We start from the raw sequence: 72,089 nt of genomic DNA, 5'->3' as shown, positions 1-72,089 counted from the left end.
CATCACTTCGTCGGCCTACCAGGGGGCATGGAGGACTGGGAACCAACGTTGGCACATGGGTGTTGCTTCAGACGGGTCATATTTTGAAAGAGGTAAAATAAATTGCCTGAAATTTAACTCTGTTTTGTTTTATTTAAGCATTCCCGGTACTTTCTGGTCATAGGGTATGTTGCATAATCGACCTGGCCACCCCCAAGTGATTGGCGATTAGTGACTTTGCGTGGACTTCTACATTTGGAACCACCTTCAAATTTTATATAAGAGCGTACAATTGTTGGCGTATGCCGATGATATTGATATCATCGGCCTTAACAACCGCTCTGTTAGTTTTGCCTTTTCCAAACTGGATAAAGAAGCAAAGGGAATGGGTCTGTTGGTGAACAAGGACAAAACGAAGTACCTCCTGTCATCAAACAAACAGTTGGCGCACTAGCGTATCAGCACTCACGTCACTGTTGACAGCTATGAGTTTGTAAAAGACTTCGATTATCTAGGAAGCAGCAAAAACACCGATAACAATGTCAGCCTGGAAATCCAACGTGGAATCTCTCTTGCCAACAAGTGCTACTTTGGACTAAGTAGACAACTGAGTAGTAAAGTCTTCTCTCGACGAACAAAACTAACACTCTACAAGGCTCTCATTATGCCCATCCTAACGTATGGCGCAGAAGCGTGGACGATGACAACATCTAATGCAGCGACGCTTGGAGTGTTTGAGGTAAAGAGAGAGTATCGTAGGCGATGAAACCATGAACTGTATGAGCTTTGGGGGCGTCCATAAATTACGTGAGGTGTTTTTTTCAATTTTCTGAACCTCCCTCCCCCCCTGGTGAGATGTCGTGAGATTTTATTCAACTCCCTCCCCCATCCCCCAATCTCACGTGAGATTTTTCAAAATGTGGGTTTCTTATGTAAACTCGTTGGATTGTTATTGTAAAAAGAAAGAAAAAAAGAAGAAAGAATTTGCTTCGTGCTTTTATTTACGACTAGTTAAGACTAGTAATCAATATTGCTGAGAGTTATAAGTGTAATAAAAGTTTAACAATAGAAGACTTAAATCGTAACTACTGCGATTAAAAAAAGAATATCTACTCTAATTCAGTCCATGGAGAATCATGCGCGGTTTCAAGAGAGACTATTGGGACCAACATGTCCATATGATTTTCAGTAAAATCATGTGCTCCTTCAACTTCGTTCTAATCTAGCCACTCTAAGCCGTTGACACTTGCGCACAGTAACTCATTAGCTCGTCTTGTGACAATCCGTGAGGGTCGCACTTTGCGGAACATACGCGCTTGCTTAGCTGGTGCAATGTGAGCTGCTCTCCTGTGCTCTGCAGCTCTTGTGATAGATGCGAAGTAAATACCGCATGTACTGCAGCATATTTTCTCTAAATCATCACGTATACTTGGGCAATAGAGATCAATAGGCGTGCTGATGAAGGCATTCAGCGGTTGAATCGGTACGCGTATTAGAAATGGAGCAAATGATTTTCCGTCATGTTCTTTAAAGTCCGGAATTGTCAAACGTCAACCTGAGTGATAGGGCGTTCGGCTCATAGTGGCGCGAAAACAACCGACGGGCTACACTGTACCGCAAATTCAGATTAAATTGAGCTATTTGGTATAAAACAAATATGGTGGTTTGAGAGTAGTAATGTATAACGTCGAAGTATGAATGAAATTATTTTCTTTCGAACGAATTAGTGAATGATCTTAATCATACTACGATTACGCTTGAGATTAAATCTTAAGCATGTACAATTTTTTTGTTTCAATCAGAAAAAAAATTGCGTGATATTTGCCGAGACCCCCCCTCTCTCCAACGTAAGATTAGATGAGATTTGACTCCCCCCCTCCTCCCCTTAAACATCTCACGTAATTTATGGACGCCCCCTTTACGATGACATAGACATAGTGCAGTGAAACTATTCGATGGTGGTAGCAAAGGAAAAGGAAGGCCTCCTCTGCGTTGGAAAGATCAGGTGAAGAATGACTTGGCCTCACTTGGTGTGCTCAACTGGTGCCGGTTAGCACGAGAAAGAAAGGATCATCCAAAATCATTTTGTTTTATTTAGTGGATGATGAATTTTCCGCCACTTCAGATACTCAAACCCCTTTTATTTATTACTTATTATATGGTCGGCGAGCTTCTCAAACAATTGTAATGCAATTTTTTTGAGTTAAGTTGTTACAAGTATTAGTGGCATAATTCCGGGATTGAAATAAGCGATCCCGAAAACCCTTTGATTGTAAGAATCGGAAAAATGTACATCCCTAATGCAAACAATTCTTTCATATTTTTCCCCAGTCATATTTGTGCTTCTGCGTATTCTTGTTGTTGGTTTTCTGGCAACTGGCATCTGTGGAATTTAATTGAGAAGCACCTTTGCACTTTTCCACATGAAATGCTTAGAGCGGTTTTCTTATCTGTTGCTTTTGAGTAAAGTAAATCTTTTAAAAATTATTACACATAGGTGGACACATACAACCACTAATGCATATATGTATACGAGTGAGTAATAAGGTGACTCAACAATATTACATGGCTTTCAATAAATTTTCTTCACGCAACAGAAGATAAATTGTGATCAATTGGGTCGTTTTGAAAATATCTCTAGAAATATCTCCATTTTGAGAATGTCGGGCAGATTTTTTTTAAATTGTTCATCTCTTGAAATCATTTTCAGATAAAAATTGGTACGTACGAATTTTGACAATGTGTAGCAGCCTTCTTGGTAAAACCAATTTGGCAAGAAAACTTATTTAGTTTACGGTGGTCGCCGTAGCCGAATGGGTTCGTGCGTGACTATAATACCATTCGAGAAAACGTAGGTTCGAATCTCTGTGAAACATCAGAAAGAAGAAAAAGTGTTTTCTAATAGTGGTCGCCCCTCGGCAGGCAATGGCAAACCTCCGAGTGTATTTCTGCCATGAAAAAGCTCCTCATAAAAATATCTGCCGTTCGGAGTCGGCTTAAAACTGTAGGTCCCTCCATTAGTGGAACAACATCAAGACGCACCCCATAAATAGGAGGAGGAGCTCGGCCGAACACCCAGAAAGGGTGTACGCGCCAAATATGAAGGGGGTTTCAATTGGCGCGGGTCGATTTTGGCGCCCTGTGGCAGCCATTTTGTTTTGGTGACATCTGTCAAATCTTTTGTTTATTATTCAGTTGTTTATGCCAAATCATCATGGCAAGTTACACGATTGAATAGCACGTTCAAATGATAAAACTTTATTATCGAAATGAGTGTTCATTAACGCAAACGTTGCGCGCACTGCGCCCATTTTTCGGTAGACGTGGTGGCCCTTCAAAGTCGACTCTTCAACGTTTGGTGGCCAATTTGAGACGACCGGGTCAGTAAACAATCAGCCAACACCCGTTCGTTTAAGGAACGCAAGATCAGCTGAGAACATTGCCGCGGTTCGTGAAAGTGTACAGCAGAACCCGAGGCAGTCTATTCCTCGCCGTGCACAAGAACTTGGCCTTTCGCAACTTCAACTTGGCGAAGGTTGCGTCGGGACTTGGGCCTACACCCGAGCTCAAAGTTGTTGACCATAGACAACGCCGTTTGTTCGCTGACTGGGCTTCGAATCGTTTGGAAGAGAACCCCAGTTTTGGGCGAAAAATCATCTTTAGTGACGAGGCGCATTTTTGGATCAATGGCTGTGTTAACAAACAAAATTGCCGTATATGGGATGACACCAATCTACATGAGGTTCACCAGGTGATAATGCACCCTCAAAAAGTTACCGTTTGGTGTGGATTTTGGGACGGCGGTGTCATTGGTCCGTACTTTTTTGAAAACGACGTTGGTGAGGCGGTCACCGTCAACAGCGAGCGCTACACAACGATGATAACCAATTTCTTATGGCCCATATTGAACCATATGGACCTAGATGACATGTGGTTCCAGCAGGATGGCGCTACGTGCCACACAGCAACATCTACCCACCCTTATTTCAACATCTACCCGCCCTTATTGAAAAATCCTTTATATGCAAATACATATATTATGAAAAATAGCAAAAAAAGGAACATTTGCTGCAATATCACTTAAATTGATAGTTCTAAAGGGTGTTTTTTTAGAATTTAGCTTTATTATAAAGATAAGGGTTTGCCATTATGTTTTAAAAATGATTTCGGGCAAGTGGCCGCCGCGGCTGGCTCGAATAAATTCCAGCCGAGAGGCCCAATTTTCGACCACTTTTTGCAGCAATTGGGGCCGTATGTCAGCAATAACGCGCCGAATATTCTCTTCCAAGACGTCAATTGCCTCGGGCTTATCTGCGTAGACAAGCGACTTCACATAGCCCCACAAGAAATAGTCCAGCGGTGTTATATCGCACGATCTTGGAGGCCACGCCACAGGTCCACGGCGCGAGATAATGCGCTCACCAAAAGTTTCCTTCAATAAATCGATTGTTGCGTTGGCTGTATGGCATGTAGCGCCGTCTTGTTGGAACCAAAGGTCGTCCACATCAATATCGTCCAATTCAGGCACGAAAAAGTCATTAATCATGGCTATATAGCGCTCTCCATTGACTGTAACATTATGACCGGCTTCATTTTGAAAGAAATATGGACCAATGATTCCCTCAGCCCATAGAGCACACCAAACAGTGACTTTTTGAGGATGTAACGGCGTCTCAGCAATGGCTTGTGGATTATGTTCACTCCAAATGCGACAATTTTGCTTATTGACATACCCATTCAACCAAAAGTGAGCTTCATCGCTGAACAAAATTTTCTTCTGAAAATCGGGATCGGTGGCCATCTCGTTTGGGTAATAAATTTGCACGATTTGCAAACGTTGTTCAGGTGTAAGTCTATTCATTATGAAATGGTAAACCAAAGTGAGCATAAATCAAGTGACAGCTGTCAAAAAGACCATCTACGAAAAAAGTAGTGCCAACTTGAAAACCTAACCTCTAAAAAAAACACCCTATATTTAATTTCAAGCTTCGCGCACTCTGAATGGAAGCTCCCATATTTTTATCACGGTCCAACTCATAAAATATGTTATGTAGTAGACACTTTTATGACTCGCTTGAAAGAAGCGGCGTGAAGGTTGGCTCACCTTAATGCATACATATCTATGTATGTATGTATGTATGTATGTATTTGCATTAGTATGCTAGCGGGATAGTGATGTGTACTGCTGTCTGTGTAAATATTGCACACAATCTCGGATTTTATTGAATTTGCTTGAGGGAATTCATTCATTAAATTCGAGTGTTACGACCGTTTGAAATCCATGTTTGTTTACACGCGTTTGTATCCAAGTGTGTATGTATGTAAGACATTGCTCCCTGTAGGAAATATAATTGGTGAATGGTAGATGACAGACCCCCGTAGCCGAATGGGTTGGTGCGTGATTACCATTCGGAATTCACAGAGAGAACGTTGGTTCGAGTCTCGGTGAAACACCAAAATTAAGAAAAAAATGCTTCTAATAGCGCTCGCCCCTCGGCAGGCAATGGCAAACTTCCCAGTGTATTTCTGCCATGAAAAATCTCCTAATAAAAGTAACCTTTTGTCAAATAACCGACCAATGAAAGTCGTCCATCATTGCTTCATCGATCATCACCAATATTTAAATAATTTTTTTAAAGTATTTGAAAATTAGCTAGCTATTATACGTTACATACGAAGAAAATGGCAATTTAGTAAAGCCATATTTTTTTTTCAAAAACTTCAAAATGTAAGTTTCATAAAATACAGCAAGTTGGTAAACTTTTTCATTATCTCACTTCATATTCAGATTCACAGCCAAATTTTACACAAGAAATGACTGTCGAAAAACAGTCTAAAATTGTTGCCTACTTGTGTAATTAGAGAAGACAATGTTGTATAATTGGGAAAAGAGTGATGTATAAAAAATGATTGGCCATTTTCACCAAAAAAACTTTCACCATTAAGGCACCTTTGGTCTAAAAACAATCAGTATCAATTGAAAATCGTTTTTTTTTTCATTAGATCAATTCTTTATTTACAAAAAAAAAATAGTTTTCTCAATGACAATAATAAAAAAATTGCTTCCCCTGACCTAACACATGCCACTGGCGTAACTTATTGGGCTGCTTAGGTCGATTAATCATCAGGAGATATCTATTCACTGGAAAAACAAAAAAAAGGATTTTTTTCACGTTCTCGCTCTCAACAAAATAGAAAAATTGATTATAAAGTTATAATTCTGCTACCCGCGAGAGCCACAGTCTACTCAATAACATATTAAAAATTCCAAGAATGATAGAAACAAGATTGCGCTCATCAGAGAGTGCGTGACGTCACGTTTGCCAAGTTGCGAAGTGTTGCCAACCATTTGCTCTGCAAAATAAATTTGATTTTTTGTTCCTTTTAGGGCTATGCAAGAATACTAAATCTTCTTCTCTGAACTCTTCTTAAGATTAAAAACCTTTTAAAACATTTTAACTTTTATCCTGTATAAGTGGGTAAAAATTGCCCAAACGACTTTAAAAGTTGCATATCTTTTTTTATGCTTCATATAATCAGGTGAAACTTCTCGACTTTTATTATTGAATAAAATTAAACTTGAAAAAACTTTTCGTTTAAATGTGTCATCTACAGGATAGGCTGGGCAGAAATAGTTACATATAAGTGGGTCAAAATTGCCCAATAGTAAAAGCAGTATGTGTACTCATATGCTTGTAAGTACATATGCCCGTGCACATTACGGACAATATCAATGAACCTCGCGGATGACTGACATGTGTGTATGTATGTATGTACATGTGTATGAATATGAATAGAGAAGAAATTGAAGCCCTTCTAGAGAACTCCGATTTGGATGATGAAGCACTAAACGATACCGAAAGTGATGATGAAGAAGACCAGATATCAGAAGTGGAATCCCTTTACGATCCCAAAATTATCAGATGAAACAGACGAAGAGGACAATTCTGTCCTTCAGCATAATGTTTCAGGAGCTTTTCCGTCTAAGGATGGAAAATATATGTGCTATAACCAATCAGTTGAAAGCGGAGCTGGCAGGCGGGCTGCAGAAAATGTTATTACCACCGCACCCGATACCACACGATATGCCATTGCTCGGACCGATGGTATAAAATCTTCATTTATGTTATTTATGCCGCCCGATGTGGTGAAAATAATCATTGAGATGACTAATATAGAAGGTAAGTCACATGCACTTGAAAGACATAATTATATAAGTAGAAGTATGTACCTACATGTAAACTAATACCTGGGGATTTGTTTCAGGTCAATCAGTGTTTGAAAATAATTAGGTCGAAATAGATAGTATTAGTTCGGAAGCATATTTTGGACTTTTGCTCCTAGCAGGTGTATTTCGATCACATGGAGAAGCACTCGAAAGTTTGTGGGATGATTCTAAGGGCCGTCCGATTTTCAGATCAACAATGACTTTACGCAGATTTCAGAATATCTCCAGAGTCCTGAGGTTCGACAAGATATCTGACCGGAATGAGAAGCGAGCGCGAGATAAACTGGCACCAATCAGGGATGTTTGGAATCGCTGGGAATGTAACATACAAAAGATGTATAATCCTGGAGAATTCACCACAGTCGATGAACAATTGGTTACATTTCGCGGACGTTGTCCTTTCAAACAATATATCCCATCGAAGCCTGGAAAATACGGAATTAAAATTTGGGCCTTGTGTGATAGCCAATCAAGTTTTGCATGGTCGCTGCGGGTGTATAGAGGTAAAGATTGAGATTGTAAGCCTGAGAAAGAGCAGGGGCGTCGTGTTGTACTCGATCTAGTGAAGGATATACAAGTTCGTAATATCACGTGCGATAATTTTTTTACATCTCACGAGTTGGGGATTGCACTTGTGAAACGTAAGATAACCCTAGTTGGTACGGTTAACCCGACTCCGAACGGCAGATATTTTTATAATGAGGGGCGACCGCTATAGAAAAATGTTTTTAATTAATTTTGGCTTCACCGAGATTCGAACCAACGACCTCTCTGTGAATTCCGAATGGTAATCACGTACCAAACCATTCGGCTACGGCGGCCGCCTGTGGAAATTACAAAGTTAAAAAATAAACCAGAATATTATTCACACTTCTTTTTTGATAACAAGAACAAAACCACAATAGTTGGATATGTGCCTAAGAGGAATCGAGCTGTATATCTACTCAGTACTCTCCACAATAATGTTGAAATCAATCCCAACACTGAAAAGCCAGAAATCATAGATTTTTACAACAAAACTAAATCCGGGGTCGATATACTAGACCAAGTTATTAGGACATACACCTGCAAGCGAAGGACAAATCGATGGCCACAGTCCTTGTTTTACAATATGTTGGATATAAGTGCATACAATGTTTTTGTAATATTTAGAGAAATAAACACTGAATGGAACAAGAGTAAAAAAATAAGCGTCGTTTGTTCCTAGAAGAGCTCGGAAGTGAACTTATTTTACAGGAAATAATAAATAGAAAACAGGAATAAAAAATAATAAACACTCAAAAAAACAGCAGAAACTACTGAAAAGACTCCGAAACCTACAAATCTAAAACCTGGTCGTTGCTTTATTTGTCCAAGTCGATCACATAGTACGAAATATAGCAGTAAATGCGGAAGATGCGAAAACTTTATTTGTAAGACTCATTCTGAAACATCTATCTTATGTACTAGTTGCTTAAAATCGCCATAAGAACACCTTTTTGTACTTACTTAACTGAATTTTTTAAATAAAAAATGTTGAATTCTATAATTTATTAAATAAAAAAATACTTTAAACCTTGAAATAAAATCAAAATCTATTCATTCGTCCATTGGGCAAAATTGACCCACTTATGTCACGTACTGAATGTCAATTAAAACCATAGAGGTGTAATCGTTTCTTTCGGTCCTAAATCCTTAGTGGGAGATAGGGCATTAAGAGGTGTTTTCATAGTAAAAATAAGAAAAAAAATACCAGAAAATACTAAGAAACTATAATGATATGTTTACAAAAAGGGTACCTTATCTAATTACATAACCTCAAAGATAGCAAAAAAAGTCGTTCCCTTAACAAAAGAATTTCGCTTAACAAAAAAAAAAAAAACTCATAAATTAAATTATACATATCCATAACACATTTAGTTAAAAAAGCGCACATTTTAAAGACAGTTTGTCACGCATGCAAAATTCTTTAAATAACTCAATAAAAATTGGTATTTTGTTTTCTTTAAATGGGCATTTTAGTGCGTTTTTATATCCAAAGCTGGGCAACACTGCAGTAGCGAGAGAGAGATTTGACTGCTGAAAGCAGAAAAACACCAACAACAACTGCAATCGCGGGCAATGCGATCAGATGTTAAAAAAAGTAAAGGTAAATAAAACTCAGTGAATTATTGAACTAATTTTTAAAATATGTACTTATATTTTACAAAATAGTAGACATTACTTTTAATTAGACCAAGATAGAAAAATGCCATGAAGAAAGAACCACAACTCCGAGACTAAATAACCAAAAAAAAAATGCTAAATCAAGTTACGAAAATGGTAATCTAGCCAGACTGCTGCTAAAACTACGAAACTCATTGTCAAATTCGCTAAGAGCAACGTAACGGTGCCACCATATGAGCCATTTCATTATTTTTTCCATCATGTAAAAACTCAAATCAATCAGTTCAGTACTTTTTGAGAAATTACCAACGCGAACTCGGAAAAAATTGTTTGGGGAAAAACACGGTTAACGCGCTTATACCTGGGCGTCGTACTGCAAACAGGTCTAATTTTAAACTACAATGAATTTCAATATAAGAATTTGCAAGGATATTTTTGAAAGTATAAGCTATCATAACATAAAAAAAAATCGATTTTTTTCAAATTTTAGACCAGAAAGGTGCCTTAAGTAGAGAAAAGCAGTTGCCAAACAAATAAAAAGTTTGCCTATTTAAAAAATTCTGAGCGTAGATATTGAGACTATATAAGTGCTCGTACATATACAGGGATACCGGAAGTCGTCATAGATACTTAAGGACATTATTATTTAGATCATTTTGGATTAATTTGGTTACATGACATACATAAAAAACTCAGCCGTTTTCGAGATATTCGATTTTAAAGATTATTTAAAAAAAATATTTTTTTTTTGCGTTACGTCCACTTTTTTAATGTGATTGCAAGGTCTCGATTTTTTTCATTTTTCGTTCGAGAGTAAATTTTGTTTTTATACAACGAGTTAGTTAGGTGAAATGGTTGAAGTACCTCTGTGGTATTCCCCAAGTAGCCCTAAAGCGCCGTTTTGATACCATTATGAGACCTCTAACAGGTAGATATCTACAGGTCAGGGCTGTTGATATAATGGAGGAGATTGATTGGACTTAGGTTGGCGCACTTCCCCAGGCTGTCGAAGAAAGGAACGTCCAGTGACCTTAATTGTTTAGCTGCTAAACACGGACATTTACAGAGAAAGTGTTCAACAGACTCTTTCTCTGAAAGTTCCCAACAGATTCAGTAATAGGGGTTAAATAAGGCGTTTTTCAATAGGTGCGCTTCAACTTTTTTCCGATAAGAAGGGCGAACGACGCAATATTTTTTATTTTTCGCTTATCATTTGTAAACTTCATGTTTCATCATGGAACGCTACACACTTGAGCAACGCTTGAAAATCATTGAATTTTATCATCTTCAGTGATGAAGCTCACTTTTGGCTCAATGGCTTTGTCAACAAGCAAAATATGCGTTACTGGGCAGAAAGCAAACCACATGTGATTCATGAGGCACCGTTGCATCCCGAAAAAATCACTGTTTGGTGCGGTTTACATGCCGGCGGCGTAATTGGCCCATATTTTTTCGTTGACGAGAGCGATCGCCACGTCACTGTGAATGGAAATCGATACCGCGACATGATAAACGATTATTTTTGGCCGGAATTGAATGGTATGGACTTAGACGACATGTGGTTTCAACAGGACGGGGCCACAAGCCACACAGCACACGCTACAATTGATTTGTTGAAGAGTATGTTCGATGAGCGCATTATTTCCAGAAATGGACCGGTCGAATGGCCGCCGCGCTCGTGTGATTTGACGCCTCTAGACTATTTTCTTTGGGGTTATGGGAAGTCATTGGTCTACAGTAACAAGCCGGCGACGATTTGTGAGCTCAGAGCCAATATTGAACGCGAAATTGCTGGAATTTCGGCCAATTTATGCAAAAGAGTGGTCGAAAATTGGGTTCAACGATTGGACTTCGTAAAACGTGCACGCGGTGGTCATGCAATAGAGAGGCTTTTCAACAATAACTCTTGGATTTTCTGAGCCCCAGGTCTGACAATTTTGCTTGTTGACGAAGCCACCGAGATGAAAATCACTCAAGATAATTTTTCGATGGAATTCCAGATCATTTTCATGCATTTCAACGACCCAATCAGCAAATACACGATGTTGTTGATGATCGGCTGGCTTGAGTTCTTGTATTAACTGGACTTTATAAGCCTTAAGACCAAAATCTTTATGCAAAATACGGTGTAATAACGTTTGTGGAATGCTTAATTCCAAAGAACGATGAGGAATGGACAATCCTAGGTTTTCTTCAGCCCTTTCAGCCACAACGGTAATATTTTCGGCTGCTCTTGAGCGACGTGCACGGGTTTTATTTTTCACATCACTAACTTGTCCCAACAGCTCGAATTTTTTCACCAATTTCTGCCGTTCAGAAAAGATGATTCACGATTACCCAAAAATATTCAAGTTTTACGACCCGTCTCTTCCAAATTTTCACCATTTTTACAGTGAATTTTAATAACTTCAGTGCGTTGTTTAAGCGTATATCGTTCCATTTTTTTTAATGGCGTAGTTTCTACTTGTCAAATATCAAAAAATGACAGCTCCAAAAGTAACATCTACCGAAATAGCGGGGTATTCAAAAAACACCTGTTATTGGAAAACCCTTCATATACAGAGTACGACAGTTAAAAAATCAGCAATAAAATTTGAACCAAGCCAGTTAAATGACTGTTAAAAATGGCTGCTTAATAAAGTTTTGAATTTACGATTTTTTACTAAGATTTTTTACGATACTTCAAATCATTAAACTAAATTTTTTTGTATGGAAACTATTCTGCCATTTAATTGAAAAAAAAGAAACTAGTACCAGTACCAGTCATAGCTTATCCTAAGGTATCATATTCTAGGAATAATGTCATTAAGTGAACTCTGCACTAGACTCGATCCCAAACACCATCCGTTTAGTAGCTGACATAATTTAAACAATCGAAAAGGGGGCCTGAATATAACAGAACCAGTCTTTCGTAGTCTCTGTAAGGTCTCCCAACAGCAAAAGAAAAATCACCTGGAACGACTTTATCGGTACGCCTGTATATGTAAAAGTAAAAGTCTGATAAATGACTCCCTTGTGGTACTTTTGGCTAAATTTTCCAAGATATTTCGGCATACAGTCGGCTCAATTTCATCAATATTGCATCTATTGGCAACTTTTAGTTCTGGAATTTTACCGGGTTTTTCAAATATCATATTTTTCAAACCCATTTCGTCAAGCCGCATAATATTTGCTTTCACGACAAGAACATTTGTTTTTATTGTCACACGTCAATCAAATGAGTTACCGCAAGGTACTCATTGAGATCGTCCTATTACGTGGGTTTACGTTGTACATGGGTATCGGCAGTACAACAATAGCACGGGCAATCGTACCTTATACTCTTGTTCTCATGTTCAGTGCTTCCATTATCCGACTAAAGTGTTACCATTATCCGACTTGGCTTCAACTTTTCAGATATTAACTAAATTTGGCTACTCCTCGAGATTTCTGCTACATTTGCACCATTTAAAGCTCATATTTATACCCTACTCTTGTGCCCAAGGGTCATGTGTATAATTTTCTTCACATGACGATTCTGTGCAGCAGCATAAAGCTCCAATTAGTGGTACCGTAGTCAAAACGACATAACCGTAACCGTAACCATAGCCGCAACATTACAGCATTTGTCGATTAGTCGTGCCGCAACCATAGAAAGCTGATTTTGTAGTAGGAGTATTGACAACATTTGCATTTTGTCATAAAAACATGCATAATTTTCCACTGAGTCAATTAATTTTTCGTCGTCATTTCCGCCGCTTACAAGCAACCGATTGCAAGTTGGAAAAATATTTTGTCAACTTTCGATCGGTTGGTCAACTGATTGTTTCGATTTGTTTACCGTTTGGCAGAGATCGGCAAATCTTACATTCAACACTCGTATTCTTACGCTCTTAAAATCATTCGAACTAACGAACGGAGATAGGCGATAGTTACGCTGGTAATTTTCTTACGCTACAGTAGACATACTTGGGTATATGAATACCCTGTAGTCTCCGACTATTGATGAAAACATTGAACACCGTAGGGAATCCCTTACCGCAGTCCTTTACCGTGCACAAACACTCACCCCCAGAACAACTGCGTTCTTTTAATTACATATTTACCCAATACATCGGTTTGTGCGTGTATGTGTTTGGTTGTATCTACACAATTTTGCCATTGATGTTTTTGCTTACACACTTTTTCACACATCCGCGTTATCAGTTAAAATTTTTCATTGTTTAATAAACCAAAGCCAAAAACCAACAAATGCAAATAGTTCATCTACACTAATATTATAAAGAGGAAAACTTTGTTTGTTTGGTTGTAATGAATAGGCTCAAAAACTACTGGACCGATTTTAGAAATTCTTTCACCATTTGAAAGCTACATCATCCACGAGTAACATGGATTATATTTTATTTTGGAAATAGGGCTCGAGATATAGGTCAAAACGTGGACCCGGGTAACCTTCGGATGTGTATGTACAATATGGGTATCAAATGGAAGCTGTTGGTGAATGCTTTAGTACAGAGTATTTTTCATGCCGCTCCGTGACTAGGGTCTCGACATAGAGACCAAAACGTGAACCCTAGAATGTGTTTGTACAATATGGATATCAAATGAAAGCTGTTGATAAGTGCTTTAATACGGTGTAATTTCCATACCTATTGATGACTAGTGTGGGCTGATATAAAAACATTAACCGGCACCCCGCATACCCCTATTAAAGCCATAAAACACAATGATTCCTTTCTAACATCCCCAAATATTATAGCTGAAACTTTTGCCGACACCTGGTCTACAAATTCAGCAGACAAAAATTTATCAACTAAATATTGCTCAAAACAGGACGAAATTATTTCAAGTATATATAGACAAAGTCATGTGTCCCGAGAAGCAAGGCACTTGGAAACTGAATATACATTAATTGAACTAGAGTTTGTATTAACTCAAGCGAAAGGCAAAACCCCTGGTGCTGATCGAATTTCGTATTCCATGTTGAAGTATCTCCCGATAATTGCAAAAAATAGATTATTGTAACAATATCTTGCTAAACGCAGTTTACCCCCATGTATGGAGGTCAGCCGTTGTTCTACCTACACATGCCCCAAAGTCTGCGTTCACCCGAATAGCCTTCTTAAATTTATTAAAAACAAAATAGAATATTATGATTAAATTGAAATCTTTACAACTTGTTTACTTCACTTTGTTTCACTTCTCTTTTTAGATAACGGGCAAATAATTTCAGCAACATGTAAATGTGGCACCAAAAAGTCTGCGTTCAGCCTGTTTATTTTAATGATACCGTTAATTTTAAGATATTTTTCATTGCTTATATTAAATTTTGATTGCGCATTACTTCGACTGTATGTTAACAAAGCTTAGTTGAACATTTTATTTATAACTGGAGATAATTAAAGAACATGGAAGGAAAGCGAAAAGAAATAAGGGTTTCTGAGAGGAAAATAATTATAAAAATGTGGAAAGACGGAAAAAGTTTCCAAAATATTGGAAAACCTATTGGGAGAACGTATTCATGTGGTGTTATCTCAACTTGAGGCATGGAGAGTCGGTCCTAGGGTTTTTAATCTCGTTAAATTGCAAATTGGTTGAAAATGTAAGAGACCTTTGATCAACATTAGGTGAGTACCAGGCCATAAAGGCATCCGAGGCAACGAGCGAGCCAACGAAACAGCTCGACTTATGCCAGCGACAAGCCCATTGCTTCCAGCTTATTCTGAGAATGATTTACATAGGCATATAAAAAAAACATATTGACTCGATTAAACTGACCGAAGGGTATACGTTTAGGCATCGGTAGACTGAATTCAACGACAGGCGCAAACCATCTCTATACACAAGCAATACACGTCGATATTTATCAAGCCAGTTTGCCAGACTCAGGATTGGACATACTAAACTCACACACCAACATCTCCCCACAGGAGGTACCCAACAACAATGTCCATTTTGTGATAATAACGCATTAACTGACCATCTTTTAAACGATTGTCGCACCAGAGAAAGTTTAGGGAAAAAAACTTCGGATCCACCAAACCTTCTGCTCTACTATCTACAGTTTCTACCACCACTATAACTGCTTTAAATAATTTTTTGAAAGTTTGTAACTTAACTACTATGATTTAATATGATTTCCTAATAATAACACAGACTGTTCTATCTAACTATCAAGTTGTAGGCCCTGGTAGCTAGTACTCGCTCTTGTATTAGTTTTAGTATTACATATATGTTAATTATATTTTCCTACATTACTATATTTCAATTAAACTTTTTACATACATATATACAATACATACATATGTATATCGCCATATTGGACAATGACAACGGCCACCTTACATGTAACGGTAATATTTAAAGAATTAATTACTGATATCTACTATAAATGAAGGAAATTTGCCCATATTTGGTGCAAGTAATAATATGAGCTTTACGACGACATAGACCGAGCCCAGTGAATAAAGATCTAGCGGCTACGCTGGCTGGGTCATGTCGTCCGAATGGATATAAATGCTCCGGCTCTGAAAGTATTCGATGCGGTACCAGCTGGTCGTAGCAGAGTAAGGGAAAGGCCTCCTCTACCTTCGAAAGATCAGGTGGAGAAGGACTTGGCTTCACTTGGTGCGTCCAATAGCCGAGAAAGAAGCGACTGGTGCATTTTGTTGAATTCGTCCAAAATCGCGTAAGCGGTTATCGCACCAATTAGAAGATTGAACCTATAGAAATAAATGCGGGGCAATAAAATTTTGAAAATGGGCGGGCCACATGTCTTAATGACCTAATAACATTCGCCAAAAATTGGTGAGGTATTGCTCCCCACCTCATTTAAAGCCGAGATAATTATTATTGAGATCGGATAATAATGAAATCCCGTCTGTTCGTCAGATTTTACGACCTGTAACTCTCATTGTCTATGAGTTTGTTTGATTCTAAAACTTAATAGCGAGCCCAAATCAAGTTTTACTAAAGTGTAGCCGGGTATATGAGTGCAGCTCGGGCCTACCGAATTTAGCATTCATTACTTCTTTTATATTGAATTAGTATTAAGTTTATGCAGAGGTGAGAATCGAATTGAATATTGAAATGTTTTAATCGAAATAAATATAAAATGCACAGATTTTTATTTGAAGTATATTTTTAGACTATGGGATAAATTTTGCTTGGCTCATTCGGAGGTGCCATATAAAAATTACTATTGTTTGGAATTTTGGGTTTCCAACTCTTAAGTATTTAATACAAACATTAAATTTGGCCAAAACTAATACTTTTCGACTTTTTCCCAAAACTAAAAATATTCATGAAAGGAAAGAGATTTGCCACGATAGATAATATAAAGATCGCATTGTTTGAAAAGTTCAAGGCGAAAATTGTTCCGTTTATTTTAAAAAGAGCTCGGTACAAATTATGTGACGTCACTCTTATAAATTCTCTATTATTAATTCATATGAATTCTTGTTCACTCCACTCGGGAGCATAGGACCTCGGCAAGACTTTTCCATCGTACACATTTCTGGGCTGTAGTTTTTGTGCCGTCCCATGTGATGTCAGGCTCTGCTGGTTTGTGCAACATCAACCTTCGCCAAGTGATCGTTGGCGACCCCAACCTCTGCTCCTCTGCGGGTTCCATTCCAGTGCCATTCTAGTGATGCTATCCAACGCCACTATCTGCGTTTGATTTGCCATAGGATGTGCCCCTCATTGTTTTTCTCCACAGCTCATCGTTGCTGATGGTGTTCGACCAGAATAATCTACAGATGATGCGGAGGCATTTGTTCACGAAGGTTGTAGCTTCTGTGTGATGGTGTTGAAGACCACCTATATTTCACTTCCGTATAACAAGACAGACTTCACACATGAGCTGAATATTCGCAGTTTAGTGCAACGGGCGATTTTCGAACTTGCCCATACTGTATGCATTCGCCCAAACGCCGCCCTTGGTTTGCTTAGCCTGCAGTTGACATCTTCATCTGCTCCGTCGTCTGTCGTGATAGTGCAGCCGAGATTCGCACTATCCATGCAATGATAAATTATATTCTCTTAACGCTGCCCGCGTGAATGCTTATAGATGAAGTTTGTATTCTAAAGGTGTCTGATATTTAAAGTTGCAGTTGTTTCTGGTTTATTGAAATATTGAAGTAAACTTAACTTTGAGATGGATCTATATTGTTCAGGCTATCATGACAACCGAATTGGAGACTTATGTTTGCAAAAAATTATTGTTTCATTGGTTGAGCGGCAATATGCTCAGTGATGATAAAAATCACTCCGCACACTGACGAATATTGTTCATAAAAGTGAAGTGTTTTGAAATTTCCGTAATTTCGGTCAATATATGTTCTAATCTTGATATATCTGGAGGTATAAATATAAGTTTGGCCAGCAGTAGTCCGTTAGTACTTACCGTCATGGCTTTCGATACGTTACGATTGTTTACATTTGTGGTTTTCTGTGCTCTTAGCGCTTCTGCGAATACCACAGTCGACTGGTGGGAGTCGGCCACACTCTATCAAATCTATCCTCGATCGTTTATGGACAGTGACGGTGATGGTATAGGTGACTTGAATGGCATTACATCTCGTTTGGAATTTCTCAAGGAAATAGGTGTGACTGCTGCATGGCTATCGCCTATCTACGAATCACCGATGGCAGATATGGGTTATGATGTAGCTAATTTCACGAACATTGACCCGCTCTTTGGGACAATGGAGGATTTTGATGCAATGATTGCAAAGGCGCATAAATTGGGTTTAAAGATGATATTGGATTTTGTTCCAAATCACTCAAGTGATGAGTGTGAGTGGTTCCAGAAGTCGGTACGTCGTGAAGAAGGTTACGAAGATTTCTATGTATGGCATGATGGCAAAATCGATCCAGAAACGGGCGAGCGTAGTGAGCCAAGTAATTGGGTGAGTTACTACTATAGAGTAGTTATCGTTTGCTATTTTTCCTTTTATCAAACTTTACTCTTTATGTCTTCTTACAGGGATCAGCCTTTGGTGGTTCTGCATGGACTTGGGTTGGAGAACGCCAACAGTATTACTTACATCAGTTTTTAGCCAAACAACCTGATTTTAATCTCAGAAATCCAGCAGTGCGCGAACATCTAATCGAAGTTTTGGACTTTTGGCTTGGTCGTGGAGTGGATGCTTTCCGCATTGATGCAGTACCATTTTACATTGAATTTCGTTATGAAAATGGTTCTTATCCAGATTCGTCGTCCGGCGGATCAATCGTTTATATGCAGAATCAACCAGAAACTCTCGAATTATTATACGAATGGCGCGAGTTTTTAGACGAATACCAACAAAAACATGGCGGCGACACATTGTGAGGCACATATAATCAATCGATTAATAGTTTTGTCTGAATTAATCAATTGTATTTCTCCATAGACCACAAATTGCCGAAGCTTATACCACCACCGAGATTTTGAGCACCTATGTCAGCAATGGCACTCATATTGGAAGTCAACTGCCAATGAATTTTAACTTTATTGAATTAAGAGAAAGTTCCACTGCAGCGACTGTGGAAGAATTCACCAAAGACTGGATGGATATAATGTGGACGAATCATAAGGTGGCCAATTGGGTAGTAGGAAATCATGACAACAGTCGTCCAGCCACACGCATAGGAACAACTAGGACAGATTTGATGACGATGATAGTGCATGCATTGCCCGGCACATCTGTTACTTATTACGTAGTTGCTAACAATCACTTAAGGAAATTCTTGTCACAAGTGGCCATTTTTATTTCTAATTTAGGGAGATGAGATCGGCATGACTGATGGAGACATCGACTGCACAATAAGTTGTGAGTTCCGGGACCCAGAGCGTACTCCAATGCAATGGGACACTTCAAAGAATGCTGGCTTTAGCACTGGAAACTCCACTTGGCTACCCGTCAATCCTAACTACTCATATCTCAATGTACAGACTCAGCGAGGCGTGGCACGTAGCACCTTGAACATATACAAGGGAATGACCAGTTTGAAAAAAACGGAAGCATTCAAGGCGTTCAAAGAAGATGGTGGATTTTCGTATGGAGCATTGAAGGAGCAGGTCTTTCAAGTTGTGAGGTTAGTTGAAGTGGAGATGTTTAAATTTCACAACTGATTGAAATAACGTTTTCAGAACTGCTGTTGGTCGTGAGGAGTACCGTTTACTAGCTAACTTCGGTAGCCAGATAGAATATTTAGATGGCTTGGCGAATAAGACTATGGAGTACGTGCTACTCACTTCCTATTCACCTCACAAATATGGGTAAGTGTTGCGAGCGTTGGGATTTTTGAAAAGTTTTAAAATGTTGTATTGTTTTTACATTTCAGCGACAAGGTCGATTTAAGTCAACGAATTTATTTGATGCCATATGAAGCGGTAATTCTGCGGTGGACTGCGTAAAGTACATTTGTATGTATGAGTATCGGCAGTTCAAGCTGATTGTCCAAACTTATTTTCTACAGTATTTTAGTGGTACAGGCTAGAGTAATATCGAGTATATCATTATAGTGCAATAAAATTTCCTCAGAGATTGTTTCATATATACATATAGATGCATATGCATAATGTTACTTAAATAAGAAGAATATATTGTAGTTGCATCAGTTTTACATTCATACATAAGCATTTGAATTCGTTTGGTTGATTGACACTTAGATTTACCTTATTTACATACATATGTTAAAATTGTAATCATTTTTGAACAATTTTGTCTTTGAAATCAATAAAAGCTAATTTCACACAAGAAAATTATGGTGAATAGGAAACACTTCATATCGTTTACCCTGTATATCGGAGGTTTGAAAAAACTTTTTCTTCAGTTTGGTGTTTCACCGAGATTTGAACCTACGTTCGCTCTCCATATATATGTACATATACATATGTACATATATATATAACTAACATAAACCACAATTTGAAGGTTTAATTCTTCTTCTTCTTAATTGGCGCTATAACCGCTTACGCGATTTTGGCCGAGTTTAGCAAAGTGCGCCAGTCGTTTCTTTCTCGTGCTAACCGGCGCCAGTTGGACACACCAAGTGAAGCCAAGTCCTTCTCCACCTGATCTTTCCAACGCAGAGGAGGCCTTCCTCTTCCACTGCTACCACCAGCTGGTACCGCATCGAATACTTTCAAAGCCGGAGCATTTGTATCCATTCGGACGACATGACCCAGCCAACGTAGCCGCTGGATCTTTATTCGCTGCGCTATGTCTATGTCGTCGTAAAGCTCATACAGCTCATCGTTCCATCGTCTGCGATATTCGCCATTGCCAACGTGCAAAGGTCCAAAAATCTTACGCAGAATCTTTCTCTCGAGCACTCCAAGCGTCGCTTCATCGGATGTTGTCATCGTCCAAGCTTCTGCGCCATACGTTAGGACGGGCATGATGAGAGTCTTGTAGAGTGTTAGTTTTGTTCGTCGAGAGAGGACTTTACTGCTCAGTTGCCTACTTAGTCCAAAGTAGCACTTGTTGGCAAGAGAGATTCTACGTTGGATTTCAAGGCCGACATTGTTATCGGTGTTAATGCTGGTTCCTAAATAGACGAAGTCTTTTACAACCTCGAAATTATAACTGTCTACAGTGACGTGGGTGCCGATACGCGAGTGCGCCGAAGGTTTAATTATTATAACTTTATTCACTAACATAAACCACAATTGAAAAGTTCATAATTTTATTCACTATGGTGTTCTAACACGTTCGAAATAAGAAACAAGAGTGAGTGAGGAAGAACTTAAAAGCTAAGAACTTACTCTAAAGTAGTAATTGAAATTATATTATATACAGTTAGAGAAAATAACAATGTTTTAGGGAATTGTTGTAGAGACATAATGTCACTTATATATATTAATTGACACTTTGTCTATGATGCGACAATATTGGCAATAGCATAGCGAACTTGCACATAACGATTATATATATATAACGACATGAAGAGGAAAGGCGACGAGTGGTAAAGGCGAGCAACGACGTCTTTGTTCGTATACGCAAATAGTATACGACGCCCAGTGCTGTGGCATAAAGAAAAACGAATGCATTTTGTAATGTTGCCGTATTAAAAGTATGCTGCCATAAGGAAATACTGGCATGAAATCTTACTGCGGACTTTTATTTTAAATGAACTTTTTTAATTTTTCCCGCTAATTTAAAATTTTTTCTGTCCTTCTTGAAAATTCCCTACATTTACAAAATTGAAAAAAATCTGTCCTTTTCCCTACACCCACATTTTTCGAAAAAAATCCCTACATGTAGGGAATTTTCCCTACATTTACCATCACTGAATGGACCTCGTTTGAAGTGACTCAGTCGGTCTATTCAAATTATACCATAAAAAAAAATAGAAGCGCAAAAAATTTAAATAGATTAGAGCTAAAATCTGCAAGTGAAAGAGCACGAAAAATATCTGACCGCGCCGAACGTATTTTGTTGTGAAAAGTAGCCACAAAACCACGGATTTCGACAATAAAATTTACTAGTGAGCTTAGAGATGACTGTGGAGTAGTGGTTTCTCATGAAACAGTCCGCCAAGTTCCACAAACCTCAATTATACTTCACGAGTTGCTCGAAAGAAGCCTTTGCTAGAACGTACCAAGCTCAGCCAGCTTCTGGGATGTTTGAATATTCTGCGACGACACTAAATCCTGTTGTATAACAACGATGAATCCAATAGAGTGTGCAGGCAGCATTAAAAGCACTGAAAGGGCGGAGTATTATGCCCACAGTGAAATATGGCAAACTTTCAGTCATGGCGAGGTGATGCATATTCAGCTTGGGAATAGGTGATTTGGTGTTTATAGAAGATAATATGGATGTCTGATATGCCATTTGAGAAATTCAAAATAAATAAATAATTGGCGTTTACACAATTTTGGGGTTTGGCCCAGCTCCTCCTCCTATTTGTGGTGTGCGGCTTGATGTTGTTCCACAAATAGAGACAAATAGGGCACCAAAATGTGGCTTCTTTTTTGACAAGAAATCTTAGTTTAAATTCTAACAGGATAGCGATTCAAAATATAAAAAAACAAGAATGTTAGTTTAGAGAAATGGCTCAAGAAACCCCAGGATTATAACTTAAATCTATTAAATGCAAATCCAAAAAGTCTTTTTTAACAGCTGTGTTTGAAGTGTTGTTGAAGTGTTGTTTTTGCTTTTTAATGTTTGTTTATCTTTAAACGGAATAACTGTATATTCTACTATTGGCTTCTAAATTTTTTATATTAGTCAAACAAAACCAAAGATTGAAAGCAAACCACGGAAAAATACTTTTTTTCTTAAGTAATTGGTTCGAATTTTGCTAGATTAGTAGATATCAAAATACTTCATTGACGAACTGTGTTTATATAATAATTCAAAACTTACATATTTTATTTATATGTATGTATATTTCTTCATTATATTAATAGGACTATGAATAAGTTCGTGCGGTTTTTTTTCGAAATTTGAAACTTTATTGACGTAAAATGGTTACAAATTTAATATTCAAAATATTGTCCATCGCTTACTACTACTTTTTCCCATCTTTCTGGCAATTCACGGATTCCCTTTGTGAAAAATTCGGTCGGTTTTGCCGCAATCCACGAATCGATCCATTTTTTGACTTCATCGTAATTACGGAAGTGCTGGTCAGCCAGGCCATGTTGCATCGATCGGAAGAGATAGTAATCGGATGGCGCAAGGTCTGGACTATACAGCGGGTGGGGTAGGACATCCCATTTGAGCGTTTCTAAGTATGTTTTGACCACTTGTGCAACATGTGGCCGAGCATTGTCATGTTGCAAAATAACTTTGTCGTGTCTATCGGCGTATTGCGGCCGTTTTTCTCGCAGTGCTCGGCTCAAACGCATCAATTGTCGTCGGTAGACATCCCCCGTAATCGTTTCATTCGGTTTCAGTAGCTCATAATACACAACACCCAGCTGGTCCCACCAGATACACAGCATAACCTTCAGGCCATGAATATTCTGCGCCGACGTCGATGTTGAAGCATGGCCAGGGTATCCATACGTTGCCCGACGTTTTGGATTGTCGTAATGGACCCACTTTTCATCGCCAGTCACAATTCGATGCAAAAAACCCTTTCTTTTGTGCCGTTGAAGCAGTTGTTCGCATGCCATAAAACGGCGTTCAACGTCTCTTGGCTTCAATTCATACGGCACCCAATGGCCTACCTTTCGGATCATTCCCATGGCTTTTAAACGTTTGGAAATGGTTGATTGATCAACTCCCAAAGTTTTTGCAACCTCTTCTTGCGTTTGAGCCGGATCTTGATCGAGCAATTCCTCCAATTCGGTATCCATGAACTTTGGCGGCGCACCCTCGCGTTCTTCGTCTTCCAAGCCAAAATCACCACTTTTAAAGCGTGCAAACCACTTCTGGCACGTTCGCTCAGATAGAGCATGCTCACCATAAACTTCCACCAAGATACGATGACTTTCGGCTGCTTTTTTCTTCATATTAAAATAATGAAGAAGAATTCCCCGCAAAAACACATTATTTGGCACGAAATTCGACATTTTCAAGTGTGGTAAAAATATTGTTGTTTACGCTTCAAATAAAAAACTTATACTGACGTTTGTGCCTTACGACAGTAGCTCTCCAATGAATGTTTGGAAATGTGGATCGATGGAATAATAATCAAGTTACGCCATCTGTTGTAAAACCGCACGAACTTATTCATAGTCCTATTAATTGTTGGAAATATTATGTATTTTTCAAATGTGAGTTCAGTGAGCTATTATTGTTAAGGCTAAGGCTCGTCGGAGCCTATTACGATTACTCGCAAAAACATATCTTTTTTGTAAACACATTTCCAGAAATTTTTTAAAATACTCCCCTGAATTTTAGAAAAATTGTCTGCTGATGCATCAAGAAATCATTCTCTTTTCTGTTTTGCCTCCAAAATTTGGTAAAATTGAGCGAAATATTCTTTAAATATGTACATATGTATGGTTCGGCAAAATACCGCTATGATTTGCATGTCTTGTATTGAATAGACGAACGCGCTACCAATAAATTACCGAGGAAGAGACTGGGCAGTCGATGAACGAGTTGCGAATTTTTCGGATAAGAAACACGACAATGATGGTCATTTTGTGAATAATTTTAGTGCAGATGAATTAGTATTGATGTAATTGAAATTGTGAAACGGAACTTTTGATGGAAATCAATGAGTTGGATGACAAGTGGTGCCTACCACTGAGAATATTTGCCCCGGGTCAGTTGTTGGATTTATTTTCGTAATACCTTTAGTACGAATCTCATATTGAAATGATTGGACCGTAGTTGTAGTCGCAAATTGTATATTTCATTAATATTAAAGTAGAAAGAGAAAGAAAATAGACACTCTAAAACCAGGTTTTAACTAAAATTATATAGCACTCAGGTCCGCTTAGATAAATAAATTTATAGTTTTCATTGATATTGTATTTGTCTACAATTATTTGAATGCTTCAGAGGAGCGTAAAGTGCAATTGCTTATAGCTCCCATTTTCTAACCGAAAATATTACTTTTCGCGCCTCTTTTTCAAAAAATATCATCGCCCCCGCAAACTTTTCGTTTTCGCCGCACTCACTTTCTAACGTGCACTCTTAACGTATTCTTGATCTCAAGCGCAGCTGCAATAGCGGCTAAAATTGGCTACTCATCACACATAAAGCAGTAAAGCAGTAACTGTCCCACTGCCATCCCGCTCCAATACTACTTTCAGCCGGGGAGCCAAAGCTCTCATTGAGATTTCCAAGGAGGAAGCTATTGACAGCTCCTTCCAAAGAAGATTCCAGATATCAGGTAGTCATTAGCTTCCAAAAACAGAGGATGCTGCAATACTTTGCCAACCTTTTAAACCACTTCCAGTATCCGGAACTCCGATTCGTGTAACAATCCATAATTGTGCCCTCGGCTATTCTATACTATACTTATGTATATGTATTTGAATAGTATTGTCATCTCTATGTGCCTGGGTCAAGAATAATAAATTTTATTACTGTTATCAGCGTCGATAATACTCGTAAGAAAACCCATTTTTCAAGTAGGTGTTTTTGATACCCAAGGCTCGGCAGATTCTAATTTCTCTAATCTCTACAAAAGAAATTATTGTTTGACATTAAAAACAAAAACAATTAATAAAATTTATTTTTAGGCGTATTATCGATAAAGTGAAGCAAATATTTACCCTGTGTGGCATTTTATCTGATTAGCAAACTTAAGTTTGTACTTCAGAGCTGCAAAAAAAATCTAATCAATAAGGTGAGTATTTACCACCAGGAGTTCATAACAATTTGATTAAATTTTCGCTTATCTTAAATTTGATCACACACTCGTGCGAAATATAAATATGTAGGTAGATTTTTGCCTTTCCAATAGTGATTTACACCTTCTGTTTTTCGAGTGTTGCTTGGACTTGGGCCTTAAGATAAAGGCATGAAACAATTTCTCTAGAGTTTCGAAAGTATACGAATTCGGCATTTTTTTATTGATAGGAAATGTGAAATAATCAATTAATGCGTCAAATTGACGTTTGTGTTTTCATCAAAAATTTAAATCCTTAGAAGCTTTATTCCATACCAGAGTTGTTCTCGTATGGCCCACGATTATCCTTTTTCAATAATATTTTTTTGTGTTTAATCTTAATTCGCTGTTTTCAACGAAAAGCGAGATTTTTGAACATTTTTGCTTACAACTCTGCACTTTTTTGGTATGATGATAGTTTTATAACTGTACGTAGGTCTTGCCAGCAGCCCCCATCTCATTTTACAGGGGTCAACTTACTTAAGACTAGCACGAAACACTGTCAAATATATTTAAAATTATTTACTACTATGCAAGTAATTCAGGTGACAGTAATTCTAAGTTAAGAGATTGAAAAAATACTAAAAAAAGATTTAAATCTTAGTTGGTTAGGATTTTCAAAACCCCAACGTCCATGCCACCACCCTACTCTATTTTCTCTTTTTTTCCCCAGTTTTTCCGCAATGGTTTCACAAGGGACGCATTTTATTTAGCATCCAAATGAGCCCTCTATAAAGCTCAACCTAACCTAGATGCTACAACGATATATTCTCTTATCTGTCTAGAAATGTAGATACTGTCCTTTGACTTCAAAAATCGACTTCAAGTCTTTCTCCACTTGGACTTTTCCAAATGCGGATACTTACATATCTCACCTCATTACCTGATCATGAATACAGTATCCATCGAGCTCTAAAGGCACCCAACAGAAAAAAGAGTACTAAGTATTTTTCAATATTGTTCAAGCGTATGTATGACAATGACTGGCAGTCAAAGATTGCGAGATCGAAACAGTTTTCAATGTTCAAATAAAAAAGTCCTGAATCATATTCACTAAAAAATCAAAAATATAAAATTGATTACATTTTTGCCCTCTGTCGCCCCTCTAATCGAGATCCCATCTATGCTCTTGTAATGGTTTGCTCAAACTCTAAACTTGGTTTTACATACATAAATCAATTATTTTAATAATTTAAGATTTTATATATCTGTAGAAAGAGGAATGTGCGCTTTTTATGAGAGATACAGATATTTACACCTCTTTTGAAAGAAATTTAATATTAATTTTTTTTTTTTTACGACTTTTTTGATTTCACAAACTATATTATTTCTTAGAAATTAATTATAAAGAGCTTCTAAAGCTAAGTAAAAGTAGCTACCTCATAAATCAGTATTATAATTAAAACTAATAATTACTCCTTACGAGGTTTCAGTCTTAGACGATTGTGCTCAATACAACAGCTTCCTTAGGCAGCATCACAATTGAGTCGGCGTAAATCTTGTCGCTAAAAAGTTGTATTCGATTAGTAAGAAGCCCATAATATAAATGTATTGTATAATAATAGCGCCTTACCCCTTGCGTCTAACACTTTTGTCTGTGACTAGTATATATTCTAATTCGACTGTAAGATCGCCAAAAGCGGCATTCAAATTGATCGATTCCAAATCGTCGTTCAGATTCAGGTGAACAACATATGTGCGCTCACCGGATAGGAAGCTAAAATATGATTTAAATATGTAAGAATAGGCAAATGTTTGATACCCATGATTACTCAATGGGCAATAAAATACTTACCGCTTAATGCCTATTACATTTTCGCTAATCGCCTTTACTTCGGCCTCTCCATCGCTCATTGTCTTCGTAGCGCGCAAGTTCTGCAATTGCTTGTAGACATTCAGATGACTATTGGCAATGCCACGCTGACGCTTCACATTCACCAATTTATAATCCTCGGCTAATGGCAACCAGGTGGTATTGCTATCAGTAAAACCGGCCTTGTGTCCATCATTCCATTGGAAGGGTGTACGCGCTGGGTCTCGACTGAAGCTTTCAAATTCTTCAATATTCGATTGGCAAGCTCGCGGATCAACCGTTTCCTCCCAAGAAATCGAAATATCCGTCATGCTAATCTCTTCACCTTGATAAGTGACACAAACTCCGGGCAAAGTCTTTAGTAAAATATTGATCAGGTGCATACGATCGACGCCTAGGCGTGTACCAATTCGACTCTCGTCATGATTTCCCAACTAAGTAAGATTATGAATTAAAACGTGTAGGTAGAAGAAAACTGATTTCTTATTTGTGTTACATACCACCCAATTTGCTACGCTCCCAGCGGGCATATTGTCCAACCAGTTGTGTATCTGCTGCTCGTAGTCGTAAGCGTTGGCATTTTTGTTCACATTGCTGAGTAACACGAAATTGAAAGGTATTTGTGCACCGTCATTGGAGCCATTTCCATAATACTGCATCAGCACGTCAAGTGGTGAATAGGCTTCTGTCATGAGAATATGTTCGTCTCCACCAAGCTCCTCATCCAATTCCTTCAATGCCTGGCGGAATTCATACACCACATCAAGTGTTTCCGGCTGGTCTCTTATGTAGATATGTTGAAGGTAATCGTAGTCTGCTGGGTCAGCCACCGATGGGTTACTTGGTTCGTCAGGCCAATTTCCCTCAGCATCGGCCGCTACTTCGTAGATATGTGGTACAGAGTCAACGCGAAAACCAGCAACACCTTTGCGTACCCAGTAACGCAGCATATCCTGTTCGATTCATTGGAATTAATATTAGGCGCATATTTTAATCCACGATCTCTACAAACCTTCATAGCTTCGCGCACTTTTGGATTGTCGTAGTTGAGATCCGGTTGTTTGGCGTGGAACTAATGTAAGTAGTAGGCCTGGCGTTCATCGTTCCATGTCCACATTGAGCCGCGGAAGACACTTATCCAGTTCGTTGGTGGTAGTCGTGTACCATTTTCGGAAGTTTTGCCTGGATGCCAAATGTAAAAGTCTTTATATTCTGGATCGCTCTTCGCAGACTTGATAAACCACTCGCATTCATCACTCGAGTGGTTGGGCACAAAGTCTAAAATAATTTTCACTCCCAACTTCTTAGCCTTTGCTAGAAGTTGCTCGAAATCTTCTAGTGTACCGAATATTGGATCGATTTCAGTAAAATTCGCCACATCATAGCCAAAATCAGCCATGGGCGAGGTGAAGATGGGCGATAGCCAAGTCGCGGTGATGCCAATCTCTTTTAAATAGGATAGCTGTTCAGTAATGCCTACAATTAAAGAATTCTTTAGCACCTATTGCAACTTGTAGTTATTTCGTACATATATTTACCATTCAAATCACCAACGCCATCTCCATCGCTGTCCTTGAAGGAGCGTGGATATATTTGATAGAAGGATGCGCTTTCCCACCATGACTTTGCTGCTGATTCACTTACGGCTGCAATGAACAGCGTGAAGATGGGTAAAAACTTAAGAAACTTCCACATGATTTCGTTGAATACTTTTCTTGACTTAACTCTGCCACACGCTGCGATACAATGGTGATTTTATACTATGGATCGACTTAATACGAGTATAATCGGCGATCGATAGGAGGTCGTATAAAAATACGAGAAAACCCCTTTAATTTATTGACCTATTTAGTGATTAGAATTAATGACAGCGATTAGTCAAGTGTTAAGAAATTATTGAAGTTCATTTGCAAATAGTCATTTTAGGCAAATTGCACTGGATTTCCTACGTTTATTAGACCAACCTCGATTGGCCGCAATGAGGGGTAAAACACTTATATGATAATTGTAAAATCCCTAAAAATTTGCGAGCGGCGGAAGGTATGTGGAGCCGAACCGCAATACAAGGCAAATCACGGGGGCTGACAATACTAAGTCGTCCAGTCAGTGGGAGGTAAGTCCCTAGCTGAAGTCAGCCAGAATTCTAGGTGGAGAACTTTTTGATATTAATCCCATTTGTAGTAGGAAATTAATCCAGCCAGAAGAAAATGCGTAGTTTCAGTGAAGCACCTTAAGGTCGGATATTTGTGTGAATTTTATGCCAAGAGATTGTTATGCTGGGATATTCGAGACTCGATCTACTCGGAATGCTCTCTACAGGTAAAGACACAAAATGGCAGTGAGCGAGAGAGATACCAGAATTAGCCAATCAGCTAGGCAATATGACTGTTTGGTTAATCAGAGTTATAACAGGGAGTTGGTGAGCTACAGTCAGCAGACGAATTGTTCGATTGAATAAATTTTCCGTTTAGTTTTCATATTCTTAAGTTGCAAATATTTTATAATAAATACTTTTTGCTGTAAGGTGAATGTTTAAATAACTATAGAATCGTGGATGTTTGCGTACTACATTAATATGAGATGTTTAACCTTTATTGAATTTGTTGAGTACAAATAAAATTAAATTTTTTGATTTACAGAAAAATTGAATGAAAAAGTTGTGTAACGTTCTCCATGCAGTCCCACATATTTTGATTTGATGTTCACCACTCATGGTGAATATGTTATATGGGCCAGCTTTCCTTTGTGTAGGGAATGTATAAAGCGATATCTTGCATGTAGTACAAAACAGAAACTGTTACTTTTCGGCAAAGTCTACAAAATATTTACTTATCTTATGATTCTAATGTTGAACTCAAATTTTACTGCAATAAAATATTTCAACCTCCATACCAGACTTCTGAAAATGGATATACCACCTCTCAAAACTACTCCAAATAATCAAAGGTCGAATCGCACTGATGACAAGTTATGGTAGTGATAACATCTGTTGTAGGTATTGTAGCGTGTTTTGCAAGTCGTTTATGACTTTATAATTTTTTACATTTTTCTTTTGAGACCAATCAAATGTGGCTATCTCGTTAATGATAATTATCATAAACACGTCGAGTATTGACTTTTATAGCCTTTATAGCTTAGCTTCCATTTGTCGTCATTTCACCTTGAATTGCTGACGCGAAGACAAGGAACGCGATTGAGTGTAGTTTTCTTGCAGTGAAGCGTGAACGGTAATAGTTAAAAGTTCGAATAGTTAAGTTTTTGAAATAAATTAAATTTGCCATTATTCTGCAATTTAAAAAAGACAAATATTTGAATATATTTCGGAAACACGCTTTTTACAGTGAAATTCATGACATCTGAAGGCTCCACTGGTGCTTCAAATAGGTCCTAAATTCAACTCCCAAGTTTCAAGTGAGACGCAGTGACCCCTGAAAAAAGTTGAAACACCCATTTGGGGGCCAATAGAAAGCTTTATTCTACATGCATTAAAAATCTCCCATTACTGCTTTTACAAAATTAAATGAGTGCTCAAATGGTTTGAAAATAAAATGTATATCCCTTTAAAAATAATAAGAAGTTCAAAAGTAAAACAAATAGAAAAATAATTTAAGTGAAGTGAATTTGGTGCTTTCAGTGGCTCGTTAAAAGCTCGCGACTATTTTTGGTGAATAAATTATGGCAAATCATCAAGAAAATAAAAACTGATAAGGCTATTAATAAGTTTCCTGAAGTGCGTATATACACGTAGTAATCATTTAATCATTAGCCCTGCAGTAGACGCATAGCCAAATGTGACACGATTAGTCGCGCGATGGTACATTGTATTTAATACCCAATTAAAAAATTTCTTCCTTTGTAAGAATTCTAAATAATTACCTAGTATATTTTGTTAATTTAGTTTCCTAAGCTTTAATTTTATTAATTACTTCTATATAAATACTCTTAGTTCTATGTAGTCTTTAAGAAACTTTGCATTTCTTGACTTACTAAAATAAATAATCCTCCTCTGTAAGTTATAAGAATTCTTATCTTTTTCTTTTACTCATTACAATTGAAGCTAGTTAATTATAAGTTTAATTTTATTTTGATTAATTAATTTAGCATTAATCTGTTTTCATAGTCTGTAAGAACTACTGTTTTTTAGACAATTAATTGAATTAAATAAATAAATAAAAAGAATAATGGATTTTCCACCGAAATTATAAAATTTGTTACTTTTTTAAATTTGACAAATTCTGTAAATAATTTTTCTATTTTTAGTCCAAATTTCAAGCAGCTAAAATGCAGCAATCTTCCATTTCCTCTGTGAATGCCCTGCCCTATGGAAGGACAGAATGTTAACCCTGGACCAACCGCTGTTCGAGAGTCTCGAACAACTGTCTGGCTTAGATGCCAACAACCGAATAAGGTTCTTAAACTGTACAGACTGGATATAGTCATGCTGTAAATAACCGTGAAACAAGGTGGTAACGAGGATGTGGCAACAAAATGGTGCGGAAGCGCTAGTTGGATTCTGGAAGAGTCACCACTTTAACCAACCAACTAACCAACTTCAAATTTATTGAAATCTGTGTTTTTTCTCTTAAACAATAAGCAATTTTAATAATATCTTAATCTAAAAAAACGACCATCTTGAGGTGATGTCGACACAAACCTATTACCTACGCACCACATAACGTGTGAACATTTTTTTTAATCTTTTTTTCTATTTTTTTGTCTAGTGGCTTAAAAGGTTCTGTTATCATCGGAGGGCAACGCGAGGTTTAAAATTTGGTTCTCCACGGTCGCTCCGACGATATTTTTTATAGAAAAAGAAGAAAAGCGTGTTAATGTCTAGTTATTACCATCTTTTATTAATATTTAGATGTAGAATGTACATATATGTATGATACAATATATAATAACACGGAATATTCATGTATGTATTAATATGATACAATATACATATGTATGATGACACGGAATTATCATTACCTTTTCCCGGCTGACATGTCCTGTAAAATTAAATTTTAAAATTAAGACGAAAATAACCTCGCCGAACAGCGTTTAACACAGTAAACGTTTTAACTGTTCGGCGGGGAAATGCCGATGTTAACGACCTTAACGTTGCAGCGACTGGAACCGGTTTCTTTGTAAGGCCTACCTCTTGTGAGTCGTGGAATAGAGTTGTTGTGCTGAAAAATATCTCTGCCAAGATTGTTGGGATGCATTGATAGCCTGTAGGTAAGCATATTTTTTGCTATATCTTTTTAATTCTTAACAAATGTGAACTAACTAAGCGCCTCTATTCAAGTGAACCAACATATGAAGCGCAGTATTACAGCTGCTGAATGCCTTCAGGCAGAAGTATTGGCAATGGGGAAGCTTGTAGGCTACTAATCGCAGACCTCTCTCTTAACGACAATATCGCCATTCTCTCAGATAGCCAAGCTACAATCCGAGCACTCGATTCGGCTATAACAACGTCTAAACTAGGGGAACAAAGCAGGAATAGTCCAACTTGTTATGGTTACCATCTTGAGCGAAAACACAGGACATCGGAACTTTGAAGAGAACAAAAAAGCAGACGAACTGGCAAGATAGGAATCTATCATCAATAACACAGGCCGACAAAATTTAACCAACACTCAGGCCCAGAAACCAGACTATAGATTTCCGAAGGTTTATGATGCGCTGAATCCAAATCTGGCCTCAGAATTGCTCTATTAGTTTGAGTTTTCGAGATATCCTAACCTAAAAGTGCAAAAAACACAATTTTTGCCCATATTTGAGGTTATGTAGCCTTGCAGATGTTTTCTTTCACCAAAATTAAAGGATGGCATCTTTAAATACAATCCTTCTTTTTTCAAATGGCGTTTTGTTTGCTCAAATATCATGTTTTTTCGCAGAGATATCGCATTTTGAAATTTTCATGTTTCGAAATTTTCCTACACCTGAAAATCGATTAAGATAACATAGACATGATATATTCGATTACTAATTTTCTTGAATTGAGTCTTATTTTTCTTAAAATTTTGTCTCACACCATAAGTGTGCTGACTCACCACATCCCTACACTATCTAACCTTTGGGTACCGAGTCACACACAGCCCTAACCCCTAGAAACCACCCCTATCATACCGCGAGCAGGCTAACCCACATAACCGCAAGCAGGCTTTCCCACAAACTCCAAATTTACATACTATTAATCCATATATTTCAGGCCCTCAAACCCAAGAAAATTAGTAAGCGACTATATCATGTCTATGTTATCTTAATCGATTTTCAGGTGTAGGAAAATTTCGAAACATGAAAATTTCAAAATGCGATATCTCTGCGAAAAAAAATGATATTTGAGCAAACAAAACGCCATTTGAAAAAAGAAGGATTGTATTTAAAGATGCCATCCTTTAATTTTGGTGAAAGAAAACATCTGCAAGGCTACATAACCTCAAATATGGGCAAAAATTGTGTTTTTTGCACTTTTAGGTTAGGATATCTCGAAAACTCAAACTAATAGAGCAATTCTGAGGCCAGATTTGGATTCAGCGCATCATAAACCTTCGGAAATCTATAGTCTGGTTTCTGGGTCTGAATGTTGGTTAAATTTTGTCGGCCTAGTTCCATTAAACACGAAAGATACGATTATCGTAAAAACTCAAACTAATAAATTAATTTTAGTTATCAATCCGAATTTTGCATGGACAGAGAAGCAGATATTAGTTTAAATTATTTCGGATACTTGTCCTTGTAGACTAGTGTAATATTCTTGCAAATGGCAACATTGATAAGTATGAAACTGAAGACTCACGGCAGTGATAACTGGCTTCTGATCTATAGGAGAGGGATATCCATTTTATCCCTTGCAATATATTTTGTCATAGTTGTAGTCTACCAGAGAAAACGTAAACTATCTTCCACTTGCTCTGTGAATGGCCTACCCTATGAAAGGCGAGGTTGTTAACCCTTGGTAAAACACTTTTCGAAAACCGCGAAGAGCCGGTTGGTAGAACGTAAATAACCTGATAAGGTTTCTCAGTCGCACATACTGTATATAGTCGTGAGGGAATAATCCGTATAACGAGCTGGTATAGAGGCTGTGGCAAAAAATGGCGCAGTTTCAAGCCAGCTCCGAACCACGAATGGTTTTTTGTGTCGAGCTTTTTCATGGCAGAAATACATTCAGTGGCTTGTCCTTGTCCGCTGTGGGGCAACCGCTATTAGGAATACAACTTTTTCTATCATTTCATGTTTAATGCCCGAGGGTTTGAACCTGGGTACTTCCGGCACACACCAGCATGGTAGTCGCGCTCCACCACATTCGGCTATGGCAGACGCGTAGTTTTATAGCCACTTACATTTTAGTATAACAATAAGCAAGTTCCAAGTGACTGATTTAGGGATTGCGAGGCTGGTAGACTTTGCAATAAAAAACATTTTCAGTTCATTTGGGAACGCTCAAAAGTCTGCTTATTTTTATTACTCCTGAAAAAGTTTCGGCATCTCAGAAACTAGAAAACTTTTCTATTTGTTCCATTATGATAGGGATTTTATTTGTTTTCATTAAAAAAATTGTATTGTTGTTTATTATTAATTTCTCTTTTTAGAGCATTGAGAGGACCTTATACAAATTCCGCGCCGCTTCCCCCGGAAAAAAATTCTGGGTACGCCCCTGCAGTTCAGTAGCCTTTTGCTATTTGTTTACATTCAAAAATATTGAAAAAACAATTTGTTTTTGTGAGAGCTGTAAATTCAGTAGCAACCCCTTGTGTTGATGGACATGTAAGACACGTTGCTTATCATATCTGTAGATATGTATGTATGTATGTACGTATGCGCACTTATCACTTAAAGATCGTTACAAAGCATATGTCCAAACATTACGGGGGAAATAAATGTCTAGATGCTTCGCAGATAAGGTCAGCCTCGCAAACTAAATCGTCTACGACAGCCGCCTTACCTTGTTGATATGAATACTTGTACGAGGTTCGTTTAAAAAGTCCGTGCAAAACTAAAAACTAGTTAATTGTTTGGGGTAAACCATTTTCTTTTTCTTTTAGGCTTACACACTTTGTGCAATGCTGTTGTAGTTTCCTGATCCCTTCCGAAAAATAGGATTTATGATATTTGCAAAATGCCCCCCGCGCGCGTGCTTACAGTGGTCGGTTCTTGTGGTGAAATTTTCTATGACACTTAGGCGCAATTGGGGTTCTGCAGCCGCGAAATTTCGCGCACACGGAGTGGGTTCTAAAAGATGCGCCCAAGTTGCTTGATATAAATTCTTCTTCGATGCTTTCCCTTACATCAGCGAAATGTATAACCGAAAATATTCACAATTTTGCAAAATGTACATAGTTTTCGTGTTTTTTAGCGGCTGCTGTAGCCGAATAAGTTGGTGTTTGACAACCATTCGGCAGTTCTTTCTAATAGCGGTCGCTCCTGTGCAAGCAATGGCAAATATTCGGCGTGCATTTCTGCCATGAAGAAGCTCTTCATAAAAAACCATGGAACCATCTGTGGAAAATCATCAATACGCACACCATAAATAGAAGGAGGACGCACACCAACTCCAAATTCTTTCGAAGTCATTAGTTTTCTCAATAAATTTTAGATTTTCTGTCTGCTCCGCCTTTTCACCATAGTCGCATTAAAGAATGGATAGAATTTTCTCCCTTCTTAACTTTATTTTGTAACGATTGAGGCATACAACATTCTTTACCACACAAAAATGTCGAAGAACTTTTTTGAGGCTCAACGTCAACTTGAAATTGCCGCCTAGTATCACCCGATCGAAAGTATAAAACGTGTGACATGGCTCCATAAAGAGATCTACATTCAGAACTTTCTACTTCACCCAATATATTTCTATCTACGTTCATACAAATGTATATTTTAGTGAATTTTTCTAAGGAAAAATACCTGAAGTAGGTTTGCTTTTACACAAAAATCCATGACTAATTTACTTATTGGAGATTATAATCACTTCAGACACTAGCACTCCGAGGGGGAATGTTGTTGTGCTTGGCCGTCACGAGTCTTTGTAGATCTCAGATATTCAGCTGCATGATCTTTAGCTGGCCTATTCGAACAATAAATGTTCTTATCTTGGTATTTTTGGAAGTATAAATATTAGTTTGGTCAATAGCTGTCCGTCAGTACTTACCGAGATGGCGTGCGACATATTACACTTACTTACAATTGTGCTTTTCTGTGCTTTTAGCGCTTCTGCGAACACCACCGTCGACTGGTGGGAGTCCGCCACACTCTATCAGATCTATCCTCGATCGTTTATGGACAGTGACGGTGATGGTATAGGTGACTTGAATGGCATTACCTCTCGTTTGCAATTTCTCAAGGAAATAGGTGTGACAGCTACCTGGCTTTCACCAATCTTCGAGTCACCGATGGCAGATATGGGCTATGATGTAGCTAATTTCACGAACATTGACCCACTCTTTGGGTCAATGGAGGATTTTGATGCTATGGTAGCAAAGGCGCATAAATTGGGTTTAAAAATTCTACTGGATTTTGTGCCCAATCACTCGAGCGATGAGTGCGAGTGGTTCCAGAAGTCAATACGTCGCGAAGATGGTTACGATGATTTCTATGTATGGGATGATGGTAAAATCGATCCAGAAACGGGCGAGCGTACGCCGCCAAGTAATTGGGTGAGTAATCAGAGTAGCTATTAATTGTTAGTTTAATTTCTACAAACTCATCATTCTTTATTTTCTTCTTACAGATATCTATTTTTGGTGGTTCTATGTGGACCTGGAATGAAGAACGCCAACAGTACTATTTACACCAGTTTTTAGCCAAACAACCTGATTTTAATTACACCAACCCAATGGTACGAGCACATTTGATCGAGGTTTTGGAATTTTGGCTTGATCGTGGAGTGGATGGTTTTCGCATTGATGCAGTACCATATTTCATAGAGAAACGGTTTGAAAATGGTACATATCCAGATGAGCCTATTATTATTGGAAATAGACCTGACCGAATTTATACAAAGGATCAACCAGAAACTCTCGAAATATTATATCAATGGCGCAAAGTTTTAGATGAATATCAGCGAGTACATGGCGGTGACACCAGGTGAGGCACATCTAATGAGAAGATAATCAATGTAGTAAAAGTTTTGTAAAGTAAATTAATCAACTACAATATATTTCTAAATAGGCCACAAATTGCCGAGGCTTATTCCCCCATTAATGTTTTGAGCGATTGTATCAACAATGGCACTTATTTTGGTACTCAACTGCCAATGAATTTTAACTTTGTTCGATTAAGAGGAAGTACCACTGCAGAGGATGTTGAAAAATTCGCCAAAGAATGGATGGATACCATATGGACGAAACATAAAATGGCTAACTGGGTAGTAGGAAATCATGACAACAGTCGTCCAGCCACACGCATTGGAGCAACTAGGACAGATCTGATGACGATGATAGTGCATGCATTGCCCGGCACATCTGTTACTTATTACGTAAGTGCTAACTATCACTTAAGGAAATCCTTGTCACGAGGGGCCATTTTTATTTCTAATTTAGGGAGATGAGATCGGCATGACTGATGGAGACATCGACTGCACAAAAAGAGTTTGTGACTTCCGGGACCCAGAGCGTACTCCAATGCAGTGGGACACTTCAAAGAATGCTGGCTTTAGCACTGGAAACTCCACTTGGCTACCTGTCAATCCTAACTACTCATATCTCAATGTACAGACTCAGCGAGGCGTGGCACGTAGCACCTTGAACATATACAAGCGAATGACCAGTTTGAAACAAACGGAAGCATTCAAGGCGTTCAAAGAAGATGGTGGATTTTCGTATGGAGCATTGAAGGAGCAGGTCTTTCAAGTTGTGAGGTTAGTTGAAGTGCAGATGTTTAAATTTCACAACTGATTGAAATAACGTTTTCAGAACTGCTGTTGGTCGTGAGGAGTACCGTTTACTAGCTAACTTCGGTAGCCAGATAGAATATTTAGATGGCTTGGCGAATAAGACTATGGAGTACGTGCTACTCACTTCCTATTCACCTCACAAATATGGGTAAGTGTTGCGAGCGTTGGGATTTTTGAAAAGTTTTAAAATGTTGTATTGTTTTTACATTTCAGCGACAAGGTCGATTTAAGTCAACGAATTTATTTGATGCCATATGAAGCGGTAATGCTGCGGTGGGTTGCATGAATGTGAATCGGAAGTTTCAGTTGACTGTTAAAATGAATTTTCGTATGTGATTTTAGTATAGTATAACCAGCATTTATTAGAATAATTTAAATTATTTTTTGTTCAATAAAATCATTTTTCAATGTGTTAAGAATATGTAAAAGCTGGAAGTTTTTGTTTAGAACTATTTTATTTTGAAAGCTTTCACAGGTCCTGTTAAGGGTTTAAGGTTTATTTTCGCATCACCCACAATTTGGGCCCACCCTAACTTTATTTTCGCATCACCCACAATTTGGGCTCACCCTATTCCTTTCACTTCTCTATCGCTCACATTTCATTTCATCGTTCATTTCGCTCTTCGCTGCTTTACACATTGTTGTTATCACTTACTCATCATTTCATCGTTCACTTCGCTCTTCGCTGCTTTACACTTTGTTGTTATCACTAACTCATCATTTCGTTGTGCAGAATTTAGTACATCTGCATTGCCAACAACATACATGCACATCGATACATATGTATGCCGAAAAAATACATAAAGCCCACGTCGCATCGTCTTTGCATGATCTCCCCTTCACCTAGCATCGATAAAGGGATAGCGGTGCCCAAAACCATTATAAAAGGATCAGCCTACGCACCTTTTGATACAGTTTCGTTTCCGTTGGTCATCACAGCTCCCCCGGTATCGGTAATTAATAAATTAAGAATAAATTACTTCATCGCCCTTTTTGCTTCGGTTCGAAAATAATTTACATTTATAAAATAAAGAATAGTTTTTGAATCTAATACTCTCGTTTCAATTTGCGGAGAAAACTTAAGTCAACTGGGTTGGCCAGTCATCACCCATAAATTGGTCCTTCGAGCCGGATTTGAGGAGCTGGCCATCGCCATCGTTGTCAACCAATTGACTTAAGTTTTAATCATCACATACAAGTATTGGAAATGGAGCCTCACAATATACCTGCGGATACGTCACCACCATCAACAACCCCCTTTAGAGAAAGCGATTCGGTGCATCATGAGGCGGGAACACCACGAACTTCCCAATCCGTGTGGTCTCAGGCTAATGATGCGTCTGCTCATTTGAAAATGCAAAATGAGTACCGCATCAAGGTCAAACAGCGTCAACAAATTCTGGATAGAATCAACATCGAACGCATACTTCCGCATCTTAGCAGTATTTCCGTGCACGAGCTCGAGGCAAAATTATCGGTACTGGAACGTCAGTACGAATCATTTCACCATCTACAATCAGAATTGGAGCTAATGAACGATGAAGAACTCAATCAACCACATCGGGATACATTCGATGAATCCTTTTGTGCAGCGAAGGCAATAATAGTGCAGCGCTTAAATGTGCTTAACCCCGCACGCCGAGAAACTATATTCAACAGCACAGCGATTGCATCTCCGTCACATCGAGTCAACCTTCCGAAACTTCAACTCACGAAATTCAATGGTCATCATCGAAATTGGATGGATTTTTACAACATGTTTTTAGCGCTCGTTCACAACAACAACCAATTAGCAAACATCGAGAAGTTTCAGTACCTCCGATCATGTCTCGTCGACTCAGCAGCTAGCCTCATACAATCGTTTGAGGTGACCGATGAAAATTATATCAAGGCGTTGGATCTGTTACGGTCTAGATATGGAAACAAGCGGCTAATTTTCCAAGCTCATATTCAACATATTTTCGAAGTACAGGGAGAAACAAGGCCGAATGCATCATCGATGAGGGCGTTCATAGACGTCGTCAATACCAACTTACGAGCTGTACAATCACTAGCTTCAAATCAGCAAGTATCAGATGGCATACTCTTGCATCTGGTATCCTCAAAGCTCAATACAGACACGAAAGCCAAGTGGGAGGAAGAGGTTACCCACTTGTTTGATCAGCGATCAACTGCCATGAGTTTTCATCTGCCCACTTGGGAGGACTTAGCAAAATTCTTAGAACGTCGTTGTCAAATTGCAGATATTTTGGAAGCCGGGCAGCCTAAAACACTCATACCAAGAACTCAGCTAACAACTCATAGGCACAACAAACGTGACGAAAAATGGGCTATGGTGACTACCAAACAAACAAAGTGTGAACTTTGCAATGCGGTTCCCCATCATAATGCCTTCAAATGCGACACGTTCCGTGCAATGGATCCACTTGCAAGATATAACTGTGTGAAAAGACTGAACTTGTGCTTGAATTGCCTTGGATCAGGTCATAAATCGAATGATTGTCCTTCAGTCCATCGCTGTAAACACTGCAATGTAAAACATCATACACTATTACATCGAAATGATTCAGCCAGTACCAACATATCACCAAGAGCAGGTTTGCTCTCATCATCTGCTCTTAAGGTGAGTCTCGATCAATCAGAAGTTATTCTTGGAACAGCAATTATTCATGTTTTTAATTCTCGGGGAGTGAGCATCCGAGCTCGCGCTCTGCTAGATTCCGGATCTCAACTGCATTTCATCACGGAGAAATTGGCACAACATTTAAGAGTAACTCGAAAGGGCGTAGATATCGACGTCAGTGGAATAGGTCAAAGGAGAGCAAAGGCGCAACATTTATGTTGCATAGCGATTAAATCTCTAACCGAAGAGTATAGTGCTACCATTGATGCACTAATCATACCATCCATTACGTCATGTCAACCTAGTCGTCGCATCGATCAGTCAACCATTTCGATTCCAGATACCATTTCCATCGCTGATCCGACATTCAACATACCAGGACAGATTGACATACTCATTGGAGCAGGATTATTTTTTGAGATACTTAGTAAGGGCCAAATACGTCTCAACGGTCCAGTAATACAAAATACCAAATTTGGTTGGGTGGTTGCAGGTGCCATTCCTGCGCACGTAACATCAGCAGCTGATCCATCACCTCCATACAAAGCATTCACATCAGTCACATCAGAGTCCATTTTAGATAAGCTCCTGGAAAGGTTTTGGGCAATCGAAGACATTCCAGCATCGTCATCGTCGACTCTATCATCGGATGAGCTCGAATGTGAATCCTATTTCAGCTCTACTACTCACAGGTGTCCCGTTACCAATAAGTTCATTGTTCGCCTTCCATTTCGTGAAGAACCTCATCACCTGGGTGCTTCAGAAGAAACCGCAGGCAAAAGAATGTTTTCGTTAGAATCCAAACTGAATCAAAACTCAAATCTTCGCAGAGATTACAATGAATTCATGGAAGAATATATCAATATGAAGCATATGATTCCAGTTAATTTAGAATATTCACCAAGAAATCGCCTAAACTATATTCCCCACCACGGGGTCACAAAACTTGATAGCTCGACTACTAAGCTGCGGGTAGTCTTTGACGCCTCCTGCAAAACCTCAAATGGATATTGCCTAAACGATATGTTGAGAGTTGGTCCCCAGCTACAAGATACGATATTCACAATTTTGACCCGATTCAGAAGACACAAATATGTCATTATGGCTGACATTGCCAAAATGTATAGGCAAATCTGGGTCGACGAACGAGATACCCAATGGCAATGCATTTTCTGGCGCCCTAACTCTCAACAACCACTTACCACATATCAGCTACAAACAGTTACTTATGGTACTAGTTGCGCACCGTACCTTGCTGTAAAATGTCTACAACAGCTGGCAATTGATGAAGCGAAAACTTACCCAATCGGATCAAAGGTAACACTAAGCGACTTCTATGTAGACAATTTAATAAGTGGCGCAGCTAGTATCGGCGAGGTCATCGAAATCAAGAATCAAACCATAAACTTACTGAATTGCGCGGGATTTCCTTTACGAAAATTTGCTTCGAACGCATCCGAAATTGTTGCCGATATTTTACCAGAAGACAAAGAAGAGACAATTCGTTTCCATGACACTGAGTTTGTAAAAACGCTAGGGTTAAAATGGTCACCAGTTGAGGATTGCTTTCTATTTCATTTGGTAGCGGATAATAGCGTTAAAACTACAAAGCGTTCAATTCTATCAAAATTGGCAAGTTTTTTTGATCCGATAGGTCTCCTCAATCCTTTGATTGTAACATGCAAAATTTTGATGCAACAACTGTGGAAGCTGAAGTCGCCATGGGATGATGAGGTCCCACCCGGGATCAAGGTTCATTGGGAGCTATTCAATAAACAATTACCGCTTTTACAAACATTAAAAATACCCAGGTATGCTAATATTGATATCGATACTAAACTTCACGCATTTGCAGATGCAAGCACTAAGGCATATGGAGCATGTGTGTATGCAGCATGGAGTGATGCATATGGTGAGCATTCGTCACTACTCTGTGCTAAATCTCGAGTGGCACCAACGAAAGAGATTACATTACCTAGGCTAGAACTTTGTGCAGCCCTAATGGCCGCAGAACTGATGTCAGCAGTTAACAACATACTCAATCTTCCTAGCGCAAATGTATACTGCTGGTCAGATAGCACAATTGCGCTTGCTTGGATAGCAGGTGAACAGTCGAGATGGAACGTTTTCGTGGCCAACAGGGTAGCAAAAATACAGCAATTAACGAAAACCTTCTCCTGGAATCACGTACCAACAGACCAGAATCCCGCTGATATTGTATCACGTGGAGCATGGGCCAGCGAACTTTTACGAAATACACTTTGGTGGCACGGACCAGAATTTATCCAACAGAGCTGTGATTATTGGCCTTCAGCAGTGCATGTATCACAAAACGAATTACCAGAACAGCGGCTTCAAAGAACTGCATTAATTGCTATTCCAACTTCTGACTTCATTAGTAAACATAAGTATGTTAATAGCTACATGAAATTGCTGAGAATTTTTGCTTATGTAAGTCGATTTATTCGTGGATGTCGAAAGCAGTCATCAGTTAATGATTGCATCAACATATCGGCACCTGAAATGGATGAAGCATTAGAATTGATATGCAGACATATTCAATATATTTCATTTTCAGAAGACATCCACGCCATTGAGATTGGAGAACAACATCGCAACTCAAAGCTAATTTCATTGTCGCCATTCTTGCATAAGAACCTACTCAGAGTTGGAGGGCGACTTAAAAATTCATTATTGCCTTTTAACAGTAAACATCCAATTCTACTTCCATCATCACACGCATTTGTAAATACATTAATTCGACATTTTCATCATCATCACTTGCACGCCGGAGTCCAAACGCTTCAAAACATTTTAAGAGACAAGTTCTGGATAACAAACGCACGCCATGTTATAAGAAGGGTAATTCACGATTGCGTATTATGCTACCGCAGTAACCCAATTATTGCTGAGCAGATTATGGGGCATCTTCCAGCCGATCGAGTCCAACAAACTTACCCGTTCGAAGTGACAGGAGTGGATTATTGTGGACCTGTCCTTATAACTCAACGAATTCGCGGCCGTTCACCAATTAAGTCTTATATTGCAGTATTTATTTGTTTTGTAACTAAGGCAGTACATTTAGAAGTTGTACCCAATTTGTCCACACAAGCATTTATAGGTACCTTAAAGAGATTTATCGCTCGACGGGGGAAAAGTCGCAAAATAGTGTCCGACAATGCTACCAATTTTGTGGGTGCCAATCGAGAACTACGCCAGCTTTTGTCCGCTTTCGTTACCAAGGAACATATAGAAGAGGTTCAACGTACATGCCTGGAGAATGGAATCGAGTGGCAGTTCATACCTCCCAGGTCTCCACACTTTGGTGGACTCTGGGAGAGTGCAGTTAAATTAGCAAAGTACTTTCTTCGTCGTGCTATCGGAACCACCACCCTAACGTTGGATGAGCTTCAAACTGTTTGTTGTCAATCCGAGGCAATAATCAACAGCCGTCCACTTACGCCGATGTCGACAGATGCTAATGACATGCGCCCATTAACACCGGCTCATTTTTTAATAGGACGGCCTCTGACAACAATTCCAGACTCGAACTTTTTGGGCCGTAATGATAACTTACTGAAGCGCTACCAAATAGTCCAGCAAATACACCAAAATTTTTGGGAAAGATGGCACTGCGAGTATCTTAAAAATTTACAACAGCGAACAAAATGGAAAAGGGAATCTCAAAATTTACAAACGAATGACATGGTCTTAATAAAGGAGGAAAATACACCTCCACTTAAGTGGACAACAGGTCGCATCACTGAAGTCAAGCCTGGCGACGATGGTCGTGTTCGTGTAGTGGTAGTAAAAACCAGAAATGGTCTACAAACACGAGCAATATCAAAGATTTGCAAATTACCAGTATAATTTGCTGATTATTTTGGAGTAGCTAACTCCAACCGGGGGAGGATGTTAAGGGTTTAAGGTTTATTTTCGCATCACCCACAATTTGGGCCCACCCTAACTTTATTTTCGCATCACCCACAATTTGGGCTCACCCTATTCCTTTCACTTCTCTATCGCTCACATTTCATTTCATCGTTCATTTCGCTCTTCGCTGCTTTACACATTGTTGTTATCACTTACTCATCATTTCATCGTTCACTTCGCTCTTCGCTGCTTTACACTTTGTTGTTATCACTAACTCATCATTTCGTTGTGCAGAATTTAGTACATCTGCATTGCCAACAACATACATGCACATCGATACATATGTATGCCGAAAAAATACATAAAGCCCACGTCGCATCGTCTTTGCATGATCTCCCCTTCACCTAGCATCGATAAAGGGATAGCGGTGCCCAAAACCATTATAAAAGGATCAGCCTACGCACCTTTTGATACAGTTTCGTTTCCGTTGGCCATCACAGCTCCCCCGGTATCGGTAATTAATAAATTAAGAATAAATTACTTCATCGCCCTTTTTGCTTCGGTTCGAAAATAATTTACATTTATAAAATAAAGAATAGTTTTTGAATCTAATACTCTCGTTTCAATTTGCGGAGAAAACTTAAGTCAACTGGGTTGGCCAGTCATCACCCAGGTCCTGCTTGGGCGGACCGCCTTTTGGCGGGGTCAACAAAAATTCTTCTAAAAACAACAACAATTAAATTTTTTCCAAAGAGGCTTCCCAAGACATAAATAACCTATGCTAGCATGAGCGTCTTTAAAGCCCACATGTTTTCGTTATTTCGATTCGCAAAAAATTAATTTGAAATTCACATTTGGTAGTGCTCGGACATATAAAAGTAAATTTATTGAAGAAGTAATTTTTATAAAAAAAAGAACAACTAGTTTCATCGTACAGAGCTAAAAACTAGTAATGAGTAGGAAATTTAAAATATTTATTGGAAGATGAAAAATTTACTGGCATTTAAGTAAATTAAGTGAATTAAAATCTCTTTGAAAGAGAAGTTGCCTAAGGGCGGAGCTGGTCATAGCGCTCAAAATTTGTGGTTCTTGCGTGCTTTTCGTGTTGTTTTACGTTTAACTGTTTTTCATAGTAATTTCACTTAGAAAAATTAGCAGTCTATCTGAGGAAGTCATATTAACGATGGTGAACGAAACTTCAACCGATGGCGAAAATACAGAAAGTGAAGAAGACTGTGATGCCAATGATGAGAATGAAGACTCCGAAAATGACTCAATTTTTGAGAAAGAGACACTCAACTCGACTGATGCATTAATTAATGCAATACATTTTAGTATCCTGGAAGATTTTAAGCACATGCAACTTCAACTGCAACTCTTTCGTCAGAGGAAAAAAGTGCAGCCCCTTCCGACCCAATTGGTTCAACTTCATCTGGTGCTTCTCTTGCTCTTCGGTCTCAATCAAGCAAACGTCTACGAGAACCTCCCCCTGAGCTTAGATTTGAGGATGGCGGAGCTGCTGTTCCAGCGAGAAAAAACTGCAGCGGCTTCCGACCCAATTGGTTCAACTTCATCTGGTGCTTCTCTTGCTTTTCGGTCTCAATCAAGCAAACGTCTACGAGAACCTCCCCCTGAGCTTAGATTTGAGGATGGCGGAGCTGCTGTTCCAGCGAGAAAAAACTGCAGCGGCTTCCGACCCAATTGGTTCAACTTCATCTGGTGCTTCTCTTGCTTTTCGGTCTCAATCAAGCAAACGTCTACGAGAACCTCCCCTTGAGCTTAGATTTGAGGATGGCGGAGCTGCTGTTCCAACGAGTAGTGTTTTTGTTGGAAATGCAAATGAACTAATAAATAATTCACCCAATCTCAAATCAATTACTTGGAAGAAGAAGCATTTGCGTCTACAGGCGGATGAGCTCGAGTTCCAAGTCCACAAGGAAGACACCTTTTGATTGCTTCAAAGATAGACGAGTTTCTGAATGTACGGGTGGTTTAGTGATCCCTCACTTGTTTCAACACTTCATATACATTTTTTCGTAACCTTGACCGAGAAAATGAATAAAGAAGAAGAATTTTGTAATGCGGAAAATGTTTATGGGAGGTGTTTTTTATATATAAAGCTAAATATAAACAATAAATGGAATAGAAACTAACTGAGCCAATTAAAATGCACCCTTATCTTTTCAATAAAAGCTTGAAAGAGCATAGAAAAGCCAGGCTTAACCAAGTTGTCCTGAAAACTATTTGTGCGTGCCTATATCGAAGTTGTGGTTGCACCCAACGTCCACGATTACCATAAATTCTAATAAAACCCTCATTGTGACCGTCCTATTACGTGGGTTTTCAGATATTAACTAAATTTGGCTACTCCTCGAGATTTCTGCTACATTTGCACCATTTAAAGCTCATATTTATACCCTACTCTTGTGCCCAAGGGTCATGTGTATAATTTTCTTCACATGACGATTCTGTGCAGCAGCATAAAGCTCCAATTAGTGGTACCGTAGTCAAAAGGACCGTAACCGTAACCATAGCCGCAACATTACAGCATTTGTCGATTAGTCGTGCCGCAACCATAGAAAGCTGATTTTGTAGTAGGAGTAATGACAACATTTGCATTTTGTCATAAAAACATGCATAATTCTCCACTAAGTCAAGTATTCATCGTCGCCATTTCAAAAGAAACCCACGCACACACGCAACCGATTGCAAGTTGGAAAAGTATTTTGTCAATTTTCGATCGGTTGGTCAACTGCGTCACACATGCGTTAATCAGTTGAAGTTTTAACGGATTGTTTCGATTTGTTTACCGTTTGTGGCCTGCATTATAGAAATCGAGAAGGGTGGAAAACAGATATCGGCAACGCTTTCTCGTGCGAGCAGTCAGTGGCGGACTAACCTAGTCAGAGGCCCAGGGCGGCATAACTGAATGAGGCCCTTTTTAGGCAAAAAGAGTTTGATTAATTTCAAATATGTCTGCCTAAGTATTTTTACATAATTATGTTTATTTGATTCAGATCTTATAATTGACGTGCGAGTTTGAATTACTGCTGACATACTGTTGGAATAATATTAAGTTTAGTTTTCCAAAAAACATGCGATAGAATTAAGAAATAATATATTTATTTACAAATATTTTATGATATGCAAGTATGTATGAATGTAAAAATGAAGGCATAAGGCATCACTACATATTATAAAACAAAGTCGCTTTTTCTGTCCCTATGTCCCCTTATACGCTTAAATCTTAAAAACTACGCAACGGATTTTGATGCGGTTTTTTTTAAAGATAGATTGATTGAAGGGGAAGGTTTATATCTATATAATGTGAAGAAATATATTAAGGGGGCGTGGCAATCGGTCAAAATGTGGCAAAAAAACATAATTTTTTTGTTTTCACGGCCATAAATCATAAACGAATCAACCAATTAAAATGAAACTTTCTTGAAGTTTAACTTTGAAATATTTATTTTCGTTCTACATCAAAAAAAAATAATTGATTTATTTGTTATTTAACCAAAATTGTTTAAACAAAAGCAGCTCTTTTTCCAAAAAAAGCTGTTTGTGTGTTTGTTCGCTGTCAACCGAATGAAGCAACAGGCGTTAAGCGATAATCTCACCACACCTCATTAATGTTGAATTACATCGTATGGTGACGTATGTATGTATGTATTTACGAATCGCTCGCATTATTTCATTTCGGACATATGTACATATGTATCTATGTATGTACTGAATTCCATGTAATTATATGTACATACAATTTTACAGCGAAATAAAACGCTATTTTCAGGTTCTATATTAGTAAATCGCACATAATTAAAATACAGTTTTTGAATAGTTTTTATTGATTCGGAGCGCGTTTAGTTTGCTATCAATTCCTTACAATAACATTTTTTGCCATTTACTTTTTACGACAACTAATAGCTTATTTTCGAAGCGATTTCAAGAAATGGGTACAACATTAATCCTTATCCAATTAAATACCTTAAATACATTGTTGTTTTCATATAGATCTATGTATATGGCTCTTTACAGCATATAATTAAAAACAATATTTTTCAAGATATTACAACAGTAATTAGTAATTGAGATCTACCGGAAAAATTGCGTTAGCTGTTGCGTCATCCGGCATTGCCGCTACTCCTTTGGAAGGAGGCCGAACCGCACACTCTACATTCAAGCTCCCGCTGAAAATCGCCACCGATGATATTACAGCGTCTGTAGTGTTTCTAGACAGAGCAATACAGGAAAATTGATGCGTGACTGCTCATTAATAGTCTGGGACGAAGCTACCATGTCAAACAAGACGTCTTTGGAAGCACTGGATAGGACAATGCGTGATTTGCGCAACAAAAATTCACCTATGGGTGGATGTACAATTCTGTTCTCAGGAGATTTCCGTCAAATCCTACCAGTTGTGACTCGAGGAACACGTGCTGACGAAATAAATGCTTCGCTAAAAAGATCCCACCTTTGGTCGCATGTCAATAAATTAGATCTTAAAACTAATATGAGGGTTTCGTCATCTTCACGTGAGAACAGGCTATTTCCAGAGATCCTGCTAAAAGTTGGCAATGGAGAATTAACACAAAGTGAGGGAAGGATTAACCTAGAAAACCTTTGTGTTTTGATAGACAACATCCAAGAGTTAGTCAACAATGTCTATCCTGACATTGATAACATAAGTTATAAGACAATACCTTGGTTTAAGGAAAGAGCTATTCTGTCACCAACTAACGAACAAGTAGATAAAGTAAATAACTTGATTATTTCAAAGATTGATGCGCCGACGAAAATATACTACTCGGTCTATACTGTTCTCGATTTGGAAGCAGCTGTTCAATTTCCTACAGAATTTCTAAATTCTTTGAACCCGTCTGGACTCCCTCCTCACAAAATGGAGCTGAAAATAGGTTGTCCTGTTATTTTATTAAGAAACCTAAGTCCACCTAAACTTTACAATGGCACGCGTTTGATGGTAAAATCACTGAAAACTTTCATAATAGAGTGCACAATACTCACAGGATGTGGTACCGGAGAAGATGTATTGATTCCCCGAATCCCTCTGATACCATCGGATCTACCACTCCAATTTAAACGCTTACAATTTCCGGTAAAGACATCTTTTGCAATGACCATTAATAAATCTCAGGGTCAAACCTTCAACGTTGCAGGCTTAGATTTGAGTGTTGACTGTTTTTCACATGGCCAACTGTATGTCGCTCTTTCAAGAGTAACCTCTAGAGAAAACATGTTTGTATTGTCTAATGACAAGAAGGCTATGAACGTTGTATATAAAGACATTCTGTAATATAGTAATTGTTGTAAAAATAAAATAAATACATATGTAAAAATGCAAAAAGTGAATATGCAAAAATGTAGGGTATGAATTTAGATATCCCAAAGATAGCAGGAAATCTTCATGCTATAAAGAAAGGGGAATTGTTTTACTCCAAATTTAACGCGTGCGGGCCACGGGCAATAATGAATAAGCCAAAACCACTGGATCGATTTTAATCATTTTTTCAGTGAGTGACATAGGGTATATATTTTATACCCGTGCGAAGCTGGGCGGGTTGCTAGTATGTATATATAATACTACGTAGGTAACTTGAACCTTGAACCTACTTATATTAAATTTTATGTTTTCGTGTCTTCATTTTACAGAACTCTTCAATAACTACAGTGAAATCAATTTCTTTTGAAACTTTTCTTTCAATCGAAAGCACAGACAGATTGACGAATCGCTCTTGATTCATTGTAGATCGAAGGTAATTTTTAATTAGTTTCAATTTAGAACAACTGCGCTCGCGTGATGCATTTGAAATGCAAATGGTTAAGAAATACTGAAGTATAAGCGATATGCAGAGCAAGGATTCAGTAAAGTCCATTGTTATTATCAATTGTAGGAATTCTTGGGCTGTTCATCTAGATGCAACGTCCGCACTCGTATCGGTAGAACGGATGTGCCTCCGGTATCTTTTTACTTCTTGTAAAACCTGCTCTTTGTCAAATCCATTGTAAATTTCTACCAGATTACCCAGTGCTACAGCCGGAGCGTCATCTGAAGCTTCCATCATGAACTTTGTTTCAATTATTTGGAAAATATTTTTTATTTGTTTGATAGTTTTGTATCGTTGCGACAATTCCTGTATAAATCGGTCTATACATTCAAACATTGACCGCCGTATTTCCTTTTGAATCGATAATTCAGCATCACGAGCTAGTTCACCCCGCCACCCCGTTTTTTCCCCTTCCTTCTTCCTCGTCTCCCGATGTTAATATTCATATCATTGCATTTTTTATGCCAAAAGTTACAGCATTTTCTACAATTGCGCTTCGTGCGGGCACTAAATATTCATCAAGGGCTTTTATTTTGATAAGTCCTATATCCAGAGTCATTTTTGGGGACTGTAAATATTTTTGAACAAAATTAACTTCCTCCAATATAGAGAACCAAAATTGTAGATATGTAGGTCAAAAAGGAAAAATCGCAAATAGCCGGCAGTAGCAAGCTTGCTCCCGATCTTGTATCTAAATTTGCGTGGGAAGGATCTTATAAATTTTCGAGAACATTGATAATTATATATATATAATTGGCGAATACACCCTTTTTGGGTGTTTGGCCGAGCTCCTCTTCCTATTTTGTGGAGTGCGCGTCTTGATGTTGTTCCACTAATGGAGGGACCTACATATTAAGCCGACTCCGAACGGCAGATATTTTTATGAGGAGCTTTTTCATGGCAAAAATACGTTTTCTTTGACTACTTTTACTAACTCGTAATGTGCGCTCCAGCGGGTATCAGATAAACATTTTAATTTTTTTTCTGTTTTCTCATTAAGCAACTCCCATCTCTTCGTGGATACCGCAAAAAATGAATATAATTTCTCTACTGTTCCAAAACACGTGACACTAGAAGGAACGCATGAAAATGCGTGGACTCCGCAAAGATTCAAAGAATTATTCGAACACGGACTGAAAAGCGCTTTTGGATTGACTTCTCGGATTTTCCGTTCCACACCTCCGTGAATACCTGTCATTGATGCTGCATTGTCATAACCTTGAGCCCTGCACAACGAAATATGAAGCCCATCTTTTTCCAGCTGTTCCTGAATATCTTTCGACATATCCTCAGCAGTTTTTCCAGACATCAAAATGATACCCAAGAAAGATTAACGTACCTCCAGGATGTCATTCTCTATATGAACGAATCTTCCTTCATCAGGGGTGCTGTCAAAAAGGATTCCGTAATACTTGACCTTTTTTATATCTGCAATAATTGTTGGCCTCACATGTTCACCCGAACATTGAATAAATTCATTTTGTATACGTTTTGACAAATAACACGGAACTCGTTTTGACCCACCAGCGGTAGCTTCAAGTTTAAGGCAATGCTCTTTCAACTCTGGATCATATTTTGATAACAGTCGTACCAATTTTAGAAAATTTCCCCAGTTTTCAGAAGATCTCTTCACGATGGCCTCGAAAAGCAAGACTTGGTTCGGATAAAAATAGTGTTATACGAGTATCTAAAAGTCGATGGTAAAAGTCTCTCCACATCTCAGTTTCTCTGTTAATTATTTCCAAGCTATCTTTATCAATGGTTTCATTAAGTTTCAAGCCCATAATTTATGATTTCCATTTTTCTAAATTTGATAAATGTTTATTGGATGATTCATGTTGTGAAACCTTTGGATTTAATTTCCACCATTGGCAAAAACCAGAGACAAATTTACTAACACTTTTGTCTCCCTCAGATGCAAATAACCGACAGCAATAACAGTATAATTTCTTCGATGATGGTGAATATAGCATCCATTTCCTTAAATATTTAGTTTCGTTTAAACATGAGTAAAACCAAGACGAAGTTAAACAACGATGTGTTCCCTTAGTGTTTTCACCTGGCCTTTCTATAGCTTCAAAAGGTCCGGCCTTGTTTTGAAATACTTCACTACCCCTTTCGACTGTTAAACTTCTAATATGATCTGACAGTGGTATTGGCCAGTCTGCAGCATCATTGGATAACCAGAAATTCGAAGCAGTATTCTCTTTCTCAGTTTGTTTTCTGGTTTTAACAGTCTCATCAATTTCATCGTCCTGTTCTTCGTTGTCGCTTACGGCAGAGTTTTTTTTAGTATCACAAGACGTTTCACCTTTTTTAGTAATGTCAGCATCATTTATTTGTGTATTGGGGACTGATTCAACAGTTTGATGAATTTGTTCGCTGATGGCATCTTTCTTTTTTTACTATCTAATAGATATTTAGATAAAGTTTCAGCAAGCTCTTTGGCCTGTATAGTCTTTGCTCTTTTTAGCTTCCTTTTTTGAGAGCCAGATGGGTGAATTCTTTTCACTAAAAAAGATATGAATAAATATCCCAATATTATATGAGGATAGTACTTCCTGTTCCTTCAAATGCGCGACAATATGATCACTATTAAAACTCTCTTCTTCATATTCCGCAACAAAAACAAAAAACAGTATTACTAACTAATACTAAAGTAACTTTATATGACTAAATATGATTACGAAATTAAATTAATATTAAAAGAAAGGGAGTATTTCTCAATTTCAAAGTATTTAAGCGCACAAGAACTACGAGACTTAAAAAATACACTTCGATCGATTACTTCGTTCACTCGTTCAGGGGATTCCCCGCGTGAGTATTAGACGATGTGGACGCGTTCAATATTCGCTGTGTGCACGTTAGGTGCTGCCCTCATTTTGGACGCTTTTCCCATGTTAAATCTAACGGCGTAATGTAGTTACAGTGGCCGCCATTAGCATAAAAGGACATTCTTCCATAAGATTTACACGTAAAAGTGATGTCAGCGCCAGTTCTCCCCACCATATACTCTGCACACAGCGATTAAAAGAATAGTAGTACTGTACCTTCTGTTCATACTACTAACATAAATATGCTTTTTTCTCAGTCGGCAAGAACAAGGCATTAATGCACTGTTGTGTACAATAGAGATGACTGTACTGTACTTAGTATTTTACAGTCGAAAGTAATATACTACGAAACTAGACATTAGAAATATAAGGCAGTAAACGTAATTTAAATTTTTAAAAATGTTTACTATATTACTATAAGGCGGCCACCGTAGCCGAATGGGTTCGTGCGTGATTACTATTCGGAATTCACAGAGAGAACGTAGGTTCGAATCTCGGTGAAAGCAAAATTAATAAAAACATTTTTCTAATAGCGGTCGCCCCTCGGCAGGCAATGGCAAACTTCCGAGTGTATTTCTGTCACGAAAAAGCTCCTTATAAAAATATCTGTCGTTCGGAGTCGACCTGAATCTGTAGGTCCCTCCATTTGTGGAACAACGTCAAGACGCACACCACAAATAGGAGGAGGAGCTCGGCCAAACACCCAAAAAGGGTGTACGCGCCAATTATATATGTATAATAGCGGACCCGGCAAACGTTGTTTTGCCATATAAATAATTTCTAAGTAATTTCCAGTGTAGACAAAAAATAGCTTACTTATTGTAAGTGTGTAGGAATGTGGTATATGCGTGAAATAGGCATGGAGCCCTGTGAACGATGAGGGAATATAAAAATAACAAAAGACAAACAATATTTTTGAGTTATTATAATTTATTCCTTAAAATTATATATCACTAGTATGTAACCCCCGAAAATCGGGTGGGCTTTTTTCCCACGGAAGTAAACCGCATATGTGACACTTTTTTCACAGATCTTTACGTTTTAAAAAATTTTAAGAAGGATGGTAAAACAAATTTTCAAAGTTCATATTGATATATATTAATATATGATTTGATAATGGCTGCATACATAAAAATATAAAGCGTTTTTCAGTAAGAGCGCTTCAACTTTTTTTTTTGAATAAAACACAAACGGTTTGACTTTTTTAACTATTTTTTTTTATTATCGAGTTTGAACACATACATTTAAGTATGAAATTCGATTTCTTTTGCATGACCACCTCGTGCACGTTTTACGAAGTCCAATCATTGAACCCAATTTTTGACCACTCTTTTGCATAAATCGGCCGAAATTCCAGCAATTTCGCGTTCAATATTGGCTCTGAGCTCACAAATCGTCGCCGGCTTGTTACTGTAGACCAATGACTTCACATATCCCCAAAGAAAATAGTCTAGAGACGTCAAATCACACGAGCGCGGCGGCCATTCGACCGGTCCATTTCTAGAAATAATGCGCTCATCGAACTTACTCTTCAACAAATCAATTGTAGCGTGTGCTGTGCGGCTTGTGGCCCCGCCCTGTTGAAACCACATGTCGTCTAAGTCCATACCATTCCATTGCGGCCAAAAATAATCGTTTATCATGTCGCGGTATCGATTTCCATTCACAGTAACGTGGCGATCGTTCTCGTCAACGAAAAAATATGAGCCAATTACGCCGCCGGCATGTAAACCGCACCAAACAGTGATTTTTTCGGGATGCAATGGTGCCTCATGAATTACGTGTGGATTGCTTTCTGCCCAGTAACGCATATTTTGCTTGTTGAAAAAGCCATTGAGCCAAAAGTGAGCTTCATCACTGAAGATGATAAAATTCAATGATTTGCAAGCGTTGCTCAAGTGTGTAGCGTTCCATGATGAAATGTATACTAATGAAGTTTACAAATGACAAGCGAAAAATAAAAAATATTGCGTCGTTCGCCCTCCCTATCGGAAAAAAGTTGAAGCGCACCTATTGAAAAACGCCTTACATGTACACACATAGAATACAATACAAAGAAAGAAAAAAAAAACACTTACAAATATATATCTGTGTCAAAAAGTTCGTTGATTTGATGGGTAATAGTGTTCTTTTAAATGGCGTTGGGCATCGTCTATTACTATAAAATTTTTCTGAGAATAGCCCAAATACAGTTTACCTTTGAAATAGTATCACATAAATAACTAATTTGTCTCTCTCCTCATTTTTTAAAACTGTTTAAAATTTTAAGTTTTGCAAAAAGGAGCAAACGCACTCAAAATTTTTAAATACATACAAACGTTTATATATTGTAGTTCAATTATACCATATATGAACGAAAACAAAAGTGGATGCTTCTACCAATCATATCCAATACGTGACGTTTCAAACATTTATCCCTTACTTACCTGCTCTATTCCTCCACTTAAAGTAGGAACTCTTCTACGAGCTCTTCTTGGTCGTGCTCTAGGCATATTTTAAAATTAAATATGAATGTACTTTTTTCTGTCCAAAACTCTTTCTAATTTGTACTGTTACCATTGTTTTAAGGGAATTGACAAATTTCAAGTCAATTGTCAATTCATACCAATTATTGCCATCACAACAAAATTTTGAAAAAAATTCGCTGCACCCGTTGGGACTATGTTCATGAATACATATTTATTAGTAAAGAGAACAAAACAAAACAATTATTGAGAATCCAAATGTATACAATGCTGTGCTCATTAGAAAGAGAGCTAAACAAAGCAAATGTACTCATACCTATATATGCCTATATTTGTGTGTCATCCCGCTTTGCATAGACATCGCTGTTATCAATATGAAAATTTTGATATCTTTACACGCAAATATTTCATGAACAAATTGGTATTTTTTTTTTTTTTCATTTTTCTTTTTTTTTTTTTAAATTATTCTATAACATCTTAAGATTATTGTGTGAAAGTTTGAAGTGCATTAGAGTAAAATTGACAAAGACACGAAGGATTAAGTATCTACCTCTCCAACCGGATTTCACGCTGTAAAAATCTTCACAAATCTCTAAACCCGTTTTTCTCACACTTGCCTTTTTTACGGTCGGTGTCCACTGTAGATTCATATCTACTGCACCGATTCTTTTCAAATTTGGTTTTTTTGTTTCTTTACTTTATTCACGAGGTAATGACGTCGATTTTTTTTTTTTTTTTAAATTTTGTCATATTTTAAAACAACAAAGTTCTCAAGTTTGTTTTATGAAAAATCGGTGTTTTGACTTCAAAGCGCTTTAAAAAATAAAAAAAAAAAAAAAAAAAAAATTCGACGTTGTTACCTGCGAAACTTTATTAGCTGATGAAATCAGTTTGGTTTTTTGATTTTAGTTGATCCAGTAATGAGTTCTGAGGGACACCGCAATAAAACTTTTTTATGAGACGTCCGCGAAGATTCGCTGCCACCAACTCATTTCTTCATAAAAATCAATGAAAATTTCACACAATATTCTTTAAATATGACTTTATAATGAAGTAATTTTAAAATTTTGAATAAATCAACTGTGTCGACAAAAAAAATTTCGAAAAATATGCTTGTTTTACACCGAATTAACCATACTACCCCCTTAACCAATTTTAATTTTTATAATTTTCCGGAAATATGCTCATCAAAACCTTTCTTTTGATATATATTTCCTATCTGTATGTGTTGTAGTTTAGTCAGAATAAGCGCCATGTTTTAAAATAATAAATACTATAGACTATAGATTAAAGAAGATTAATTAAGTAATCAATTACGACAGTAACACTTACAAACAATATCAAACTCTTAATGCTACAGCGTGAACTATATTTTTTGTTAGTCCATCTTTAGCTAACACAAGCAAACTGGATGGTTTACCCACTCGAGAGCATGCCACATATAATTGTCCGTGAGAAAAACATGGTGTTCTCAAATCTAAGCCACAAATAGACATCGTTTGACCTTGGGATTTGTTGATAGTCATTGCAAATGCCAATCTTATCGGAAACTGAATACGTTTGAATTAAATTGGCACATTTGTAATATAGGTATAATAGGAATCCGTGGTATTAATATATTTTCACCTCGGAACTTCCCATTTAAAATGCTGGCTTCGATCACGTTTTTCATTAGTTTTTGAATGACTAATCGCGTACCGTTGCACAGCCGGGGAGGGTTCAAATTAAGCAAAATAATCGCAGATCCAACCTTTAATTGTAAATTATGCGGTGGCATGCCTGGCAAATCCAGTGAGTTCAAAAACTTTGCGGGAAAATTTACTGCTTCGCTGCCGTCGCGAACTGTATCAATAGATTTATATGAAACCAAGTTACCTGGCAACAACATTTGTATCTTCAGATTTAAATTGTCAACGTCTACATTTTTTGCCGCTAAAATTGCTCTTTCTGCAAGAAACTCATGATTTATGTACATCGGGAAATATTTGTTCAATGAGAGTATCTTGTGAATCAGCGATTGTGCAGAAATCGGTCGGTAATTTTACGTATCCAGTTTCATCTATAGCAACTTTTCCATCACCGATATCTAAGAGTTGTTTTGAGAATGCTTCAGCGGATGGGTCTTGAAGCATATTTACTTTCAGCTGTACTTTTTCATCATTACGCTACAATGGAGATGATTTTAAGTAAGCGTTGATCTCATCAGCGTATGTTGAACGAGGAATGACTGGAAGTGTTTGCCTAAAATCACCTGAGAGGACCAACAGAGTTCCGCCAAATAGTTTGTCGTTCTTTTGACGTGATAACGTCCTATAACTCGATTTAGCCGGCTGCACGCACGAAAAAATGTGTCGTTACCTTGCTCATTTGTCGTTACCTTGCTCATTTGTCGTTACCTTGCTCATTTGTCATTACCTCGCTCATTGCCGTTACCTTGAATGAACTGCAAGCGAAAGCGCGGAACGAACGACAAAGCAAACAAAGCAAACGAACGGCAACGTTCGACATCTTGCTCTCTCCTACTTAAGTGAGCGTATATATATATGTGTATGCGCATATGTACATATATAAATTCACGTATTTGTATTTGCATATGCCTTCTTCCTGTGTGCATGGTAATGAACCATTTCTCTGTTGAGAATAGGACGATGATAGAAAAAGTAGGAAATGAAAGGGAGTGTTTCGAGTGTAAAGTGTCTTGAAAAAGGCAAATCGATGGTGGTGCCTCTTAGTGTTGTTGACTTATTAACATTGATGCACAATCGAAATTGAACATATCTTTCATGAATTTGATAAATCTTTCGTCATTTTTCACGTTAGTGTAAATGTACCTTGACCTATTCCATTGCAATTCCATTTACCTCCTCCTCTATATCCATACAAAATATCTATCAAACAAATAAAATTAAAATTTTGTTTTGAAAATTGCAACCATTCCATCAATATTTTCTTATGACGTTGTCACGTTGAACTATCGTCAGTAAACCGACTTTACAGACAACCTCTTTTTAATATCTTTCAATGTCCTGTTCAACGCCTCAAGCGAATGTTTGTATGGCATAGTACATTCATTCCAGATGATAATTTTACACTGTTTCAGCATGGTGGCCATGGACAATTGTTTCTTAATGTTGCACACTGCATCAGGGTTATTCTGAATATTTAGTGGCAGCTTAAATACTGCCTACAACCTCAAGCAATCGTCGACATTAATAAACATGAAACGACGGGACACCTGTAGACTTACGGCAGTCATAACTGGCTTCTGGTCTATAGGAGAACAAAATGGGCATCCCTCACAACACATACTGTCGTAGTTGTAAACAACCGGAGAAAAAAGAAACAATCTTCCATTTTCTCTGTGAATGCCCTGCCCTATGGAAGGACAGAATGTTAACCCTGGGCCAACCGCTGTTCGAGAATCTCGAGCAGCTGTCTGGCTTAGACGTCAACAACCTAATAAGGTTCCTAACTGGATATAGTCCTGCTGTAAATAACTGTTAAACAATTTGGTAACGAGGATGCGGCAACAAAATGGTACGGAAGCGCTAATTCGATTCTGGATGAATCACCACTCTAACCAATCAACCAAATACTGAATGAGCGGTTCTGCCTCCACCCAATAAAGTTGCTGCAATGCCCGATGATGTTCGTTAAATCAGATGCAGTTCGATTTGGCGAATTCATACCGAAATGACTGAGTGGTAAGTTGGCAATGACAATGCAAAGATCCTCAATAGCAATCAATGCTTCATTGTACATTGCGTTGCTGAATGTTATGGTTAGATCGTGGCACCGTGTACGATGTTGATGCAATATATCATCAGTCATTAAATCTTTGTGATTATCCCACAATATCTGCGCTCGGGCTGGGAAACATGTAGTCAACACTATAGCGAATAGTAGACGAATTTGTATTGCTGTACAGTTGAATGCAGCTTCAGCAAGCATACATTCCCACTGGTTGTCGGCTTCCAGCAAGCCGAGTGCAAGGCATGCATCTTTATAAGTTGGATAATGATCGCCCATTCACTTTACGTACATATATCTTGAAATGATAATGGGCCAGTAACATTAACCAACAACAGTCGAAGATAAAAGCACTCAGTGTGTCTTGGATTGACTGTAAATAATCGCCCCAAGGCGTTTGATTTAAATAAATTGAGACATTCAGCAACTGATGAGCCTTGCTTGCGGGGCATCCATTTTTTTGTTTGAGTCCATGTGAAATAGCGTGGTACTTGTGAATAGAGTAATGTTCGTACAAAGGCACCAACATCATCCGCACGATTACACCAATCAAAAAATTCAGTGAGTGTAGTTTTAGGTGGATTTATTGCACGATCAATCGCTGTCTCGTTAGTGAAAAATACACGCCGACCGTTTTCAAGATGAACGGCTGGATCCCGTTCCTGAATTGGAAAACCAAAGATACGCCAAGCAGCTTCATTGGAGCTGATGTACCGACCAATTTGGTAGAGCGTTATTTCATCGTTTTCATTCACTGCAAGAGCATTCACATTAGTATTTTCCATTCTAAGCACAGACATATCACTGCCTTTATGGACAAACTTGCAAATGTATTTGATGCTCTTCACAGAACTGCAGAACTCAACATTAATATGAGCATTGTATGTCTTGCTCAGCAGAGGCGAATATAGCACCACCCAACGGTTGTCAATATCAATGTCCGTGTTGCTCATATTTTTAATAAATGATTGTCGGCTATTATCGGGATTTCTTCGACGATATATTGGGTATCCGTCGACATTTGTGACCGTATCGTTAGTAAAATCTTTAGGGAAATTTTTAGTACATTTTCCATCTGCCATGCAAGGCGATGAACTATTAAGAGTACCACATGGACCCTGGATCATGTTTGTTGTAACAATATCAAACAGCAGTTGGTCAGTGGACGGATCTGGAATTTCCGCAGAAATGATACTATCGATTTCTTCAGGACGGATTTTGTCGATTAACCAAACCAAAATGTGTGCATGAGGTAATCCTCGTTTTTGCCACTCAACCAAATACAGCCAGCAACGTGTGGGACTGAATACATGAAATTTAGTGATGAAACTTATTAAAGACTTCAACTTTTGTTTGAACACACGTGCTGTAATGTCATGGCGATGTATTGTATTTTGGCCAGGCAATAGCAAAGATGCAATCTCTGGCCATTTTGGATTACATGTGAACGTGATAAATAAACATGGTCGTCCATATTCGCGCACGAAAGTCAGAGCATCCTGTATATATTCTTGCATATGACATGGACTGCCTATGTACGATGATGGTAAAATGACATGGTTACCAATTTCGGCAACCTCGGCGTAGTTGTTGATAGCATCTCGCAAATGAATGTACTCTTCCGTACGCAGCTTTAGTTGATTATATCGTAAGTATCGTAGTCGTTCGCCCTCAACCTTCGCGTACATGTCGGCCATGAATTGTTGACAAAGCTCACGACATCGTAGAATGACGTTGTCCAGGCCGCGTCTAATCATTAATCGGTACGCATAATAATCCTTCGAGCTAACGTTCTTGTTTGTTTCAGCTCCTGTAATAATATATTCATAAAAATAAATTTAAATTAATTACGTTCAATAATTTAATTGTTTTGTTAAATGACTAATGATCAAGTTCATAACACGGTGCAACACTGAAAATACACCTGACAAATTACACACTGTAGGTTGTTTATATGGTCGAATAATGCATAAAAATATTTTTGTTATATTTTTTGTACCCTCCAATTTTTATTTATTTATAAAAAACCGTTTTTTCAGACTTTGCGCGGTAATCTACGGATATCTCAGTCATTTTTTCACCGATTTTCAATATTTTATATGTTTCGAAAATGATATTGTCAGACCTTTCAAGTGATGTACAACAAGTAATTATTCAAACTAGTTAGTTCTGATTTTTATTTGATTAAACCTGGAGAAAGTGCTTTTTTTTATCATTTTTTTAACTTTAACAATTTTTTATTGCATAATTTTACAACAAAACTAAAGATGTTTGATAATATTCTTTGAGTGCATTTATTAACGAAGAAATTAATGTATTACTTTCAATAATCGGACAAAAATTGCGTAAACTACGCTAGTTTTTCGTTAATAGAAAATATGGGCCATCATGTGTATTGCAGTGTGTACAATGTATTGGTCAAACATTTTTTGTCAACTTTGAAAATTGGGATGAAGTTGTTCTGACTTGGAGTAAAAAGAACAATCATACTGTTTTTTATATAAATTTTAACTTTTCTAAAAATGTTTACCCGACCTTCGTCGTTTTAAAGAAGATCCGCTCGTCTCGCGTTTGAGCGACCAACATCTTGAATCATCTACTTTTTTTACTTCAGTTAGCTTGTTTCCATTTTCTCTTAAAGATGGTTTCGGAGCGTGCTAACTGCTTCGGGATACTTTATACTTATAAACAATTTTAACAAAAAAACACACTTGAGAAAAACGCGATTTTGGAAGAAGGAGATAAAAAGGCACTGCCAAGCAAAGACTATTATAATAAATGAAGTACCTGATACGGGATCTCGTTGTTTTATGTTTATGAAGTATCCGTCTTGTCCCTTCCAAAATATTAGCGGATATTGGAGGGCGTCATATGAACGATGTGTATCAGCAATGAACTGAAGATTATTATTTCTTCTACTAATCACAATTTTTGTGCACCTGTACCATCGCCAACCATGATTCCAGCAACGTCATCAACAACAGGTGCATTGAATTTACGCGATCACGCGATTGGCAAGTGCGCTTCCGGAATCCTCGCCGCGCATGAAGTAGATTTGTAAAAATTTATGTGGTTCGTTTGGCATTTGCAGCAGTGAGCCCATTTTATGATAAACTTGGCCTCTGATTTTGAATGTAGAATTGTATTGTTGACCATTGCTCCGAACGATGTCATTTGAAAGCATGAATTGAATGTTCGAATTGACTTCAGAAACACAGAATCTGGATCCGTGCCGATAAGTGAACCGTTCAATGGTTCAGGTGGTGTTTCAATTTCAGGTAGTTGCACTTTTCCTGACGCGCAGCACATCCCAGCTGGCTCATTTTTGAGTTTCAGAGCATGACAATGCGGACATTCCTTGTCCAAAGCTCCAAGTACCACTTTTGAATGAGCATACTATTCAATATCGGGCTCATACCGGAGTGCTAGACGCAGGAATGAATCAGATGTAAAAATGTTGTTGGTAATTTATTCTGCGTCTATTGACTGTGAAACAGCGTGATTGTCGTTGTTGTAATCTTATTACTTCATTGCGTTCAGCTCGTGTATCTTCTGACTCTTCTTGACACAATTGCACCATTCTGACACGTGCATCAGTATTTTGTTGCTGGATTTGTTCTTCGGTTCTTTCGGATCCTCTATTTCCCAAGCTTCGAGATTTACTCGTATTACAGCTCAAATCAGCCCCTTTGCGTTTTCTCGGCATTGCTCACTGTACAAAACACACAGAAATAGATTTAACGAAATTACTTGACGATGAAAAATGTTAAAGGTATAATTAGAGCCAGGAGTTTTGCTGCAGTTTTGAAATTACTAGTTGGAATTTATGAGATTATAGCAAAAATATAAGTTCTATGAAAAACAAAAGTTGTAAAAACTTAAATTTTACGAAAAAATTGTCTCTTATAATTTTATCATACAACCAATATTTCCATCGATATTTCAAAATAAAGATTCATAATGATTGTTTCAAATTTTTGGAAATTATGAAAATCTTAATTGTTAAATAATATTTTTTTTAATAAACTTAAATTAAAATTACATTTTTATAAGATCAATATATTTGCCGTAATGTCAAAATCTTGAGAGCATTAATTGTAAAATGTTAAAATGAAATCGCGGCAACAATCCTGGCCCTAGTAAATACTCGTACATACATTTACATATTCATGTAAACATTAGACTGATTTGCAAAAGCGAAAAATTATATTTTTCATAATCATACCAAAAATATATTGTTAGAAATGGTAAAAAAAATGAATACAAAAAAAAAGTTTGCCCAATTTTAATAAAAATTAACTTCCACCGAACCTTTTTCCAACAACATTTTCGATATAAATAAAAAAAAGTATACTTACAACACAAATGCCGTTATTTGTGGGAGCTCGTGCCACGTGTTGAGTACTTTTGAGGTTATGAAAATCACTTGATTAACTAATCGTGCAAAATACACTCAAAATTAATAATTTTATTATTATTAATAAAATAGGAATAATTAATAGTTAATATGAGAGTTACACTGATATAGCAAAATAATAATTGTCAACGTTACTACTACACTTGATGCATGATAATGATGGCTGACAACTGTGTAGGGAGTGAGAGAAGTCTTATTGTGTGAGAGAAACAGGAGACCGGCTTCGTTCCCATCCCTACTCCGCGCCGTTTACTGGGTCAGAAGTGACACCTGTAGACAACTGGGGGGGGATAACTAATTAAGTGACGATTGATCAGTTATCGACCGGGGATAAAAAATGATTCAATTACTAAAATGGCTATTAAAAAATAGGAGTACTTGTATGTATTTTTAATGCGTCATAATAAAAAAAATAAAAAAAAAGTTTAAAAATTAAAAAAAAAATGTTAGGGGTGGACAACCCTTATCACTAAGGGGTATGAAAAATAGATGTTGGCCGATTCTCAGACCTACTCAATATGAGGAGTACGGGAACGAACATTGTGTCACGAGAATTTTATATAAAATATATATATTACAGGCTGTCTGAACTTATTTGTCTCCGGGGCCTCCAACTCCGATTAAGCGCTTTATACATTAACGTTTTTGACGGGACTCCCGCAATGATCATACATACGATACACTATCCAAAACGACCGTCAATAGGCTGGTCCGACGTCCTGTATTACCTGCTGTCGATCTGCTGGATGCCAGCAGTACCCGTCAAAAACGTTAATGTATAAAGCGGTTTAATTACGATTTAATGAAGGGAACTTGAAGCCACTTGGAGGCCCCTCAAGACCAGAGGCCTGCCCTGCCCTTAGTCCTCCACTGCGAGCAGTACATTCAACACTCGTATTCTTACGCTTTTAAAATCAATCGAACTAACGAACGAAGATAGGCGATGGTTACGTTGATAATTTTCTTACGCTACGGTAGACATGATTGGGTATAGGAATACTCTTTTTACCACAGTGCAGTGCGATAACACTGTGCTCACCAACACACACGCAATAAAAATTTTGCCGACCTCTGGTATGAAAGTATGCTTACAAAAATGCTCAGAACGAAGAGAAGAGTTATGGCTATATCAACTTCTGTACATCTGAAGTTCCGTGCGCAAACATTACTATATTTCAATTCAACTTTTTACATACATACATATATTGCCATATTGGGCAATGACAACGGCCACCTTACATGTAACGGTAATATTTAAAAAATTAATTTCTGATATCTACTATAAATGAACGACATAGACTCAGCCCAGTGAATAAAGATCCAGCGGCTTCGTTGGCTGGGTCATGTCGCCCGAATGGATACAAACGCTCCGGCTCTGAAAGTATTCGATGGGGTACCACAGAAAGAGGAAGGTCTCCTCTGCCGGTGGAGAACGACTTGGCTTCACTTTTTTACTAAAGAGATGCCGGGTAAGTGATAGAAGTTCAAGCCGAACCGAATTTAGCATTCATTACTTGTTTTATATTGAATTAAAATCGAATTGAATGTTGAAATTTTTGAATCGAAATAAATATGAAATACCCAGATTTTTATTTGAAGTATATTTTTAGTCTATGGGATACATTTTTTTGAATCTCCTGTTTGGCTCATTCCGAGGTGCCATATGAAAAATTACTATTGTTTGGAATTTTGGGTTTCCAATTCTTTGTTATTTAATACAAACATGAAATTTGGTCAAAACTATTGTAATACTTTTCAACTTTTTCCAGTTCCCAAAACTAAAAATATTTATGAAAAGACAGAGATTTGCCACGATAGATAGTATAAAGACCGCATCCTTTGAAAAGCTCAAGGCGAAAATTGTTGCGTGAATTGTTAAGAGCTCGGAACAAATTATAAATGCTCTATTATTAATTCATATTCGCCGACCGCGACCTCTGCTCCTCTGCGGGTTCCCTTCAAGTGCCATTCTAGTGATGCTTTCCAACGCCACTTTCGTGTTTGATTTGTCATAGGATGTGCTCCTCATTGTTGATCTCCACAGCGGATCGTTGCTGGTGGTGGCATTTGTTGACGAAGGTTATAGCCTCTGTGTGATGGTGTTGAAGACCAGCTATGTTTCACTTCCGTATAACAGTAGAGACTTTACACAAGAATGATAGAAACAAGATTGCGCCCATCAGAGAGTGGGTGATGTCACTTTTGCCTAGTTGTGCAGTGTTGCCAACCATTTGCTCTTCGCAATAAATTTAGTGCTTTTTATACCCAAAACGCGAAAATTTTTAAGTTTGGTGTTGGTTTCTTTTTATTTTTAACTTAAAGCTACCGAAACTGAAAGTTAAAAAAACTGTATTATGAAACAAAAGAATGTTGTAAATGGGTCACTCTGGGAAGATTTTAGTGCTAATGCAAATTTGTTGATTCTTATAAAATTAGATATTTTGAAAGTGAAAAGTTAATGTTTTGCTCCTTTTAAGGTTATGTTAGAATATTAAATGCCCGTCTCTCAACTCTTCTTAAGATTGAAAACCTTTTTACACATTTTAAAAAGCGTTTGAATTCACTGAATGCGAATTAAAACCATAGAGGTGAGATCGTTCCTTCCGGTCCTCAATCCTTAGTGGGACATAGGACATTAAGAGGTGTATTCATAGTAGAAATAAGCAACAAAATACCAGAAAATACTGAAGAAGCCATAACGATATTTTTACAAAAAGAATACCTTATCTTGTTACATAATGTCAAATATAGCAAAAAAGTCGTTCTCTTAACACAAAAGTTTCTCTTAACAAAGAACTTATAAATTAAATTGTTCACAATCATAACACATTTAATTAAAAAAAGCGCACATTTCAAAGACAATTTGTCACGCATACAAAGTTCTTTAAGTAATTCAATAGAAATTAGGCATTTTATTTTCTTTAAATGGGCATTTGAGTGCGGTTTTATATCCAAAACTAGGCAACACTGCAGTAGCGAGAGAGAGATTTGACTGCTGAAAACAGGAGAACACCAACAACAACTGCAATCGCGGCAATGCGATCAGATGTTAAAAAAAGAAAGCTAAATAAAACTGAGTGAATTATTGAACTAATTTTTATAAATGTATATTTTACAAAATTATAAATATTACAATACTTTTACTTAAAACAGGCTAGAAAAGTATAGTTTACCGAATACCAATGTAGGTACAAATGTCAATATATTTACACACTTTTAGCTTTATAGTTGGCTTCAAACTCTCAACTTCCTAAAACTTTCAAATCAAATCAATCATCTATCAAATCAAATCAACCATTTATCATACAAATCTCAGACTACTGAACATATTCCTCAATATTTTTATCGAAGTGCTGACCAGAGATAAAATAGGTATGTTTACTTGCAAAACTCATAGCACAATATAATCACTCCGCACACTAACGAATATTGTTTAGAATGTGAAGTGTTTTGGGATTTCCGTTATTTAATCATATACTATTTAATTCCCCTATTCGGTCAATAAATGTTCTAATCTTGATATATCTGGAGGTATAAATATAAGTTTGGCCAACAGTAGTCCGTTAGTACTTACCGTCATGGCTTCCGATACGTTACGATTGTTTACATTTGTGGTTTTCTGTGCTCTTAGCGCTTCTGCGAATACCACAGTCGACTGGTGGGAGTCGGCCACACTCTACCAGATCTATCCTCGATCGTTTATGGACAGTGACGGTGATGGTATAGGTGACTTGAATGGCATTACCTCTCGTTTGCAATTTCTCAAGGAAATAGGTGTGACTGCTGCATGGCTATCGCCTATCTTCGAATCACCGATGGCAGATATGGGTTATGATGTAGCTAATTTCACGAACATTGACCCGCTTTTTGGTACAATGGAGGATTTTGATGCAATGATTGCAAAGGCGCATAAATTGGGTATAAAGATGATATTGGATTTTGTTCCAAATCACTCAAGTGATGAATGTGAGTGGTTCCAGAAGTCGGTACGTCGCGAAGAAGGTTACGAAGATTTCTATGTATGGCATGATGGCAAAATCGATCCAGAAACGGGCGAGCGTAGTGAGCCATGCAATTGGGTGAGTTACTACTATAGATTAGTTATCGTTTGCTATTTTTCCTTTTATCAAACTTCACTCTTTATTTCTTCTTACAGCAATCAGTCTTTGGTGGTTCTGCATGGACTTGGGTTGAAGAACGCCAACAGTATTACTTACATCAGTTTCTAGCCAAACAACCTGATTTTAATCTCACAAATCCAGCAGTGCGCGAACGTCTAATCGAGGTTTTGGACTTTTGGCTTGGTCGTGGAGTGGATGCTTTCCGCATTGATGCAGTACCATTTTTCATTGAATTTCGTTATGAAAATGGTTCATATCCAGATGCACCGCCCGGCGACTCACATAAGTATACGCAGAACCAACCAGAAACTCTCGAATTATTATACGAATGGCGTGAGTTTTTAGACGAATATCAAAAAAAACATGGCGGCGACACATTGTGAGGCACATATAATCAATAGATTAATAGTTTTGTATAAATTAATCAATTGCATTTCTCCATAGACCACAAATTCCCGAAGCTTTTGCCACTACTGAGATTTTGAGCACTTATATCAGCAATGGCACTCATATTGGAAGTCAAATGCCAATGAATTTCAACTTTGTTCGATTAAGAGAAAGTTCCACTGCACAGACTGTTGAAGAATACGCCAAAGAATGGATGGATATAATGTGGACGAATCATAAGGTGGCCAATTGGGTAGTAGGAAATCATGACAACACTCGTCCAGCCACACGCGTAGGAGCAACTAGGACAGATCTGATGACGATGATAGTGCATGCATTGCCCGGCACATCTGTTACTTATTACGTAAGTGCTAATTGTCACTTAAGGGGGAAGTCTACTGTGACAAGGGAAAAAACAGGCTTATTTTACGGATTTTATTTCTAACAAAATATTGCTCGTACATAAAATCTATTTAAACTCTTATCTTTATTATATATTTAAGTTTTTGAAAAAAACATTTTAAGTCAAAATATTCAAAATGGCCGCTGTGGCACTTCTGCAAGCGCAGGTCCGCTTTTCTTAGGTGCCTAAACGGTGTACATGAAATCTTACGTTTCGGTGATCTAAAACAAAAAAACAAAATATTGTTATCATATACATAGTATTGACTCTCGTCTGACGTAGGATTATGTCGATAAAAAATTTTGGCGTTGAAAAAAAAATTCTTGAAATTTTTTTCTTTTTTTTTACCTAAAATTGATGTTACTATTGTTTATAACAATTTAACAAATAACGATATCAAAAAAATCCTATGTCAGACGAGAGACACTATTACAGAGAATATATAATTAAATTTTTAAGCTGATTCATTTATCAGAACTCGAGATATCGTGTACACCGTATACAAAAACTTAGTTTCGAGAAAAATGCGTTTAAAGTTTCAGTTTTCAGCGTTTAAAGCTTTGGAGCGCTTCGGGAAAAGGTCGAAATTTCAACGAAGAAAAATTTAGCCAGCTGTAACACATATTGTACCTTATTTAAGAGGGTTCAAAGTATTTTTTAAGCTAATAAAAAAAAAATCGATTTTTTGAAAAATTCACAGTAGACTTCCCCCTTAAGGAAATTTTTATTACAAGCTGCAATTTTTACTTCCACAATTTAGGGCGATGAGGTCGGCATGACTGACGGAGACTTTAGTTGCAACAGCGACACTTGCAGCTTCCGCGATCCAGAGCGTACGCCAATGCAATGGGACACTTCGAAGAATGCTGGCTTTAGCACTGGAAACTCCACTTGGCTACCCGTCAATCCTAACTACTCATATCTCAATGTACAGACTCAGCGAGGCGTGGCACGTAGCACCTTGAACATATACAAGGGAATGACTAGTTTGAAACAAACGGAAGCATTCAAGGCGTTCAAAGAAGATGGTGGATTTTCGTATGGAGCATTGAAGGAGCAGGTCTTTCAAGTTGTGAGGTTAGTTGAAGTGCAGATGTTTAAATTTCACAACTGATTGAAATAACGTTTTCAGAAGTGCTGTTGGTCGTGAGGAGTACCGTTTACTAGCTAACTTCGGTAGCCAGATGGAATATTTAGATGGCTTGGCGAATAAGACTATGGAGTACGTGCTGCTCACTTCCTATTCACCACACAAATATGGGTAGGTGTTGCGAGCGTTGGCATTTTTGAGAAGTTTTAAAATTTTGCTTTGTTTTAACATTTCAGCGACAAGGTCGATTTAAGTCAACGAATTTATTTGATGCCATATGAAGCGGTAATTCTGCGATGGACTGCGTAAAGTACATTTGTATGTATGAGTATCGGCAGTTCAAGCTGATTGTCCAAACTTATTTTCTACAGTATTTTAGTGGTACTGGCTAGAGTAATATCGAGTATATCATTATAGTGCAATAAAATTTCTTCAGAGATTGCTTTTGAGTTCGTTTGGTTGATTGGCACTTATTTTACCATATAGGTATATATGTATACATATGTATATCGGAGGTTTGCCATTGCCTGCCGAGGGTCGACCGCTATTAGAAAAGACGAGACTTGATCCTCCAGTCTCTCACCATATATATTTACATATACATGTATACATATATATATATATTAACTGATGCGACTGTAGTGATAATATCACAGCGAATTTACATAAACGATTGTCACTTGGCCTTTTATATTTTCGACGAAATTAAGACCGAGATAAGATACCAAATACGTCTATTTATACTCGTATGTACATTTGGGACAATCAAATTTTTGATTGTTGCCCGCTCAGAAAGGACTGCGCCACCGTGCCATATCGGTTTGTCTGCACCGAAACATGCCGAATCACTGAACAGGTATACGGTAAACGTTCATATGCACATACACACATCCACATTAATATTTTAAAATTGATTAAAAACACAATACCGATAAAACCATTGCTGTTGACTGAATTTCGAGAGCCTTGCAAAATTATTTCATTAACTTACATAGTTAACAGTACTTCGTAGCGGTAAACGTTTTGAATCCACCAAAGCAAGCAAAAACAAAAACCCTGTCAAAAAAGTTTTTTTCGGCATCGTTTGTTCAGATTATTTGATATACCGTTATCTCACCGAGTTGCTACACACGTGTTAGCCATCAACCAGTCACAGAATGATTGTAAGAGTGATTTGTTGATCAAAATATCACGTACGATTGTAAATTATAAAGAACACAAAAATGCCTGGTGAATGGACATCGTTTCAAATTATAGCATAGAAAAAAGTGTGCACAGTTTGCAGAAATGTTTTATTTAGCACCGACAAACTAGTATATAAAGGGTGGTTAAATTTCAAGGGCCAATGTTGAATGTGAACCACACCCAAACGTCAAGTTTCTTTCTACATTTCATTTGACATTTTTCAATCCCAGACAAATTCAATTTGAATTATAGAAAGATACATAATAGAGCAATGCGTTAAACCTATTCAGGCTTATTATGAAGACGGGCGTTCAAATCAAAATGCATATCGCGCACTTCGTGATTTTTTCGGTCAATTTAATCGTCCAAATGTGCGTACAATCGGAAAAAGTGTGCAAGAGTTTGAGCAAACTGGGTCTGTAGGAAATATTGCTGCTGTTCGCGACAGTGTGGTTGAAGAGCCGTCCACCTCAACTCGTCGTCGTGCCCAACAATTGCACCTCTCGTCGTTGATGAATATTATGCATAAAGACTTGCATTTACACGATTACAAGGTGCAATTGACTCAAGAACTAAAGCCTCTTGACCATTTCAAGCGTCGTCAATGGTCAGAATGGTGGCAGGAAATGGCAACAGTGAATGACAAATTCTTGAAGAACATCAGCTTCAGTGATGAGGCATATTTTCACCTCAGTGGATTCGTGAATAAGCAGAATTGCCGCATTTGGGCGAATCCAATAGTGATTTCCGAAAAATCAATGCACCCACAAATA

General features: G+C 37.7%; 5 protein-coding genes and 1 pseudogene across 5 annotated transcripts; 4 read left to right on the top strand and 2 right to left on the bottom strand.

Moving 5' to 3' along the window:
• The first annotated feature begins 17,742 nt into the window (after positions 1-17,742).
• Positions 17,743-19,825, top strand: LOC128854724 (maltase A2-like). The gene is made up of 6 exons (XM_054089039.1): positions 17,743-18,243; positions 18,321-18,664; positions 18,730-19,036; positions 19,101-19,414; positions 19,470-19,598; positions 19,664-19,825. The coding sequence occupies exons 1-6, from the start codon at positions 17,743-17,745 to the stop codon at positions 19,734-19,736; spliced, it is 1,668 nt and encodes a 555-aa protein (XP_053945014.1). The 3' UTR covers positions 19,737-19,825.
• A 7,212-nt stretch (positions 19,826-27,037) lies between these two features.
• Positions 27,038-29,132, bottom strand: LOC128859265 (maltase A3-like; annotated as a pseudogene).
• A 7,414-nt stretch (positions 29,133-36,546) lies between these two features.
• Positions 36,547-38,710, top strand: LOC128859257 (maltase A2-like). Its single transcript, XM_054096117.1, has 6 exons — positions 36,547-37,084; positions 37,159-37,514; positions 37,599-37,905; positions 37,970-38,286; positions 38,342-38,470; positions 38,536-38,710. The coding sequence occupies exons 1-6, from the start codon at positions 36,584-36,586 to the stop codon at positions 38,606-38,608; spliced, it is 1,683 nt and encodes a 560-aa protein (XP_053952092.1). The 5' UTR covers positions 36,547-36,583; the 3' UTR covers positions 38,609-38,710.
• Positions 38,711-39,529: 819 nt separating this feature from the next.
• On the top strand, positions 39,530-44,815 carry LOC128854718 (uncharacterized). Its single transcript, XM_054089028.1, has one exon. It carries the CDS (start codon positions 39,530-39,532, stop codon positions 44,813-44,815), a length of 5,286 nt encoding a protein of 1,761 aa, XP_053945003.1.
• Positions 44,816-59,997: 15,182 nt separating this feature from the next.
• Positions 59,998-61,470, bottom strand: LOC128854708 (uncharacterized). The gene has a single exon (XM_054089018.1). The coding sequence runs from the start codon at positions 61,468-61,470 to the stop codon at positions 59,998-60,000; it is 1,473 nt and encodes a 490-aa protein (XP_053944993.1).
• Positions 61,471-67,661: 6,191 nt separating this feature from the next.
• LOC128859250 (maltase A2-like) lies at positions 67,662-70,563 on the top strand. The gene is made up of 6 exons (XM_054096105.1): positions 67,662-68,209; positions 68,287-68,630; positions 68,696-69,002; positions 69,802-70,118; positions 70,174-70,302; positions 70,368-70,563. The coding sequence occupies exons 1-6, from the start codon at positions 67,709-67,711 to the stop codon at positions 70,438-70,440; spliced, it is 1,671 nt and encodes a 556-aa protein (XP_053952080.1). The 5' UTR covers positions 67,662-67,708; the 3' UTR covers positions 70,441-70,563.
• The last annotated feature ends 1,526 nt before the right edge of the window (positions 70,564-72,089 follow it).

Source organism: Anastrepha ludens, chromosome 2 (assembly GCF_028408465.1).
Source record: "Anastrepha ludens isolate Willacy chromosome 2, idAnaLude1.1, whole genome shotgun sequence".
Taxonomy (NCBI): domain Eukaryota; kingdom Metazoa; phylum Arthropoda; class Insecta; order Diptera; family Tephritidae; genus Anastrepha; species Anastrepha ludens.
This window is presented reverse-complemented; position numbering and strand designations above follow the sequence as displayed.

Coding starts and splice junctions, on each gene's coding strand:
- LOC128854724 (XM_054089039.1), top strand. CDS start 17,743: ATGGCTTTCGATACGTTACGATTGTTTACATTTGTGGTTTTCTGTGCT. Junction 19,037..19,100: donor GCACATCTGTTACTTATTAC/GTAGTTGCTAAC, acceptor TTTCTAATTTAG/GGAGATGAGATCGGCATGAC. Junction 19,599..19,663: donor TATTCACCTCACAAATATGG/GTAAGTGTTGCG, acceptor TTTACATTTCAG/CGACAAGGTCGATTTAAGTC.
- LOC128859257 (XM_054096117.1), top strand. CDS start 36,584: ATGGCGTGCGACATATTACACTTACTTACAATTGTGCTTTTCTGTGCT. Junction 37,515..37,598: donor GTACATGGCGGTGACACCAG/GTGAGGCACATC, acceptor ATTTCTAAATAG/GCCACAAATTGCCGAGGCTT. Junction 38,287..38,341: donor CAGGTCTTTCAAGTTGTGAG/GTTAGTTGAAGT, acceptor TAACGTTTTCAG/AACTGCTGTTGGTCGTGAGG.
- LOC128854718 (XM_054089028.1), top strand. CDS start 39,530: ATGGAGCCTCACAATATACCTGCGGATACGTCACCACCATCAACAACC.
- LOC128854708 (XM_054089018.1), bottom strand. CDS start 61,470: ATGATTAGACGCGGCCTGGACAACGTCATTCTACGATGTCGTGAGCTT.
- LOC128859250 (XM_054096105.1), top strand. CDS start 67,709: ATGGCTTCCGATACGTTACGATTGTTTACATTTGTGGTTTTCTGTGCT. Junction 69,003..69,801: donor GCACATCTGTTACTTATTAC/GTAAGTGCTAAT, acceptor TCCACAATTTAG/GGCGATGAGGTCGGCATGAC. Junction 70,303..70,367: donor TATTCACCACACAAATATGG/GTAGGTGTTGCG, acceptor TTAACATTTCAG/CGACAAGGTCGATTTAAGTC.